The sequence below is a fragment of the Salvelinus sp. IW2-2015 genome, linkage group LG4p, assembly GCF_002910315.2.
Source record: "Salvelinus sp. IW2-2015 linkage group LG4p, ASM291031v2, whole genome shotgun sequence".
Taxonomy (NCBI): domain Eukaryota; kingdom Metazoa; phylum Chordata; class Actinopteri; order Salmoniformes; family Salmonidae; genus Salvelinus; species Salvelinus sp. IW2-2015.
In genome coordinates, this window is record NC_036841.1 from 722,444 (window position 1) to 794,532 (window position 72,089).

General features: G+C 43.4%; 1 protein-coding gene across 1 annotated transcript; it reads right to left on the minus strand.

The window, feature by feature from the left end:
• Nucleotides 1-5,054: 5,054 nt before the first annotated feature.
• LOC111958394 (roundabout homolog 2) lies at nucleotides 5,055-54,747 on the minus strand. Its single transcript, XM_070437034.1, has 27 exons — nucleotides 54,189-54,747; nucleotides 34,198-34,524; nucleotides 26,943-27,100; nucleotides 26,442-26,562; nucleotides 26,204-26,342; nucleotides 23,130-23,257; nucleotides 21,097-21,221; nucleotides 19,768-19,939; nucleotides 19,339-19,544; nucleotides 17,810-17,891; nucleotides 17,370-17,544; nucleotides 13,565-13,731; nucleotides 12,953-13,074; nucleotides 12,603-12,819; nucleotides 12,196-12,314; nucleotides 11,333-11,516; nucleotides 10,846-11,064; nucleotides 10,475-10,517; nucleotides 10,074-10,216; nucleotides 9,723-9,849; nucleotides 9,461-9,612; nucleotides 9,103-9,241; nucleotides 7,822-8,216; nucleotides 7,349-7,462; nucleotides 6,757-6,936; nucleotides 6,304-6,443; nucleotides 5,055-6,112 (listed from the first exon to the last, which is right to left on the minus strand). Exons 1-27 carry the CDS (start codon nucleotides 54,265-54,267, stop codon nucleotides 5,972-5,974), a joined length of 4,314 nt encoding a protein of 1,437 aa, XP_070293135.1. The 5' UTR covers nucleotides 54,268-54,747; the 3' UTR covers nucleotides 5,055-5,971.
• Between the last annotated feature and the right edge of the window lie 17,342 nt (nucleotides 54,748-72,089).

The window sequence follows — 72,089 nt, forward strand, 5'->3', positions numbered from 1 at the left end:
GGTCTTATGTAAAAAAATATATATATATTTCTTTCCATGATTTTACCAGGTAAATTGACTGAGAACACATTCTCATTTACAGCAACAACCTGGGGAATAGTTACAGGGGAGAGGGATGAATGAGCCAATTGTAAACTGGGGATTATTAGGTGACCATGCTGGTTTGAGGGCCAGATTACCAGGGTTAACACCCCTACTCTTACAATAAGTGCCATGGGATCTTTAATGACCTCAGAGATTCAGGACACCCGTTTAACATCCCATCCGAAAAACAGCACCCTACACAGGGCAGTGTCAATCACTCAATCACTGCCCTGGGGAATTGGGATATTTTTTAGACCAGAGGAAAGAGTGGCTCCTACTGGCCCTCCAACACCACTTCCAGCAGCATCTGGTCTCCCATCCAGGGTCTGACCAGGACCAACCCTGGTTAGCTTCAGAAGCAAGCCAGCAGTGGTATGCAGGGTGGTAAGCTGCTGTTGTTGTCTAAGAACACTTTGGGGGCCAAATAAAACCACCCGCGCGGGTCACCAGTTGGGGAACCCTGGCTTACACTACACTGTAGCGCAGTATTTGAATGATTTATTTTACAGTGCATTCGGAAAGTATTCAGACCCCTTGACTTTTTCTACATTTTGTTACGTTACAGCCTTATTTAAAAATGTATTTCATTGTTTTTTCCCCTCATCATCTACACACAATAGCCCATAATGACAAAGCAAAAACAAGTTTTTATACATTTTTGCAAATGTATAAAAAATAAATGCTGAAATATCACATTTACATAAGTATTCAGACCCTTTACTCAGTACTTTGTTGAAGCACCTTTGGCAGCGATTACTACCTGAAGTCTTCTTGGGTATGATGCTACAAGCTTGGCGACTGTACATCCATCAAGATTAATTGTCAGATTCAACAGAAGATCTCTTTGTTTCTTGGGACCTAGAACTAGCATCTCTGTTTTGTCTGAGTTTAAAAGTAGAAAACTGTCCGCCATCCACTTCCTTATGTCTGAAACACAGGCTTCCAGGGAGGGAAATTTTGGGGCTTCACCAAGCTTCATCGAAATGTACAGCTGTGTGTCATCCGCATAGCAGTGAAAGTTAACATTATGTTTCCGAATGACATCACCAAGAGGTAAAATATATAGTGAAAACAATAATGGTCCTAAAACGGAGCCTTGAGGAACAGCGAAATTTACAGTTGATATGTCAGAGGACAAACCATCTACAGAGACAAACTGATATCTTTCCGACAGATAAGATCTAAACCAGGCCAGAACTTGTCCGTGTAGACCAATTTGGGTTTCCAATCTCTCCAAAAGAACGTGGTGATCGATGGTATCAAAAGCAGCACTAAGGTCTAGGAGCACGAGGACAGATGCAGAGCCTCGGTCTGACGCCATTACAAGGTAATTTACCACTGGGTAGGTCCTTGGGTAGGTGGAGGGAGTTTGGAAGTGCATCTAGGAATCTTTGGGTTGTCTGAGAATTTATAGCACGGCTTTTGATGATCCTTGGTTGGGGTCTGAGCAGAATATTTGTTGCTAATGCAAACGTAATAAAATGGTGGTCTAATAGTCCAGGATTATGAGGAAAAACATTAAAATCCACAACATTTATTCCACGGGACAAAACTAGGTCCAGAGTATGAATGTGGTCCGGAGACATGTTGAACAAAACCCACTGAGCCGTTGGTGCCGATCTTTATCAAGGCTGTCAATAATCTCGGACCCCACTGTATATATATATATATATACAGTGGGGAGAACAAGTATTTGATACACTGCCGATTTTGCAGATTTTCCTACTTAAAAAGCATGTAGAGGTCTGTAATTTTTATCATAGGTACACTTCAACTGTGAGAGACGGAATCTAAAACAAAAATCCCGAAAATCACATTGTATGATTTTTAAGTAATTAATTTGCATTTTATTGCATGACATAAGTATTTGATCACCTACCAACCAGTAAGAATTCCGGCTCTCACAGACCTGTTAGTTTTTCTTTAAGAAGCCCTCCTGTTCTCCACTCATTACCTGTATTAACTGCACCTGTTTTGAACTCGTTACCTGTATAAAAGACACCTGTCCACACGATCAATCAAACAGACTCCAACCTCTCCACAATGGCCAAGACCAGAGAGCTGTGTAAGGACACAGGGATAAAATTGTAGACCTGCACAAGGCTGGGATGGGCTACGGGACAATAGGCAAGCAGCTTGGTGAGAAGGCAACAACTGTTGGCGCAATTATTAGAAAATGGAAGAAGTTCAAGATGACGGTCAATCACCTCGGTCTGGGGCTCCATGCAAGATATCACCTCGTGGGGCATCAATGATCATGAGGAAGGTGAGGATCAGCCCAGAACTACACGGCAGGACCTGGTCAATGACCTGAAGAGAGCTGGGACCACAGTCTCAAAGAAAACCATAGTAACACACTACGCCGTCATGGAATAAAATCCTGCAGCGCACGCAAGGTCCCCCTGCTCAAGTCAGCGCATGTCCAGGCCCGTCTGAAGTTTGCCAATGACCATCTGGATGATCCAGAGGAGGAATGGAGAGAGGTCATGTGGTCTGATGAGACAAAAATATAACTTTTTGGTCTAAACTCCACTCGCTGTGTTTGGAGGAAGAAGAAGGATGAGTACAACCCCAAGAACCCATCCCAAACGTGAAAGCATGAGGTGGAAACATCATTCTTTGGGGCTGCTTTTCTGCAAAGGGGACAGGACGACTGCACCGTATTGAGGGGAGGATGGATGGGGCATGTATCGCAAGATCTTGGCCAACAACCTCCTTCCCTCAGTAAGAGCATTGAAGATGGGTCGTGGCTGGGTCTTCCAGCATGACAACGACCCGAAAACACACAGCCAGGGCAACTAAGGAGTGGCTCCGTAAGAAGCATCTCAAGGTCCTGGAGTGGTCTAGCAGTCTCCAGACCTGAATCCAATAGAAAATCTTTGAGGAGCTGAAATTCCGTATTGCCCAGCGACAGCCCCGAAACCTGAAGGATCTGGAGAAGGTCTGTATGGAGGAGTGGGCCAAAATCCCTGCTGCAGTGTGTGCAAACCTGGTCAAGAACTACAGGAAACGTATGCATCTCGTAATTGCAAACAAAGGTTTCTGTACCAAATATTAAGTTCTGCTTTTCTGATGTATCAAATACTTATGTCATGCAATAAAATGCCAATTAATTACTTAAAAATCATACAATGTGATTTTCTGGATTTTTGTTTTAGATTCCGTCTCTCACAGTTGAAGTGTACCTATGATAAAAATTACAGACCTCTACATGCTTTGTAAGTAGGAAAACCTGCAAAATCGTCAGTGTATCAAATACTTGTTCTCCCCACTGTATATATATATATTTGTGTGTGTGTTTCGTTAGGCTGAAGATGTCTGTCAACAGCCAGTGATTTGTTGAGAGTTCTTTTAATATAAATGCCATTTAGAATAAATACACTTTTATCCAAAGCAACTTACATCTGTGAGTGCATAAATATATACATATTTTTTGTACACATTTTGAATTAATTTACTAGCTCTTTTTCTCAAATTTTGAGTCATGCTTGAGCAAGTTAAGAGACAAAAAATGCTCCATTATGACAGCGTCTGTGTGGCATGATGTGGTCTTCCGAGTGGCGCAGCGGTCTAAGACGCTGCATCTCTAGTGCTAGAGGTGTCACTATAGACTCTGGTTCAATTCCAGGCTTTATCACACCTGGCCGTGATTGGGAGTCCCATAGGGCGGTGCACAATTGGCCCAGCTTTGTCTGGGTTAGGGTAGGCTGTCATTGTAAATAATAATTTGTTCTTAGCTGACTTGCCTAGTTAAATAAAATTTAAAATGATCTGCACATCCTATGTACACTATGTAACAGCCACTAGATGGTGCCTTCTATCAAGTCATACATCCACATATGGAGCCAGTTCCGCAGCCCTCTATTACTCATCTGGCCAACTGGTCATCCTCCACATGGTAACGGACTCTGAAGTATTTAGTCAACGGTACATGGGATCATCTCTGCAAATTCTCTCCATGATGACAACCGTGCTTGATTTATAATCTAAATCACATTACATTCATAATCCCATCATCTGCCATTGATATCAAACATTTAGGTATTTGATGTTCTTACTGTGTGTTCATGGTTGACCTTTTCTATATGAATCTCTACTCAACAGATCAGTTCATCATATACAACTGATCAGGGTTGGAGTCAATTCCAGTCAATAAAAAATAAAACAAACTCCAAAATAAAATTGAATCGAAAAGCATTGAAGAGAATTGGAATTTTAGTGTACCTCCTGAATTAACAAATTTATATGAAATTGACCCCAACCSTGCCCCGGATATAAAAACATCTCAGTGGATATTTGTTTATTTCTGTTCCTATATTTATGATGGAAAAACATTCTATACAGACAAACCCCTACATGTACTTACCTAACAACAGGATCTTAAGCGGAGGTTTTCAGAATGGCTTGAGACCGACCGTATTGAAAGATAACTGCATGGATTTATGATTGATACCAGTGTACCAGTCACTAGAGACACAGAATAAAGGAGGTTCATATTGTACACAGAGGAGCTTTTAGAGACCCGGGAATAGTGTGTCTCAGGTGGAACAGCTCACATGCCCCTCTCTCTCCCAACCTCATCCACCACGCTCCCAGCCATGTCAGTTGATTTAACACCTCACATATCCTGCCCAATATTCCACACAAAATAAACACATCTCCCTCCTCTGGCTACCTTTTAGCTGTAGAATATCCCTGCCTGATCCAGTTCTCTACTGTAGTTTTGTGTTGGGTTGTCCCCCTCAACACCTTACTGTTAACTACTTTCTACTGTCTGGTAGAAAACCCAATCTGAAATCTGTCTGGGTTTAGCAGTTAACAATTACATCAAATTCAGTGCAGTGGCACAATACAAAGAACCCAGGGAAAAGGGTACTTTTTTCTTGTAAATGTGAATCAATATAGCAGGTTTTTAGGATAGGATTACCTACACTAGATCGATTCCAGGAAACAGTCTAGAGAAACATGTCTTTAGAGTAACAAATGTTTTATTGGTATTTTTTAACAAATCATTCCACTGATGACAGAACATAACAATTGGTGTTTAACAAGGGTATAGGTTCACACATTTTCAGCATCACAACCTAAAATGACAAGGCTATTTCATCTGCTGTTGAAAAGATCGATATGCCTGTTTAGAAGAAGCAGGAGGTTGACTCCACAATGACAGCACGCGCGAGAGAGAAAGAGAAACTGTAAACACACTCACAGAACCTCACAGATGCCCAACTATCAGGTCTTGTTAACAGAGTTTCTGCCTCATATCCTTTCATTACACAAACATCACCATGGTAAACAATAAACATAAGGTACATTCAAACATCTGATGTATAATATCTATAGTCATTTTAAGACTTTCTTTCCCTTTTCTTAAAATACAATATATTATCTTTATCCCAGGTCATGTTTAAAAAAAGTTGCAAAGATGTTTATATACAGAGGCAGGACATCAAATCACATACAAATTATGAATAAATAAAAAACACAAATATGAACTAATATTGAAAAAGCAGGTGGCAAGCCTAAATGCTTTCACTTTTGTATTCAGCTCTTCTTTGACACCATGGCAACAGGCTGGATTTCAGCAAAAGTGGAAGCAGCAAAACAACCTTTTAAAAAACACATGGCGGAGAACTTCACATCACATAATGTGCTTCCAGCTACATGAGGTTCTGAAAGTAAACKAACACACAACACAATCATCCCATGGGACTGGTGCCAAAAACAAATCCTGACACTGTAATTTAGCCAAGGTTTAGCCACACAAATATGWGTATTCCATTTATGTTGAGCTCTCATAAATCTACTGACCCCCCATATTTGCCTACATCTATGCCATTGTCAAAACATTAGTTTGACATGTCCATAATCTACCCTGTGCAACATACTATAGATGGAAACACTGCAGTCTTGATTTGGAATTAATATTGTTTGTATTAAACATGTTGGATAAACCATACCAGATTCGTAGAGAAATTAAAGCAGCGGAGAGCCAGGTGTGTCTTGGGCCAGTGGGTCTCTTGTCTCTCTGTGCCACACCAATCAACACTTATTAAGACCCAAACTTGTCTTGGATAATTACCAAATCATTGCCTTACATTAACCCACTAGAGTACTAGACTTTAGGAGGACAACAACACTGATAACAACTATAGGACTAAGATCATGTCTCTACTGAGCCAGACCAGGTAGTCCTGCTGTCCTTCATACTGGACTCACCTCGTCCCTCCTCCGGACAGCTCCAGGCCCTCTCTGTCCAGTTGAAGCCCGCAAGGAGGCCCCTCCACCAAGGGAACCGTAGCCTGACATCTGGCCCCGGGGCAAAAAGCTGGATGGGCAGTACAGGATTACACCCTCATCTGCAGATGACAATATGCAATCACTCAAAAGTGCAGCTGGAATTATATGGGTCAGATTCTAAGTGCTGAACCAGACTAGACCTTCCACCATCTCTGTCCACCTGAGTAGAGGGGATTGCTGCTAGATATGTGTGCTTAAACCAATGGATTATTTTAAGTCCACAGAGGATTTGTATGCGTATGAATGTAGACGGAGCATTACTAGACCTCAATCACAATATGTGTCTGTGGTTGTGGCTTTTATAATACTGTAATGTATGTGTATTTGCATATTTTGTATTAATTAGCATTCATTAGATGGTTTGATGCATACCTTGTGAGCCCCACATGGCAGGCCCCCTCTTATGGGGTGAGGGGTAGTCTCCTCTCCCCTGCAGAGTCGGCGAGTTGTCCGCCGACGATGTCCGGCTGCAGCCCAGCACATCAGCCAGGAGATGCAGGGGGTCGTCTGCTGCAGGGGGTGGGGCCGGCGGAGGGGGCAGGTCTGCACAGACTGATTGACAGCTCATGATAAAAAAAAACACTGCCTTCATTTGACCTAACAGGTTGCCTCTTTTAAGCACTGCGGTCTATCTATTCACACTTGGATGTACACTATAGGACTTTAACCATACTTACTGGATAAGACCATCTGTTAAATGAGCAAAATGTAAATAGCCTGTACTGTAAGGATGTGGCTTGAATCCCAAGGCGGGAATGTTACTCATGTGCATTTAAAAACCTCCTCTAGCAAAATACCAAGAAGTTAGAGCCAGTWAGAGACATTTCTAAGTTCTTGCAAATAATAAGCTGGGGTAACTTGTTATTCCAAAAGCTGTGTGTGTTGCCTTGTATAAAAGCCTCTCCAAAGAGAATATATGATATGAAGATAACATAAATGGAGTCCACTGTCCAATATGTCTTACCTGCTTGGTCATGCAGCTCTCGTCGGTGCTGGCCCTCCCTGAGGACTTTCTTCTTGCTCCTGGTTCTGTGCCCCTGAGTAGCATGAGCATACTCAGCCAGGAAAGGAGATTGTCCTGACAGAAAAGAACAGTGATGTCATCATCAAGTAGACATTCAGAGGGAATAAAAGACACAGCGCCATCTTCATATGCAAATACTTCGTGTTAACATAACATGACAACATTGATAAGTATGCAGTTATGGATTAGCCTGGTAGCAGATCGGTGTGTGCTTTAGCCAACTCCTCTTGTRCAGTTCATTATCATGCCAAACACAGACTGTATGCATGGCATGGCAATACATGACAAAGGACGTGGCTAAGGCACATACAGTTCTGTGACGAGGCTGGTCATTTTCAAGAGGCTAGCTACACATATAAATAATTATCCTATGCATTAGAACTATGAGAGGGGGACAGGTGTGTACAACTAACCTCCTCCGCCACTCCTCTCTGAAATATAGCTCTCCCCCATGAAGGTGTCTCCCCATTGGTTGGTGTGGTATGGCCCGCTGACATCATATGGCCCGCTGACATCCTCCTTATTGGCAAACAGGTTGGGGTTGGAATGGGAGACCTGGGAACTGGGCCCGTAGCAGGCCAGCAGGTCAAAATGCTGCAGCGGGGGGCTGTCGTTGGGGTTGAGGGGGTGTGTCTCCTCCTGAGGGGAGGGGGGAAGTATGGCTGTGGACCGCAGGCTGGAGGTGGAGCCCTGGGTCAGCTCCTCTCTTCTGGAGGAGGGCAGGCTGYGTAACTCATCCCTGGAGCCTTCCATCAGGTAGGTCCTGGCTGGCAGCGGGGGACACCAGTCCTCCTCATCCTCATCTGAGCTACTGGGAGCAGGAGGAAGAGGAGAAAAGACCCCTGGTTTAACAACTAAGAGGACCTGACACATTGAGTGAAAAACATTGTCAGTAAGACCCCAGTATAAATCAAGGGGTCTATCTTACACAATACTTGTACTTCATCATCAAGAAAAGTCTTCGAGGCACATTAACAGAGACAGTAACAGTAGTTGACAGAGTTACATTTTAAAAGAGGAACCAGCAGCATTGGGTTACAAAACACAAGAGTGACTTCAAATGATTTATGTTGCCGTGACAACGTCAGAGGACATCAGAGCAGATTTAATAGAGGACATGTTATTGAAACAGGAAAGTGCTAATCCACACTGTCAGACGGTGGCTAATGTCATTACAAAAGACGATGTACAGTCAGAGCAGCTAGGTCCCCCCAGTTATGGTCACAATCTCATCTGTCACAGTCAGTTAGAGGACACTCTACACTCCCCCTGATGTAGCCACAATAAGAGTCTCTCCTGAGCCTCCAGACAAGAATGTTTTTAACTCCAACTTTAACCATAGTAAACATCATGAGAGTTTACAATCTGGTTTGAATCGGAGGACAGGTTCTGGCCCTAATGTCACGAACTCTTGCTATATAGTTCAGGTAAACTATCAGGTCAAAGAGTGCAAGACATACATTCAATATAAACACAGCCCTCATATGAGGGTGTCAGAGAATAGATGAAAAGGACACATCAGGAAAAATCACAATGAGTTATGGAGAAAAGGTTCAAAATGTAACAACTACAGCACTCCTGGTTTTCCTTCCCTCTACTGCCATTTCCCTCCATACACCGTTAGTTCCCTCATCTGTACTTAACAAGCTATCCCATGGGAGGGTGTCTACAGGGGATATGGCGCTAGGTGTTACCTGTTCCTCCCCTCATCCCTGTCTCTCGTTGTGTAACCCCGTTCTTTATTAGCAGGCAGTGGTAGAGACAGCACGTCCTCCCAGTTGAGTGGTGCAGGCTTGGATGGAGGACACGTGGACCTCTGCTTCACCAGCTTGGCTACAGTAGAGAGACAGCAGACAACCCACACACTTATTTAAATCAAGCTGAGGAGAACATTAGAAATTAGCTATGTTAAACATATGTATGTACCATACGTTTGTGTACAGCATACGAACACCCACATTAACTATGCAACAAAGTTAGCTATATCCTCACTAACGAGCATTCCATGAGCCCTTAACTACAGTACATGAGAAGTGTAATAGCTGCCTGTACCATTGCTTGTCCTGGCGTACTGCAGCTTGGCGTACTCTCTAGACTGGACGGTCAACTGGTCCAGGTCCTGCTCCAGACCGAAGAGGCCAGAGTTGGAGAGGACGGGGGTAATGGCGTAGGGGTCAGGGCCCTGGGAGTAGGGGGTGTTGGAGCCCTGGGTGTAGGGGGTGTTGGAGCCCTGGTGTAGGGGGTGTTGGAGCCCTGGGTGTAGGGGGTGTTGGAGCCCTGGGTGTAGGGGGTGTTGGAGCCCTGGGTGTTGGAGTATTTGTTGTAGTAGGCTAAACCCTGCAGGTCCTCGGCAGCAGCTGTATTGATGGTGCTGTAGATGGGACAGTCTGTGGACACTGAGCTGTACTTCTCAGACTGGCTCAGGTAATTGGAGATGCCAACTGCGGGACAGAAATAGAAAGTAAATTAAAAATGTAAAGTGGAACCCATTTCCTTGAATGAACCACTTCATCTTCCCTCTGCAATTTCCTGGTCAATAACAAAAGCTCAAATAGGTTCCATCATTTGAGCAGCAATGGCGGCTTATTACTATTAATTTTGCCTCTGTTCAAACTACTGCATTTTATCCCACCCTAAGTTGCAAGAAGTGACTGTGGGCTCTCACCATTGTAGTATCTGTCTGTAGAGTCCAGTTTGCCAGAGCAACAGTTGACTGAGTCTTTTCCATTGTGGGCAAGACCAGGGGCTGGCCAGGAGTCTGCTAGCCATGGGTAGTTCCCCATGTTGGAGCCCAGCATCCCTGGTCTACTGTAGGCAGATGGAGAGAACTAAAAGGTCAGATATTACTGTAAGTCTATGCTGTTTGTAATAAAAAGAGTCCACTCATTCCTTTACTTAGATTTGTGTGTGTTGGGTATATGTTAGATATTACTACACTGTCGGAGCTAGAAACACAAGCATTTCGCTACACTCGCAATAACATCTGCTAAACACTCGTATGTTACCAATTAAATTTGATTTGATTCTTGTTTACATTGAATATCTGAGTAAAACCAAGATCTCTACCTTCCGTTGCTGAGACCAGATCCTTCACTGTGAGCAAATCCAACTGCAGGAAAAACAACAAAAGCAATGGCTGCAATTAAAAACACATCTTACTCAAAGCAGTGGAGGCTGCTGAGGGGAATGGCATCAAACACATGGCAGCCATGCTGCGGAGTTTGACCTAGATACACTAAAAGGCATAGATCACAGCAACACTAGGATTCTGAACCCACAGATTACAACAAGTCACATTTTAAGACACTCAGATACCCAGACTTGGCAAACGTGATGGTGACAGGATTGGAACAGATTAGTGGTGTAATGCTAATGGTATTGTTTGTATGCTATGTGAATACAATGTTGGGGTTGAGGTTAAGGATGTTACAGTATACCTGCAGGTGTGTAGGCAAATGAGGTGGTGTAGTGTCCCAGCTCTTTCCTTCTGCGGTGGCGACAGTATAGCCAACCACTGAAGCCCATGAGCACCAGCCACGAGGCCACACCCAACCCAGCGATGAACGCTGGTTGGCTGACCACTCCCGTGATCTGCTCTGATAGACTGAGGCTGCTGTCTTTCTGCAGAGGGTCTGAAGGCATGTCCAGTGACAGGGCTGAATGATAGAGAGTTCAGGTTATCAGTCCGGGAAATTAATTTCCAATATGGCTTCCTGAATAAACAGACAACTAACTTACCCCATTGGTTTTCTAGCAAGAAGTGTTGATATACCGTATGCCAGTAACAAACAATTCAAAAACCTCAAGCCTCGTCTTTAGTAATCTACCATACTGACTGAGGACCAGGGTATTCATTGGCTATTAATGTTGGCTATTAATGTTGCATCTAAGGAAGGGTCTCTTCTAGTGGTACAGCTGACTCACTGAGGACCAGGTCTATAGGTGGGCTGTGTTCACCCACTCCCAAGTTGGTGACTGCAGCCACCATCACACTGTACTGGAGGTCTGGCAGCAGCCCAGTCAGTAGGATGGAGAACCCCGCTCCATCAACTGTCCTGTTGATATGGCTCTCTGTCTTCAACTCAGTGTCACTCCCCAGGCACCAGACCTGGCAGACAGAGAAACAAGCTTGATAATGAGTGGTGGAGAGAGAAACTCTGGAGGAACAGAAATGGGACAGAAACTCCGGAGGGACAGAAATGGGACAGAAACTCCAGAGAGGCAGAAACGACATACAACATTTAATAACACTAGAAGCATCAAGTCGATCATGTTGCCAAGAGGACAACTGAACCAGAAGTGGAGATATTTTGTTGCTAGCCGGCACGACATGGGGATACGATAGGCTTTAAAACGCCTTTCCAGAAAAGTCTGAGAAAATACGTTTATTTTTGTTGACTGCAAAGCAAACCAAGGGGAGATCCAATCGACAAGATGAGGACAAGTGATTTAAATCTGAGGACTATTAGTTAAATTGTGTTTTTGCATCCTACAGAAGTGTTGCTGTTAACTGATACTAAGCAGGCAGCAATGTGCAATGTTTAATTAAAACCACTAGCACAGCATTTCTGTTTAGCACAGCATGTTTTGGCAACAAGGATAAAACCGACTGCTTAAAATCAGCACATTGATGATTCAAACAAATAATACATTTTCTCTTTCCCACGACCAGCTGTAGTGACTCATTAACTGCCCACTTTTCACTAAAATAATATCAGACAGTAGTCTAGAGTAGCACTTTCCTCCAGCCAGGTACAGCTTCAACAGTCTCCACTCTGTAATCTTACCTTGTACTCCAGGACTGTACCACTCTGAACATCAGCGGGGGGAGGTTCCCAGGAGACACTGATGCTAGAGCTGTTGCTGAGCTGGACCACCGACACAGCCTGCGGGGGAGCACTTAACACTGGAAGGATGTGAACATGGACAGCTGTCAGTTAATGAGACCCAGGAAATCAAAAGAGACTTTGGTCAATAAAATAGATTTTCCTATACGCATGTGCTGTGGTGTCCTACAGTAACACATCACAGCATTGAGTCATTTTAGAAGCAAACAAATCTTTATAAATCTAAGGGAAAGTCTGAGGAAAATGGATTCTTACTGCCCTTGCAGCAACAATAAAATGTAGTGAACTGCTGTATGCCTACAGACTTCTCAGAGAAGGACCGTCCTGCATCCCGCTGCGTGCCTTACCCTCCTCAGGGGTGCGTAGCTGCACCAGGGGGCTGTCCAGTCCCTGCAGCTCGTTGAAGTAGGGGCGGACCTTCACCTCGTACTCTGTGTCCGTGTGCAGGTCTGATAGGACAGTGGTGAGCTCAGGCCCCACTTTCACATCCTGGACTAACCAGGCACTGCCAGTGGAGCGGTACAGCAGCCTGTATCCCTGCACGTACTGAGACTGACGTGCCACCTGACCAATGACAGAACACAGGGGGAGGGACATAGAGGTGGTTAATTATATATTTCCCGAGATATTATAAAGTATGGAGCACAGTACAAGTTGCATATTGTTTCTCCAGGTTATGACACTCAGTTTTACTCACAGTCCAGGAGACCTGGGCACTGCTGGGTGATAGGACCACAGGCTTCTGCAGGTAGAGAGACACCTCCCCTAGTTCTCTCTGCACCTGTCTGCGGTCTACCCCCTGCTCTGTAGGACTCCCATCTACAACACCACAAGAGAACTGCACTCAGAACAGCCTGACGTCATACCACACTGCACTGAGAACAGCCTGACATCATACCACACTGCACTGAGAACAGCCTGACATCATACCACACTGCACTGAGAACAGCCTGACACCATAAGAACACACAGCAAGCTTGAGACCCCAGCCTGAACGTCATAAAAACCACATACTGCACTGAGAACAGCCTGACATCATACCACACTGCACTGAGAACAGCCTGACATCATACCACACTGCACTGAGAACAGCCTGACATCATATCACACTGCACTGAGAACAGCCTGACATCATACCACACTGCACTGAGAAAAGCTTGATGTCATACCACACTTTACTGAAAACATCCTAATGTCATAACACACTGCACTCAGAACAGCCTAACATCACAGAACACTTTCCAACGAAAAAGTCCAAGTGATTGAGTGATTATACACATATTATATGCTGTTCTGTGTCCATACTGACCCTGTGTCCTGATGGGTTCAGAGATTGGGCTGGGGTCACTCAGACCGTAGGAGTTGACTGCTCGGACGATGAACAGGTAGACAGTGTTTGGGTACAGGCCGATGACGGTGTGCTTCTCCTGTTTCACGTGGTCAGCTACCGTCTGCCACACACTGCCAACGGATTGGCTGGGAAATAACATTAATCAATTACAGGTTGAATTCTGGGATTATTGTCTGGCCTTGTCCTTATCCCGATATGATAAATAACGCAACAATGAGTGTGGTTTGACAATTTGGGTCCACTAGCATAGATGAATGTTGGGTAAATTAATGATATTATCGTCTCAGTCCAGTGAGGACCTATAGTACATATTACCTAGTCTATGGTATGATTTGTCCAGTCAATTACCCAGTGAGTGATAACCGACCAGTCAAAATGCGTTAGCATGCTTCATTTCTCGCAATGTGTGCTCGCAAACTCCCTTAAAAGACCTTCACTTGAAAAACAAGAAAAAGCGTCAATAGTACTGTTTGACCATTTTTAGAAGCCGTAGCCAGTAAACACTTCCTCAAAATAGTCTGAATTAATCTAAAATAACTCCAGAAATCTGTCATTAATTTTGACGTTTTTGCGGAGGATTTCTTAGTTGCGTAATTTACTACTAAGATGTTTGGTGTAGTCTTTCTCAATTAAAGAATTTGCATGAAAACGAGTCGTCTCTGGTTGAATGACAAAAAATAAGAATCCCTACTGTTGACCAATCACTGATGAAGGGATGAAAACTTCGGCTCCGAAGAAGAAAAATGTGTGCCCGAACAGGCGAAAAAACCTTTCTGAAGTACAAAACGAACAAAAACACATCAGAAAATGTTGTCATAATATATGCACGAATTCTTCCGAACTGTTTCGATTCTTCTTCCGAACCAGCCCCGTCGCTGACCAGGATGTCTTGCTCCCAGACAGACTAAATAACTTTTTTGCTCGCTTTGAGGACAATACAGTGCCACTGACACGGCCCGCTACCAAAACCTGCGGGCTCTCCTTCACTGCAGCCGAGGTGAGTAAAACATTTAAACGTGTTAACCCTCGCAAGTCTGCAGGCCCAGACGGCATTCCCAGCCGCTGGTGTGTTTAGTACATTTCAATCAATCCTTATCCAAGTCTGCTGTTCCCACATGCTTCAAGAGGGCCACCATTGTTCCTGTTCCCAAGAAAGCTAAGGTAACTGAGCTAAACGACTACCGCCCCGTAGCACTCACTTCCGTCATCATGAAGTGCTTTGAGAGACTAGTCAAGGACCATATCACCTCCACCTACCTGACACCCTAGACCCCACTCCAATTTGCTTACGGACCCAATAGGTCCACAGACGACATAATCGCAACCACACTGCACACTGCCCTAACCCATCTGGACAAGAGGAATACCTATGTGAGAATGCTGTTCATCGACTACAGCTCAGCATTTAACACCATAGTACCCTCCAAATCGTCATCAAGCTCGAGACCCTGGGCTCGACCCCGCCCTGTGCAACTGGGTCCTGGACTTCCTGACGGGCCGCCCCCAGGTGGTGAGGGTAGGTAACAACATCTCCACCCCACTGATCCACACTGGGCCCCACAAGGGTGCGTTCTGAGCCCTCTCCTGTACTCCCTGTTCACCACGACTGCGTGGCCAGCGCGCCTCCAACTCAATCATCAAGTTTGCGGACGACATACAGTGGTAGGCTTGATTACCACAACGACAAGACGGCCTACAGGGAGGAGGTGAGGGCCCTCGAGTGTGGTGTCAGGAAAATAACCTCACACTCAACGTCAACAAAACAAAGGAGATGATTGTGGACTTCAGGAAACAGGCAGAGGGAGCCACCCCTATCCACATCGACGGGACAGTAGTAGAGAAGGTGGAAAGTTTTAAGTTCCTCAGTGTACACAATCAGACAAACTGAATTGGTCCACCCACACAGACAGTGTTGTGAAGAAGGCGCAGCAGCGCCTCTTCAACCTCAGGAGGCTGAGAGAATTCGGCTTGTCACCAAAAGCACTCACAAACTCTACAGATGCACAATCGAGAGCATCCTGTCGGGCTGTATCACCGCCTGGTACGGCAACTGCTCCGCCCACAACCGTAAGGCTCTCCAGAGGGTAGTGAAGTCTGCAAAACGCATCACCGGGGGCAAACTACCTGCCCTCCAGGACACCTACACCACCGATGTCACAGGAAGGCCATAAAGATCATCAAGGACAAAACCACCCGAGCCACTGCTGTTCACCCCGCTATCATCCAGAAGGCGAGGTCAGTACAGGTGCACTAAAGCAGGGACCGAGAGACTGAAAAACAGCTTCTCATTATCTCAAGCATCATGACTGTTAAACAGCCACCACTAACATTTAGTGGCCGCTGCCAACATACTGACTCAACTCCAGCCACTTTAATAATGGGAATTGATGGAAATTATGTAAAAATGTATACTAGCCACTTTAAACAATGCCACTTAATATAATGTTTACATACCCTACATTAGTCATCTCATATGTATACGTATATACTGTACTCTATATCATCTACTGCATCTTGCCATCTTTATGTAATACATGTATCACTAGCCACTTTAAACTATGCCACTTTATGTTTATATACCCTACATTACTCATCTCATATGTATATACTGTACTCTATACCATCTACTATCTTGCCTATGCCGTTCTGTACCATCACTCATTCATATTCTTTATGTACATATTCTTTATCCCTTTACACTTGTGTGTATAAGGTAGTAGTTGTGGAATTGTTAGGTTAGATTACTTGTTGGTTATTACTGCATTGTCGGAACTAGAAGCACAAGCATTTCGCTACACTCGCATTAACATCTGCTAACCATGTGTATGTGACAAATAAAATTTGATTTGATTTGTTTTGTCTGGAAAGCATGTGGACGCCTTAAGGAAGCAGCGCTAGAATCTGACCTGCTCCTTAACTACAATAGGTGTCAGATAAGCGGCGGCAGGTAGCCTAGTGGTTAGAGCGTTGGACTAGTAACCGAAAGTTTGCAAGATCGAACCCCCGAGCTGACAAGGTAAAAAAAAAAACGGTCGTTTACAGTTAACCCACTGTTCCTGTCATTGAAATAAGAATTGTTCATTAGTTAATAAAGGTAAAAATAAGACCTGAGTAACAATCTGCCCTCTGCTATCCTCCAACCATCCTCTCTTCTCTCATTAAGCCCTGTCTCTAGCCCTAGGAGGGTTAGTGGATTGGGATACTTAGAGACGTCCACATCCAGCAGATAGCTCTATTTAAAGACTCTGTTAGATGAAGTTTGAGGAAAGTAGCTAACAGCTACCCATGGGAATGTCTTGTCTCAAACTGTGCTGTCAGTCTCAGTGCCAGGCAGCTTGTTGGCCTGTATGTGTGTCTGGCTCTGCCTGCCCAGAGCCTCTGCCCTCTCTGCGATAAGAGTCTCTCCTTCCCAGGTCGGTGCCGTCCAGGACCACAGGGAAAATGATGCTTTTTTCTTCATGCAACTGATTCTATGCTTTATGCTTTTATTTAATCTGCCATGGCGCGTTTCCCTTCACGTCATTATTTCCTGCCATTGTAGCACATGTATGTTAAACCAAATGGAGAATCTCTGTATGTGAATACAAATCAAGGACACAACTGATATAGCAACAGACCTAGAAAGACGCCAGTACCCAGCATTGAAATAGAAATCCCCTATTTATATAGTACCCTGCAGAGCCATGTATTAAGAGAGGTTGGTGTTTGGTGTGGTTTCTAAATATATGTCTCTGTTACCCAGTCCTTGCATGTCATACCGTACCTGAAGGCCTCGATGATGTAGGAGGTGACAGCGGCCCCACCCTCGTGGGGGTTGGACTGCCAGGTGAGGGTGACTGTATTCCTGGTCACATCCGTCACCACAGGCTTCTGGGGCGGCCCTGGCAGCTGGATGGACTCTGACACCCGGGGAACTGATGACCCAGGGGCTCCGTCCTCTGGAACACAAACAGGGATACGGCATGAGATAACATGAGACACAGTGGTGGTGTGTGATAATGGTAACTTGGTGTACCGGGATATAGTCTGAGTTTGACTGTTTATTTTTCAAGTCTATTGATATCTACACACAGTAGTGATAAATACTGTAGCTAAAGCAGGAAAGTAGGTTTCCATAAAGTATAATGTACATGTACTGTATCATTTGAAACCAATGGGGTTTGTATGGTTTTGTGAGGCGCCAAGGGGAGTGTGTGTGTTTACCTCTCATGGTGAGTGTCCCGCTCCAGCTCGACTCGCCCGTGGCGCTGGACACCACACAAGTGTACATTCCCGAATCCTTATTCTAGCAACAGAAAGGTGCATTTTAGCTCCCTTTCATGAGGAGAGGGGACCCAAAACATTGGAACCACAGTGCTTTAGATACTTTCTGTGTTTGTTAATCTGAGTGGAGCAAATCTCAGCGGAGCTCCTCTTTTTACTTATTAATTGCTTCTTTGTTCACTGCTTTGCCGCCGTCCTGAGACTCACTTTTAGAAGTGTAAAGTTAAAATATTTTATGAAATGCCACTTTGCCACAAAGCAGACATCACTCAGCCACAGTAGTAGTAGGAGTCATACGCGCTGAACACTCCTGAGAGAACAGCAGTCGAAATGTGATTCATCTCCCCATGTGCATGGTCTACCTCACAGGTGTCTAACTCATTCCACGGAGGGCCGAGTGTCTACGGGTTTTCACTCCTCCCTTGTACTTGATTAATGAATGAAGCTCACTTATTAGTAAGTCACTCCACTTACCTGGTTGTCTAGGTCTGAATTGAAAGGAAAAAACAAAAACCAGCAGACACTAGGCCCTCCATGGAATGAGTTTGACACCCCTGGTCTACCTGCTCTCCTTTTCCACAGAACTGTATGTATATATGTCCTCCACTGGCCAAATGGTGTTACTAACACTGGGCTGGCGGAGTGCCAGTCTACTGTAACCAACATAAATTCATGTTAGATCATTCACCACAGCATCGACCTCTGGTTTGTGGATTGGTAGTATGTGGACAGATGAACTCTTTGTGAGTTTAACCACTGCTGAAATATTGAAGACTAGGAGGGGGCATCGCTAGGCTAAATATTTTTAGCCCCTCTTTCTCCCTCTACATCTCGTCCTCTCCATTCCCCTCCCTCCCTCTCTCTCTCCATGCCAAGCTAATGCATCTCTTCTGTTCCATTGAGCGCAGTGACATGGCAGATTTCCCCTGCCTCAATGATGCATTGGACCTTGGGTTAATGTTCCAAGTTTGCTGAGCACCACTGCTGAGAGAGAGAGAGAGTTGTGCCAGAGATGTAATTAAAGGCTTTGAAATCGTTAATCATGCGTGACCACAGTCAATTAGCACAAACCATGCTGCTCTCCCCGCTCCGCACGCTCACCTCCAGGTGAGGCCACAGCACAAAAGGGCCATGGACTGCTCTTTCATCAAAGCAGAACACATTTACATTTACAAACAAGCCCCTTCATTAACATTACAATTACACACTGCATAGGCAGGTAATCGCGCCGGAGAGGTCGGTTTGAAATTCAGTTTCACCTTGATTTTTTTTCAACGCAGAGTGGTACTTATAATGGAGGAGAACATAAAAACATTTGTTGGTTGCCCTCTGGTTTTGGAAAAAGTACAAATGTAACAATGATGGATGGCAGGCATTTCTGTACAGCCACGCGATACTAATTTATTAATGAGGATCAAAAGACAATCAGATCACAGCCATATTTTTATTCCATGACATCATACACGTACCTCAACATTAGTGATCTGCAGTGTCCCGTTCTCCATCAGGGTCATGCGGGGGTCGTCCCCCACAATCCTCTCCCCGTCCTTTTCCCACATGATCCTTAGTGAGGGTCCACCAATCGCATGACACTGCAACTGGGCAACGGACCCCAGACCCAACGTCTGATTGGCTGGGCCTTGACGGATGATTGGTGGAACACGGTCTGAAGGACCTATGGGTGAGAGGGAAGAACAGACAGGATATTATGTCAGTGGGTCCTGTCACACACACTAATGTCCACTTTATTTGACAGTGGTTATGTAGAGCTGTCGAAGGCCATCTGCCCATCCATATATGTGTGTTGTAATATCAATATATTTTTGCTGGGCTCTCTTCTCCCAGTACCATATGTCCTTCCTCGTCTCAAAGTAACCCCCTCCATCCCTCAAACTCACCCCCTTCCACCTCCAGCAGGGCTTTGGTCAGGACACTTCCTGCTACACTGATGGCCTGGCAGATATAATACCCAGAATCCTCTAGGTGCACGTCGGTGATGGACAGCTCACCACTCATGGAAACAGAGTAGCGGCCGGACTGGGAGAGGGGCTGGCCAGGAAACAACAGCATCTATACACACACACACAGAGAAAGAAAAACTTGCATCTTAGCTAGTGATGAATCAGAGAGATGGTGTATCCATGCATTATATAGCCATCACTTTTCCAACACAATACAGAATAGCAGGAGAACTACAGACTTTTGGTTTGGTCTGTTGGCTTGATGTGAGCTGACAGATGCTTTACACACGGCCAGAGTGATGAGAGGGGGAGATGGGCATGAATAGGGGGAAGGGACAGCCTTCCATCCATCCATCCATTTCATTCCTCTAAGAGGCTTAGACTGAGTGAGAGGACCAGGGCTATAAGGTCACAAGATAATCCCAAAAGTACAGCAAACCGCTTCACAAACAGGGGACCAGGCACATCAACTATCAAATAGACTGGAACACATAMAAATTTATTCAGAGAGCCTCAGGCCAACTTCCCCCTGCCTGGTGGATCTGAGGGTTAACTCCTCTATGTTCTCTACTAGAACCATCTAGACTAAGTAATCTTGATTGTTCCCCCGCTGTTATCAGAATGTTATCATTAGGTATTTATAGTAAGTTATAATGATAGAAGGTTTTAAACATAGTGTTTCTGTGCCTATTTCCGAAGGAGGCAGCTCCTCTCCCACCTGATGTAGCTCATCTGAGTCACTCCCCTCATCTACCCTTCCTCCCCCTCTCTTCATCTGTCTGCAGGTAACAGTGACTTCCTCGCCAACGCATTTCCTGTGATTTCTTCCAACACCTATTGGTTGTCGCCTCTCACAGCCAAATACAAACGAGCTCCCTCCCTCATTTCACCTCGGCCAACGTCTCTTTAAGAGCACGGGCAATCAAGAAAAATGTGTGAAAAGCATTGTTAAATCGAACAATTCCCCAGCTTGTTTCAAGCTGAGAGAAATCAAATGAGTCACCACCAAACAAACATGGTGAGAAAACTATTTGTCTGCTGCTGATCAAAATAAGGCTAAAACAAATCAAAATCCTACTTAAATGTGACATAACATCATTACTTTGTTGATCAGTTTAAAGTGCCATTTATCTATGACAACGTATGTTGTAGTTTCTACAGTACATAGTTGGAATTTTATTAGTCATTTTTTTAAATGTTTTATTTACGAAGTAGTCTTTCTTGACCACTCACTTCCTGTTTGTCAGGAAGTGCCATCATTTTTACCTGGCTTCCTTCTTTCTTCCAGAAGATGGCAGGTGAGGGGTTTCCTCTGGTGCCACAGTGAAAGGTGACACTGCACCCCTGAGCGGAGATCTGGTCCTGGGGTTTAATGGTGATCTGTGGGGGCACTGGAGAGTAGAGCAGAGACACTCGGTTAGAAGATTCAGATTTTAGGCTTTAAATTATAGCGTTTAAATTCACAGTTTCTCCTGCCTTCCCTGCATAATCAATACCTACTATGTAATTCCAGAACAGTATTTATTCAACATTTAGCATATATAACTACCCTTTTTAATCCATCATTTGACTGCTGTCTTTAACTCTCTTTAACCCTAAACCAGTTGATATGGTTTCCCTTTCTGATTAATCTGCCTTCTCATTTTCACATTATGAGTGAAGACATTGATGCATATCTTTTATACTGAGACGAGTCATCATCTAATTCCAATCTTAAACTATTGTGATGGTATTAGTGGGTTTACTTTGGAGTGATATCAGTGGAAATGAACTGGCAGTCAGGTTGTGTGTTGTGGCCACAGCTTGCTTCTGATCCCACCACATCCTGTCTTCCTATAGACTTTGACTGCACAATGACAGCATTGACTCCAATTCCAATTCTGAGCTCTCCTGCTGTTTACTCTCCTCAGCAGGCTTCTTCCCTGTCTTCATACACACAACGCACACACACACATGGGATCAGGCTAAATCCTCAAGGGAACTGAGTCATCTGTGTCGTGTCTTGATTTTCACTCTGAGGGAGAACACAGCAGATCTTCCCACATCAGAGATGGAGCACGCACACACACAGCCAGAGAGAGAGACTGACTTCACTACACTAACACCACTAACCAGCCAGCAGGGGGGATGTAACTATGACAGGGAACCGTGTAGAGAAACCATGTTACTAAACATTAATGTGGTTTATGTTCACTTCAAATCGAGTCATGATCAGAGTGAACATGTATAGGCAGTTCTGTTACCTTTTAATATTTCAATTTTCTTTTACAGTATAAATGAATAGTGGTATTTTTCCATTGGAATAATTTCGCATTCAGCAATCATGGGTTTCTATGGTAACAAACAAAGTGAATGTCTGAACTTTGTGACCTCATATCTCAACACACTTCTTTAATAAGAGTAAAAACAGCAGATGTGTTTGTTTGATACCCGTCCTTAATCTGGTACACATTAAGTCACTGTGTCAGAGTACAGGCTTACTTACTGCACTGCCTGAGTGCTGCAACAGGCCAGTAGACTAGAATCCTGACCATGCAGTAAGTCATGTTTACAGGCTCTTTTAAACCATTAGGTGCTGATGATACTGAATGCATTAAATATTATAACCCCCCTTGCTTTTAAAATGTATTTGAAAAAAATCTACAAAACAAAGTCAGAATGGTGTGGGGGAAATACAATTAAACGGAATGAGATGGCTGACTACAGTAAAATGAAAACATGACATCTACTACATAGTCAATGAAACATGGAACAGAAGGAAGGGAATGCATTGTTTGAAGAGGTAGGGTTTAGATTTCATCAGGACTGACAAAAGCAATGGAGGATGAAGTCAACCCTGCTGCCCACTCAGCCAACACACACACACACACACACACACACACACACACACACACACACACACACACACACACACACACACACACACACACACACACACACACACACACACACACACACACACACACACACACACTTCTTATTAATAGTGGTCCTGCTTTTTGGCAGTGTGTTAAAGTGCACCATCTCCCAAACAGCTGTCAGAGGGAGTAATCCATACGGTTTAGCATAAGCTTCTTTCAGTGGAGTTGAAGAGAAGAGAGCCCGCCACAAATACATTGATATGCCAACACGTATTCCAACACACACGGATGGATGGGCAGAGCTTTGACAACTCTAAATGACCACTGTCAAATGAAGTGGACATAACAGTGTGTGACCGTACTGTACTGTATGAGAAGGGTGAGAACACATATCAGTGTGTGTGATTGAGTGAGTGAGAGAGAATCTTTGTTTCTTACCATGGACCTCTAGCGTGGCTGAAGCCTCTGTCTTGCCCACGCTGTTCTCAGACATACAGGTGTAAGTTCCCCCGTCCTCCCCTCTCACCCTAGTCAGACGTAGGCTGTTGTCACTGTGGATCTCAAACCTGGAACAGAGACACACAGAGTCAAAAGTATTTTCATGAATCTAACCATCGAGACAGAAAGACCAGGCCTATGTCAGAATACCCATACTTCCGTTCTAAATAGTAGGCATTTTAGGTACGCGAAAATAGAACGTTTTATAGCATGTGAAATTTCGAGACAAGTAAGCTTTAGAATGCCAGGATGTTATACTCATTTCAGGTTTTCATCTAGTAGAATTCAATGCACACTTTTAAAGAAGAGAATCGTCATTCCAGACTCACGTGTGATAATCAGTTAATAATGAAATAAGGGAACGCGCTGTACTCAAATGAACGAATGGAGGGAATCAACGCAATTGTGCATTAGACGGCACATTCTCAGTAAGATGAGCCCAGTATGATGATATTTGTTGCTTACTGCATTTGTTTTTGCTACACAGTATGTTCTAAATGGTATGTAGTACGATTAGTACACCGTATGTAGTTTTAGTAGTAGGCAAGACAGATTTTGGACACCGTCCAGGTGTGAGAAGCACTGCCTTGAACTATGTAAAAGTGACCTTGAATGTACCTGACCCTCTGACCCATCAAAATGTAACTGTATGAGGTAATCTGAAACTGTAGATAAAAAAACTATTAAATACATAAAGGACGAGTCAACCCTATAACTTAATAGATCTGCAGAGAGAGATGCACAAGTCAACTGTGTTAGGGTCAAATAGCCAATCAGAATGGGCAGAGTGAGTCACCTCCGTCACCATGACATTGTTCCTCTCCAAAATCCACCAAGGAATGTGCTTTGTCTACACAGACAGCCTTCCCGCCGAAACTCGATTTGATTTTGATTTGATTTCTCTAACACGTCCTAAAAGTGAATACTGGAACATATTTCTAACATAAGAATGTGGGGAATGGTCAGTGGTGATCTAAAGAATAATCATGTCATATGGGTTGTTATTTTGTAAAGCCATTAAAAAGGTTTTAAAGGAAATACTGTAACTTGAAAAGTATACACACTACAGGTATGAAGTCTCCATCCTTAACGTTGTATATGAAATATGGAAAATTATTTTTTGTTAAGATAGGAATGTGATTTTAGGAGCCATAGGATAATCTATCTCCTATAAACTGTGCATGGTAGGTAGCTACGCCCAGAGTGAGGTCAGAGAGCATAAAATAATTGGTGGAGAAATTAACATTAGACCAGAAATGCGTGGAGCGGTAGCTACACATTTGAAATGGTTGGAACATTGAACCTCAACATGAGGTGGAGAAAATAAACTCACCTCCCAGACCAGAGAGGCGTGTAGAGCTGCAGCTCACGTCCAGAGTGGTTTGAACCTTGAATATTAACACGACGAAGAGGTGAGAAGCTCACCTTCCAGACAATCACTGGTACGGCTAATTAGCTGTTCTACGTCAAATATCTAGAAAAGTGAATTTAAGTGGGACCATCCTACTACTCTTCTCAAATCACCATATTCTACTACTCTCATCGCCAATGGGAACCGTCGACACGGCTGGCTAGCCACCTTCCAAGGAGCATCTTCCAGAGTGAACAACAGTAGAAGACGGGAAAGGGAAGATCCCTTTCGGATAATCAGAGCCATACAAGCGTGCCGCTGAAAGGCCAGTGAATACATTCATGATTTCTTACTTCAAACGGGTGGCGGTTTGTGTGCAAAGTATATGATTAATGCGAGAAAAGTTTCTAAAATGTATCAACGATAAGTGTCTCTTTCTTTTTCTCTCTCTCTCTCTCTCTCTCTCTCCATGTCGTTGTGTAAAAAGCCACCATATTGTGTCAGTCCGCTAGGGACCTTTTCCTCATGTATTAAGTGGGTATGTGTTATTATTTAGTTAGCTAGTAAATAAATAATTAAACCAATTTGTGTAGTGCTGAATCGTAAGTAAAGCTGGGTTTTTTGCAGATGCATGAGGTTACGACTGTTCAAAATGATGATATGATAAGAGGTTATGATTTAATACGTTGACTGTTTTATGGATGTGATAGGTAAAGACCTTTAGAGTTAATTCGAGAGATGGTAACTCTGTTAACAACCGCTCTCATGGTGCCCCAAACTCCTAATGAGTTCATTGTTACATGATAAATTTAAATCAGGTAACAATTAAACATAGTTAGTTGATTCATTAAATAACAGTCATCAGATTAATGAAAGTAAAGTCACGACAACATCGAAAAAGAGGGTGGGCTATCAATTGATCATTGATATTGATGATTGATGTAAATCTGCTAGTGACCTAGAGCGATTTCTTTTACTGATTATGATTTATATTCAATGCTCATATCAAATAATAAGAATAACTTAATTATATAATATTAATAATCTTCTAACTCATGATATATGGCTGGCTGTCAGTTGCTTCTGTTGATATTTTAGTATATGGTGGTTAGCTAGAGTCTAGACTGCCTGAGTTGCTGCTGCCCTGACATACATGTGCCAACTCCCGACTAAAGAACGGATGGAGTTGGGTCCGAGGGTCGTTGATGCAGCCTCTCCTCTCTACATCTTTCTGCCTCTCTCTGCTATGTGTATCAGCCAACCAGAGCGAATATTATTGATGGAGGCTAAATCAAGTGTTAATCAAATGTTGAAATTTAAACTAGGGGGCTGGCAAACTTGATGACGCCACAACAAATTGCGAACAGCAATGACACAATATTTATACAACAAATTCATTTTGGGGAAGATTATACCACCACCAAAAAGGGCACTTCGGAGACTGGAAGAGGAAAAGGGCACGAGCTCTGCACAGGTAGAGCCCTATCTGTGCACATGTCTGTGCATTCCTGGTGAATGGGCTTTCCTCATTCTGTCAGTCTGTACCTCCAGCACTCCATCAATCAATGTGTCACTGAGTGTTTTGTCTATCTCCTCAGATGTCAATCAATCAATCCGTTTATTTTCTATTAGTGAGTGGACCTGTCCGTAAATGTGTCCTCACCTCCCGCGGGGGAGCTCCCCCTCCTCTCGATGCCAGCGTATTGTGGGGGCGGGGTCTCCATGTACCTCACACAGGAAGTCAACGGTCTCTTCCTCCATCACCACCTGGTTCACCGGCCTCCGTATCAGCACAGGACGCTCTGCATAGAGAGACCCAGAGTTACACACACGAAGAAAGCGTAATGCGCGCACGCACGCACACATGCACGCACACACACCAACGTGTGTGAGAGACTCACCATACACCACCAACTCAGCAGGGTCACTGTCCCTCTCTCCCACCATGTTGGTGCCCACACACACATACATGCCAGCATCACTCTTCCTGGAGTGGGAGATCATCAGCTTGCCCCCAAGCATCTGAAAAACAAGACAGTGATGACAGGTCATCATATCACTCCATGTATTAGCCTTTGGGCTTTTCAGAGGAGAGGCAGTACTTCCACCATCTGACATCAGCACTTCAAAATGGATGTATAATTTATGATTCCACCTTCATCAGCATGTATCATTAAGGATTCCACCATCATCAGCATGCATCATTAATTATATTAATGGCCTTTGAGACAGTTTGGGTTGACTTGGGACTTAACTGCACTGAGCTCAGTGAGGTTTGGTTGGAACTTGAGTGGGTTGGAACTCTAGTATAGGCAAACTCTAGAGGGTTTTACTTAACTTAACTAGGGGTCATAGTTCAGGGTTCATACAGTGCCGTGAAAAACTGTATAGGTGAGACTCACAGAGATGCGGTCATCCTTGTTGCTGACGCGGGCGTTGTTCCTCTTCCAGGAGACGGTGGGCTCAGGGTGACCGCGGGGGGGAACACACTCCAGGACCGCTGGCTCACTGGCTGCCACCACCACATCACTGGGGGCCTGGCGGAAGTCATCCCTCAGGACTGGGAAGAGGAGAGCATAGACATGGTTTAGTCTATCTATTCATATTACTGTACTTTTATTTGACCCGGTAGGTAAACACATTAGGAAAAATAGACAGAGTCAAACTATAGAGCAGATTGTTTTTTATCTATTAATTTAGTACCTTTATATGTACACTACCGTGCAAAAGTTTGGGGTCACTTAGAAATGTCCTTGTTTTTGAAAGAAATTCAATTTTTGTTGGTCCATTAAAATAACATCAAATTGATCAGAAATACAGTGTAAACATTGTTAATGTTGTAAATAACTATTGTAGCTGGAAACGGCTGATATTTAATAGAATATCTACATAGGCGTACCGAGGCCCATTATCAGCAACCAATCACTCCTGTGTTCCAATGGCACATTGTGTTAGCTAATCCAAGTTTATCATTTTCAAAAAGGCTAATTATTAGAAAACCCTTTTGCAATTATGTTAGCAAAGCCGAAAACTGTTGTTCTGATTAAAGAAGCAATAAAACTGGCCTTCTTTAGACTGGTTGAGTATCTGGAGCATCAGCATTTGTGGGTTCGATTTCAGGCTCAAAATGTCCAGAAACAAAGACCTTTCTTCTGAAACGCGTCCATCTATTCTTGTTCTGAGAAATGAAGGCTATTCCATGTGAGAAATTGCCAAGAAACTGAAGATCTCGTACAACGCTGTTGGAACACAGGAGTGATTGGTTGCTGATAATGGGCCTCCGTACGCCTATGTAGATATTCCATTAAAAATCAGCCGTTTCCAGCTACAATAGTCATTTACAACATTAACAATGTCTACACTATATTTCTGATCAATTTGATGTTATTTTAATGGACAAAAAAATTTGCTTTTCTTTCAAAAACAAAGACATTTCTAAGTGACCCCAAACTTTTGCACGGTAGTGTATGTAATTGAGAATATGTTGTCTTTCAAATGCAAACAATATGAGATATATACATCAGAATTGGAGTACACATCCATCTCCAATGCGGTATTCTGTCAATGTCATCACAAGAGTAATCTCAAATATTGTCCTTGTAATCAATTTGAGCATATTTTACATATGTAGAGTTTCTGTTTGAAGGTTAGATGAGAGGAAAACAAGCTGATTGGGTGAAAGCAGTACATTGTGTTTTGTGCTTGTACATGACTGTTCAAATCCCTGGCAACTTCCTTGCTGTGCAGTGTTTTGATGTTTCCTGTGCCGCATCCTAGTCTGCAGTCTCTACTGTCAGAGTGGATGAATAATGCACAACTCTCAGTCCAACACAGAGCAAACAAATACAAACACATTAATAATTTAACCTGTCAGAGGGAAAAATGGCATCACACATTAATGCAATGCTTCTGCCTCACACTGGAAACTATGCTAACTCACATTTCCGCACTACAAATCTGACAGTGACACAACGACGACATAACTAAAAAAGGGGACATGATCTTCATGTCACTGAGTTTAGCAGCCTTTTCTCTGCAAAGGAAGACAGGATGAGAGGCTTGACTTGGCAGCAACCTTTGTCATTAAATCCCAGCAATGATTGACAGAGGAAAGAAACTATATGCGCTCTGATGCCTGGCTGAGGCCTCAGGAAACCTGTGCAGCACTACTATTCCAGCGTTGAAAATGCACACACACACACACTCTGAGGGTCTGCAGGTGACCCTCCCTATGAACCCTTTCCTCTGGCTTTTCCCTTGACCAACACACACTACTCCAGAATAACATATCTTCTTATATTTTAGGTTGGCATTTTATCAGACCAAGAACATCTACCTGCCTGTTAAACTATCCATCTGTTAGCACGGTAATGCATCAACACCCAATCAAATCAATTAGGACTGCAAATATGCTGTGAATTAGTCCAATCTCAAACATCAGTTAATCTATACTAAACACATTAGTGAACTCATCACCTGTCTGTCAACTGAACGTCTCTCCAGCTAAGCCACACTACCCCCATCACTTATCCCCTGACGTGTGTTTGACAGATCCCTCATCAACACAGCAGCTACCTGTGTCTTTTAAAATGGCATTTATATTCACAACTACAGTGACTGACTGACTACCATCTCATTTAGTTTATCACAGCCATCTAGAGCGTAGAGACTGGCTCTCCTCTATCTTGAGTTGTAAGGGCTGCAATTATCTTGGGAAACGTGTTGCTATGAATATTCCAATCTCTGAGAAGCAGACAAATGGTGGCTGAGCCGTCGCTGAGCCGGCTGCGTTTCAGATCCGCTGTCATGATTGAAGTGGTCATCTGTCGATCTGCTCAACCTCCCCCCTCTCGCCAGCCCCCCAATATGAGACAATCTGTCACACACTCTCTGGCTGCCTGAAGTCGCTGCCTGTTCAAATGCAGCAGTATCTCTACTTTTGATCATTTGGAGGCATTTTTTCTGTATTATAATGAAGCACATTTAATTCCTCAGCTGAGACTAGACTTTGTCATTGACGTGACATTTAAACTTTTAGAAAAGTCGATTTCTGTTTCCCATTTGTTTCAAAAGTAAAGACTTGTTCAGAACATGAAAAACCTTGTCAGTATTCCTCATCACATCCAACTGGAGTTTTTTCTGTCCCAGATTGTAATACATCCACCTCATCTGAATCTAAGATACACAAGGCCTATCAGCTCATCCAACTAGTAGCAGTTGCGCCCCTACAGTCTGGGGTGAGTTAAGTACATAGGCAGGGGGGCAGTTTAAGGGAACATTTACAGGCACGCGCTGCCTGAACATCTGTCCCTTCAGGGGTATAACGGAACCCCCTGAGCTCCCGTCCCACCCGCCCCCAAAACCCAACAAAAGGAGACGCCAACACAATTAAAGAACCCCCTTTAGACAATTGATGGATGAGCTATTACCTGACAAAGCACACACCCTTCCCCTCCCAACAGTCTGTTCAGTAGTCCCCACTCAGCTAGCTGCTTCTTTGAAAAGCTTCAGAGAGCTGAGGGCTAATTGAAAGTGGTGAATTATTTTTTGAGATCCGTCTGTAAAGGGCCGGTGTGGAGACGAGACCAGGAGCACAGAGACCATCACTACCCAGCCATATCGAGGGAACTGAAGAGAAGACATGGCTAAGGAGCCAATGAGCTAATCCACACACACAAACACCTCTCCACTCTCACCCACACATTCAACCACAGAAGTCCCAGAATGTGAACCATTTGAGGGCTTGAAACAAGTGTCAGAGAGCGGAAAGTAGCCTCAGATAATTTCCCCCCAACTCTGTGCAGTGCGAGCAGCCAAGAGCAACTCTTTGAAGCTGTTGGAAGTAAATATGATCCCTCTTGCACCCAGGCTTTAAAGGCTGACATGCTAAAAGTCGTTTCACAGAATTCACACACTGTTATATTTTTATGAAATGATGATGGCACCACAGGAACCTCTGATATTCTCAGACAGACAGATGGCCAGGGGACTTCCTGAGGTAACGTCCAAAACACAGTCTTTGTACCAGACGTGACTCACACTGTGATTCCCAATGGTGGTGAGTAAGTACCAGGACATCCTGAATCTGAACTATCCCAACCTCACCTTACGGTGACAGGAGTGGAGAAGAGGGCACCTAAGGTCCTGGCCTGGGGATAAATAAAGCCCATATTCATCTACCTCCTGCTATTTCTTTAGCTCAGCTTAAACAATGTTGTTAAATGACTAACCATCATGCTCTATGGTTACTACCGTAATAATTGTTACATTTACATTTTAAACATTTAACAGACACTTATCCAGAGCGAATTACATTGAGTGCATACATTTTCATACTTTACTGTTACTGCTACATTCCTATTCTGGGACAGTGCCATTTATTTTCATAATTGTAATGCTTCAGGGATATACAGATTAAGAGATTAAGAATATCCTCAGAATATTCAGCACTGTATTTTTAAGCGACATTAATCTCAATATTTAGCATTTAGCAAGAGTGCAGCTTTAGTGCAAGTCGTAGTGGCCATCTGTTAATGTTTTTAAGTGGGGAGATGGGAGAGTAGTCATGGCAATAATAGGCTGCTTTGCATCGTGTGGCCCTTGTCAGTCAGTTCACTATGAACACCACTAGACTAAACATCAGTCAGTGATCAGATTCACTGAACATTCTCAAGGCAGGATGGAGGAGTAGGGTTGACAGGATTGGGGAAGAGTGTAGGGAGAAGGTGAGGGTGGAGGGGGCACTCTAAAGGTGACGTGAGGGACAGGGTTGAGAGGTTGGGCAGAGTTGTTGGAGGGACAGGTTGACTTCAATTGGGATGAGTCTTGCCCTTGATACAGAACTGAGCGATATTCGCTAGATGAGCCAGCTGCAAAGTCAAAATTGTCTATATTGTAAAAATGCATGAAAACAAAAATTTGATTTTTGGTCTTAAATTGTTAGAGTTAGGAATTAGGTGTGGTGTGGTTAAGGTTAAAATATGATTTTATGACTTTGTGGCTGTGCCAGCTAGTGACCACTCTGCAGAACAAGATTTATGATGAAAAAACACTAACCAGAGGACACAGTGGCAAGCTGTGTACAGCAGCGCAAGGCAGCTCCCGCTCAGCCCAGTCAGAGCTCTTCTCTGTCCTGGCACCCTCCACCCCTTTCCTACTAGCACTGACTTTGCTAATAACATATTTATTGAGGGAAAATGTATCTGCTACGATTGTGATATGTAGTCGTCTTACCTAGCCATCTGAGATAAACACACTAATTGTAAGTCGGTCTGGATAAGAGCGTCTGCTAATTTACTAAAATGTCAATGTAGATGAAGATGTGTATGGGATGGGAGCCTGGCAGGCAAGTGGAAGTGTTCTAGCTGAGAGCAGGTCCTAGAGCAAAGTGACCTGATGGTCAGTCAGTCATTGTTCTTTTGTCTCAGTACAGTAGGAGTACACCCATTAGAGGTGGTCTAATCCTATCTCTCTGCTACTGCCGTGTCATGGCTAATAGAGCCAGTGGGCGCCTGTCGAGAGGAGGGATTGATTTAATCCAGCCATTGTCTGTGTTTACTGAGGTTAAAGAGGGACTCAGGCAGTGCCAGGTCTCCTGAGCCTGTTGTGTTTCAATGGTTGGACGAGTGGTCAACTCATGCCTACAAATTCATCCTTAGGCACTTGTTAAAGCTAACTTGATTATTCAAAATCTCTAATCCTTTATGTAAATGATTATGACAAGAAAAAATGGGTAAGGTATTGTAGTAACAATAAAGAGAGTTCAAAGGAACAGTTTGGCCACTGCGATATCTGTCCATACAGAAAACATGTCTCCTGTATCTCTTCTTCAGGGTTTAAAGAAGAGACCAGTGGCACAGTCGTAGTGTAGAAGAGGCCAAGAAACAAGCTGCAGCCCAAAATGTCATTCCTTCATAATCCCCCCATCAGGAGAAAGAGGGACATCTGGCCCTAAAGCCTTTTAAGCAAGTTTTATTTTTCATTTGTCCTACTTTATTTTAATCCAGCTCAAAGAACGCGGCTGTTTGCTCCCTCAGACAGACATTCACATTCATGGCTTTGAAATAGATACCGCTTTCCTCTTCTTCTTACATAAAGGCTAACCGACAGAGCAGAACACTGCTATTTCTGGGAGGAATATGTGAATCGATTCATACACAATATCTCATTATCTAGGCGCTTCAACAGCCCTGCTATTCAGCTGGTCGCTTACAGCTTATTCATGCCAACAACAAGAACACAGCCAGCAATAATTGACTGTTTAGTATGTCCATACCCAACATGGAAGTTATTCTGAGGAAGTCAAATGAAGCAACAGTGTCTAGTTATACTGAAGCCTGAGATGTGGACCCCGAAGGCGAAAAACATTTAAGCATGAAATACATGTCACTTCCGATGCATTTGTGCAGTGAAGGGACTGATTGTGTGGAAGGAATAAACTGTGTAGAAATCTAAATTCGACAACCCTGTTGAGGTAATACTCTACTGTAGCCAATCCCCATGACAGGCAGGGCAGGGTGAGGTGTCATGGTTCAGAGGTCAGATCTAGGCATGCCTACATGCCACAGCAATTCAATGTATCTTTCCTCTGAGCTACTCCCAAGCCAGGAGTTGCATTGATCTCAGTGTTATTTCACTATCGTTACCATGGTAGCAATTCAGTCCTAATCAATCATAATCAACATATTCACCAGCTACCCAGAGGCACCAGACCTAGGACAATAGTCATTACTGCAGTTAGTCACCGTTAGAGTGCTTGCATCTAGGTGATGCATAGCCTTACTGGTAGGACTGTCATCTCCGGCTACATCTCCACTGGCTGAGGAGAATTCATCATCAAAAACAGCAATATAACTGTGGCGCTTAAATGTTTTTCTCTGGAAGCTGTTCTGCTCTAATATTTTTAGTTTTTCTCTAATATTTCATGTTCTGCCGCTTATGAGTGTGGATATATCACTCAGTGTGGAAGCTGAACTAAAGCTGGCCCTATTTTTGAACATGAGCTGTGGAAGTCAGTGAGCTATGAGCAGTTAGAGGCTGAGGCTGAGGAGGCTTGGCTGGCTCTGTGGTCTGGTGGAAAATAAGATGCAGGCAAATTGTTGTTTTGTGTTTTTAAAAGAGGAGACATTCCCTAATCTGTTACGCTCCTTTTCCTAATCAGCACACTCCGCTAATCCATTTCCTAACGGCAGAAAGGACCTGCGTTCAGCCCAGGGTCACGCCACACTGCCACAATTACAAGGAGAAAGAGAGAAAGTGGCAAGTGATGCAGTTGTCACTAGTTACCACAGACAAAGTCATAATTTGTTATATTAAAAAAAAAGAAAAAAAAAGAAGGTTATTTTTGGTCTTAATTTATGGTTAAGCAAAATGTTACAGTGTGGTTAAGGTTAGGGTTAAAATCAGATAAAAACATATATAAATTGTAGAAATAGGCAGGGTTTATGACTGTGACAACTAGTGACGACCACATGAGCCTAAGGGCCACAATAATAGACAAGTCTCTCTAAATGGTCATATTTTCAGAAGTTCAAGATAGCAGCTGAAAGCCGGTTCTCTTCACCTGTTGTGCTTTGAGAGAGACAGAGAGAGAGACATAGAGAGACAGAGAGAGGTCATGGGGTGACATTGACAGCAAGTAAAATGACAAAGACTTACTGGCTACTTCCAGTGAAGCATTTCGACTGACAGCCTCTCCAAGGTAGTTACGTGCCACACAGGTGTAGACGCCCTCGTCTGGTTTAGAGCGTCGTCCGTGGACGATACGCAGGAAGAAGAGGGAGCCGCTGGGAAGGAGCATTCGGTGAGATCGAGGGTCATCCCGGTCCGTTTCCACCCGCTCCCCGTCCTTGTACCACTCCACAGTGGGGTTAGGCCGCCCCTCTGCCTTGCAGTTGAGGGTTGCGGGTTCCCCCTTGGACACGATCAAGTCAGAGGGGTCTTCCAAGATCCGAGGTGGGCTGTCCTCAAAACGTGCACGGGACCCTGTGAGGTGAAAGAAGTTTACTATCCATGCAGCTGTCTATCAGTCATTCATACTGTAGCCCAAACCTGCAATCTCTGAAAGAAAACATCACAACACAATGTAATCCCATTGAGAAAAAAGGCAGTAGAAAAGCTCTGTGGCAGGCTAACCCAAATCCATCTCCACTGACATGGACGTATAGATGCATGAAGTCTGAGGGAGAGACAGATGGGTTGGACAATAATAGAGAAATGTCTGTCACTCACCACTGAGATCTGATGCACCATGATAGTAAAGCTGACAACAAGGATCAGAACTTTGGTACTGAAGATCTCATGTTGTTGTTGTTGTTTCTTCCCACTCCGTAGAGATAAATCACATCTTTGTTTTACCTTCTGGGCCTCTGTTATTCTAGTGTTTAACAAAACACCTTATCAGACATTCCCTTGAGCATAGGTAAGTAAGTATCCTGCTTGTATACTCTTCACACTGTAATGACTTCTAGCCTTTTAACCAACTTTGTTCGTCCATTGAAATGTCATTTGTCAGTAATGGTTGGTAGCCTGCTGAAGAAGACAGGTTTTATTCTGATGGGGTATTTTCAAAGGAGGAAGAAGCCACAGGAGATGGTAATGGCCAATCTCAATGTCAGTCAGGATTTCAGCAGAGAAGACATGAAGGCCAGTGACATGCTAACTAAAACAAGACAGAGAGAAAGCCAATAGAGATTGAAGTGGGTAGAATATCAGAGAGAAAGAGAAGGAGAAAGAGAGAGGAGAGAGAGAAAGCTCTCCTATATCCCTCCCTCTTGGGATCCATTACTGTTACCCTCTGCTGTATGGGAGAAGAGTACTACTCCAAGCCAAGGGCTTTACTAAGCTTTTAGAGTAGATGGCTCGAACAATGTGTACTACAGTTTTGGGTCTGGAATATATATAATTCAAATTAAGAAAAAAAGCCAATGTGCAGTGAATGAGCAGATTTATCTTATTTTTTTACAATAAAAAGTAATTCTCTATGGATCTCCTTTGTTTAATTCTATTCTTATGTTTTCCTGTCCATCTGTTGTCTTTTACTTACTTGTTTGCCTGTTGTTTTTAAACTACTTCAACCGAATAGACCAGGAAATGCAACAGTTAAGATTTTCTGAATTTGAATGTTCACCATGCCATTGAATATCGTGTTAGAGGGACTGTTTACTGCAGTCAGTCTATAAATCTCCAGTGAAGTGAAAATCTTACATTACCAGAAGCGTATGCTGGGGAGGAGCATACAGCAACCAATTGACATACAGTGAGCTCCAAAAGTATTGGGACAGTACATTTTTTGTTGTTATTTTGGCTCTGTACTCCAGCACTTTGGATTTTAAATGATACACTGACTCGGAGGTTAAAGTGCAGACTGTCAGCTTTAATTTGAGGGTATTTTTATCCATATCAGGTGAACCATTTACAAATTACATATTTTTTTAAATAGTCCCCCCATTTTAGGGGACCAAAAGTATTGGAAAGAAATTCACTTATACAGTGGGGCAAAAAAGTATTTAGTCAGCCACCAATTGTGCAAGTTCTCCCACTTAAAAAGATGAGAGAGGCCTGTAATTTTCATCATAGGTACACTTCAACTATGACAGACAAAATGAGAAAAAAAATTCCAGAAAATCACATTGTAGGATTTTTTATGAATTTATTTGCAAATTATGGTGGAAAATAAGTATTTGGTCACCTACAAACAAGCAAGATTTCTGGCTCTCACAGACCTGTAACTTCTTATTTAAGAGGCTCCTCTGTCCTCCACTCGTTACCTGTATTAATGGCACCTGTTTGAACTTGTTATCAGTATAAAAGACACCTGTCCACAACCTCAAATGGTCACACTCCAAACTCCACTATGGCCAAGACCAAAGAGCTGTCAAAGGACACCAGAAACAAAATTGTAGACGTGCAAAAAAAAGACTCTACCATCCAAGTAACCATTTCACTGTACCGTTTACACCTTCTGTATCCTGTGCATGTGACAAATACACTTTTATTTTATTAGATATAGTGTGCGTTTACCAGAGACGGTAATGTGAAGAACAACCGGACCTGCACCAAAGTCAAATTAGGATATAAAGTTTGGCCAACCAGTGTCCAAGTAAAAAATAATCTCTGTTAGAATGCCCTGCTTTATTTCGTCACACTCACAACCGTAAGTTATTTTATGTAATTAGCTCAACATTAACTTGTAAATAATGATCTTGTTGTGAGTTTATTTTCCTGTAATAATGAATACAAATTAGCTAAAGTTAAGACGTTGTCAGCTATATGATATAGTCATTATTTGAACTGGCTAGCCAGCTAAGTTAACATCAGCTAGCTAGCTAACAAGCTAGAAACTAACCAAAACATTGGTTAGAAAGCTGCTTTTAGTTGCCTGGTTTGCTAAATTGACATATACTACATTTATTTTTAAATGGATGGGTTTATTTGTGTTAAAATACACCAGTTATGCTATTTTGGACCACCAGGCTGCTGATGTCATGCAGCCTGTAATGTTTATGTTCATCCGTTTTCATAACGACAAGTTTGATGTCCTACGACAATAGAATGTTCATGATGTCACTGCGACAACTGTATATAGACATGTCGATAGACGTAGTATAAACCAGATTTTAGTCTTGAAATCTTTGGTTGCTTAGTACACTAAGTAGTGCCTCTGTATAGCACATGGCCTCACGTGAATCCTTAAAGAGATGGTTGGGGCTAATGCTTAAGAGGGTATGAACTGGGTGTAGACAAAGAAGAGCTCTCCAGAAGGTGTATCAAAATATTCACGGGGGGTTTACAAGTTTATCAACTTTCAAAGCAGAAATATTTTCCCCTTGTTCCACAACTGTATTGTATGATATACCATTTTCTAGCTCTGAGTCTCTACTTTTATCCAACGTAAAAAAAAACACCATTTCAAATGTTGCTACATAAAACCGAATCGAACCGGTGGTTCACATATTTGTGGGTCTGTAACTTTCTCACTCATCATTATTCAGGATTCATTCAGGACTATCCGTAACCATGGTAGCATCCACATTAACGTAGAAGTGTTCAGAAACATTCTATTCTTATTGACAATAAAAGTGACTCCAAAATGACACAATATGTTATATATCATTCATTTCTATTAGGAACAAAATCATCTGAAACATCAAGCAACAGCAAAAGAATCCAACACGTTTGTAGAGTCACAAGCTTAACGTATAATTATTATTATTTTTTTAAACGGATGTCATTACACTCAAATTAAAGCAGACAGTCTACACTTAAACCTCAGTCATTTTATCATTTCACTTTTGGGGCTCACTGTACATGCTGGCTTCTACACTATAGTCGTTACATCTGAAACGTGTGTATAAATCCAAGCTTTTAGCTGTAAGCAGATTTGTTTTTTTATGACCTCATTTGATGCACATCAGAAACACTGACCAACATGCCTTGAACCTGAGGAAAACACCCAAACAACAATCCCACCACGGTCGCTGTACCAGCTAAAACCCACAGGTTACGAGGGCAGCTAATACTAATGCAGGATGCGGATGAATGCTTGAATAGCGCCACATAAAATCTGTTCTGTTTTTTGCCAGATTCTGTCATTTTTTCCCCAAAATTCAATTTTGTTATTCCAGGTTTCCATTTTTCCATTTTGTTTCTCCTATCAAATTCACATTACATTTTTTTAATTTTTATAGAAGAACAACAACATTGGATGTTCTAAGTCCACAACAATGTTTAAACCACACAAGGAGACCATTTTTTTAAGTCTGAGAAATGTTACCCTTAAATGCAAGTGTGCACCAGAAAGACATCTTTGTTTGGTTAAGCAGTGTTGCTGTAGCGCTCGTGTGATTGCGGAGTTTGCAAAACAAATGGCCACTGGATTGATGCAAATAATCATGATATAATTCTGCCAGGCTACTTTGCAGTTAACTTTTAATTGAGAAGGTTTTGGGGGAAGCCTTTCCTTTTCTACCAGAAGAAGGTTATATCATTAGCCTCATAAGCTAACGGCTACACAAAGTGTAGACATGCGCGCGCTCCGCACGCATGCGCGCAGAAACTGGGCAGTCCTGTGCCGTTTCTGAAAGTTGCGTGGAAATACGAATCACTGATGCATTTTGTTCATGTCTTATGATTCACTTGGGCAAATTAATGCATTTCCTAATAAGTTCAATAAAACATTTTAATATTGTTGGAATTCCGTTTTAATGTCTGGATTTCATGATTCCATCTGCAACTAAGATTTTATAGGGCCCTAATATCCGATGAGCTGTAGCACTTTTAATGCTCATTGAATTTCTCAATTCAATATTATCCCGAACAATTCCACAAATTCAAATACTATTCCCTCAGGCTGAACATTTCACTGTTCAGACAGCCAAGCACAAATGATTTAAAACAAATCCTATTGTACATTTTTGATACTAAGTTCTTTAATTTCTGGGAAATAACTGGGAAATTTATAAATACTGAAATCCAATACAATTCCAAATATTAAAGGTTTTCACAATTCCAATTTAAACAGTCTAATTCAAATGCAATCATTTGAATTCAACGTTAATTCAGGAATTCCAATTTTTTATTAAATTAGAATTGACCCCAAACTTGGTACTTATATCATAGCAGAAGCAACAGGCCAGGCCATAAAGCTTTTGTGTTTTATAATTTTGTTGTGGAAAAAGCACACAACTCAGGCATAGTTGAAGGGCTATGTGACACTCTATAAGTGTATAAGTGTACTGTATAATCAGTGAGAACTCTGTGGCACCAAGGGCACCTGTGAAGCTGCTTTGATTAATAAATCAGGCTGTTTGATTTACACTGAACAAAATTATAAACGCAACATGTAAAGTGTTGGTACCATGTTTCATAAGCTGAAATAAAACATCCCAGATATTTTCCATTCTCACAAAAAGCTCACTTCTCTCAAATTTTGTACAAATTTGTTTACATCCCTGGTAGTGAGACTTTTTCCTTTGCTAAAATAATCTATACACCTGACAGGGGTGGCATATCAAGAAGCGGATTAGACGGCACGGTCATTACATAGGTGCACCTTGTGCTGCGGACAATAAACAAACACTAAAATGTGCAGTTCTGTCACACAACACAATGCCACAGATGTCTCAAGTTGAGGGAGCGTGCAATTGGCATGCTGATTGCAGGAATGTCCACCAGAGCTGTTGCTAGAGAATTGAATGTTCATGTATCTACCATAAGCCGCCTCTGTCATTTTAGATAATTTGGCAGTACATCCAACCGGCCTCACAACCGCAGACCACATGTAAGCACGCCAGCCCAGGACCTTCACATCCGGCCTCTTCACCTGCAGGATCGTCTGAGACCAGCCACCCGGAATTTCTGCACACACTGTCAGAAACCGTCTCAGAGAGGCTCATCTGCATGCTTGACCTGACAGCAGTTCGGCGTCGTAATGGAGGAATCCCTGTTTCAACTGTACAGGGCAGATGGCAGACAGCGTTGTGTGGACGAGCGGTTTGCTGATGTCAACGTTGTGAACAGTGCCAGTATGGTGGTGGTGGGGTTATGGTATGGGCAGACATAAGCTACGGACAATGAACACAATTGCATTTTATCGATGGCAGTTTGAATGCACAGAAATACAATGACTAGATCCTGAGGCTCATTGTCTTGCAATTCATCTGCTGCCATCACCTCATGTTTCAGCATAATGCACGGCCCCATGTCACAAGGACCTGTACACAATTACTGGAAGCTGAAAATGAACTGGCCTGCATACTCAGACATATCACTCATTGAGTATGTTTGGGATGCTCTGGATCGACGTGTACGACAGCGTGTTCCAGTTCCCGCCAATATCCAGCAGCTTCGCACAGCCATTGAAGAGGAGTGGGACAACATTCCTCAGGCCACAATCAACAGCCTGATCAACTCTATGAGAAGGAGATGTGTCGCGCTGCACGAGGCAAATGGTGGTCACACCAAATACTGACTGGTTTTCTGATCCACACCCCTACCTTTTTTTAAGGTATCTGTGACCAACAGTCACATGAAATCCATAGATTAGGGGTGAATTTGTTTATTTAAATTGACTGATTTCCTTATATGAACTGTAACTCAGTAAAATCCTTGAAATTGTTGCATGTTGCGTTTATATTTGTGTTCAGAAGAAGATTGTGGGGCGGCAGTTGAGTGCACCTTTTAAAGACAAAATCACAGACAATCAACCAAGCTTGCTGTTTGTTACTAAGATAAAAACATGTCACTGAGAATAACAGAGGCTTCTAAAGCAGTAGAACATTTGATTCTCCTTTGTTTAATTTTCAGCTTATGTTTTTCTTGTCCATCTTATTTTTTGTTTACTTGTTTGCCTGTTGTTTTTAAACTGCTTCAACCGAATAGCCAGCCCCACAATGCAACAGTTAAGACTTTCTGAATCCGAATCTGAATGTTGTGTTATTTTTACTGCGGTCCGTCTATAATCTCCTGTGGAATGAATACCTTCATTACCAGAAGCGTATGGTGGGGAGGAGCATACCGCAACCTATTGACATACATGCTTGCTGCTACACTGTAGTAGTTACATCTGAGGCGTGTGTTCAAATCCAAGCTTTTAGCTGTAAGCAGATTTGTTTGATTTATGACAGGCAATTCCAAGGTAACGGAATTATGCTGAAACTCAGATGTCACTTTTAAAATGTATAACAAACAAAAATGTATTGAAAAGTTGAACAAACCATATGGTTTGTGCTGTTTGTGCAGTCCTTCTGTTACCAAACTTTGCATCTGCACTGTTCTTCAAGTAAATGTGTTTTTGTCACATTTTTGGTGGAAGTCCTTGTGCATAGAGTTATGTTTTTTTTTTTTTTAAACCAATGTTTTTTGTTTGGCATACATTTTAAAGTGAAAAATCGGAATTTCGTTCATGTGGAATTACTCTGAACTCAGAAACACTGACCAACATGCCATGAACCTGAGGAAAACACCCAAACAATCCCATCACGGTAGCTGTACCAGCTAAAACCCACAGGTTACGCACGAGGGCAGCTAATACTAATGCAGGATGCAGATGAGTGTTTGTAATATCAGATGAGCTGTAGCACCTTCAACCTCTCTCATTGCTTTCATAATGACAAAAAGCAAGGCAACAGAAAAAAAGTAACATTTGAAAATATTATTGCACATTTCATATTCAGTTTAAACTATTCCCCTCTCGACTCATCTCTCTGCAGCCTTCATTATGACACATTCCATCGCTCTTTCCCTTTTTCAACTCTAATACAATTCCAGCTGAGTTGTTGTTATGACCAGTCTCATCTCCCCTATGGTTCACAGATGCTGGGACCTGATCTGCATATTTGGCTGAGTTCCCCCACAAGAAGTTAAATCAGACAATAGAGGAGAGTCTCTGCTGCTTTTCCCATAATGCCATTCTCTGGGATTACTGAGAGCTAATGGGTACTTACATCATAGCAGGAGCAACAGGCCAGGCCATAAAGCTTATGTGTTTTATAATTTTGTTGGGGAATAGCAGACAGCTCACCCATAGTTGAAAGGCAAACACCTTTATCTGGCTGTGTGACAACCAAAAGCAGCAAACTCCTGTGACAACATCAAACTTCTGTGACAAGTGTATCATCCGTGCAAACTCTGTGGCACCAAGGGCATCACAACACCTGTTCTCTCAGAAGATACTTTGATGTACACTGAACAAAAATATAAAATGCAACATGTAAAGTGCTGGTCCCATGTTTCATGAGCTGAAATAAAAGATCCCAGAAATGTTCCATACATCACCTTTGGAAAGATAATCCATCCACCTGACAGGTGTGGCATATCAAGAAGCTGATTAAACAGCATGATCAGGTGCACCTTGTGCTGGGGACAATAAAAGGCCATTAAAATGTGCAGTTTTGTCACACAACACAATGCCACAGATGTCTCAAGTTGAGGGAGCGTGCAATTGGCATGCTGACTGCAGGAATGTCCACCAGAGCTGTTGACAGAGAATTTAATTTATCTACCATAAGCCGCCTCCAACGTAATTTAAGAGAATTTGGCAGTACGTCCAACCGGCCTCACAACCGCAGACCATGTGTAAGCACGCCAGTACAGGACCTCCACATCCGGCTACTTCACCTGCGGGATAGTTTGAGACCAGCCACCAGGACAGCTGATGAAACTGTGGGCTTTGCACAACCAAAGAATTTCTGCACAAACTGTCAGAAACCGTCTCAGGGAGGCTCATCTGCGTGCTCGTCGTCCTCACCAGGGTCTTGACCTGACTACAGTTCGGCGTCGTAACCGACTTCAGTGGGCAAATGCTCACCTTCCATGGCCACCGGCACGCTGTAGAAGTGTGCTCTTCACGGATGAATACCGGTTTCAACAGTACTGAAGCAGATGCCAGACCGCATGTATGGCGTCGTGTGGGCAAGCGGTTTGCTGATCTCAACGTTGTGAACAGAGTGCCCCATGGTGGCAGTGGGGTTATGGTATGGGCAGGCATAAGCTACGGACAATGAACACAATTGTATTTTATCGATGGCAGTTTGAATGCACAGACATACCGTGATGAGATCTCGAGGCCCATTGTCGTGTAATTCATCTGCTGCCATCACCTCATGTTTCAGCATGATAATGCAAAGCCCCATGCTGCAAGAATCTGTACACAATTCCTGGAAGCTGAAAATGTCCCAGTTCTTCCATGGTCTGCTTACTCACCAGACATGTCACCCATTGAGCAAGTTTGGGAAGCTCAAAATCGACAGCGTGTTCCAGTTCCCGCCAATATCCAGCAGCTTCGCACAGCCATTGAAGAGGAGTGGGACAACATTCCTCAGGCCACAATTAACAGCCGGATCAAATCTATGCAAAGGAGATGTGTCGCGCTGCATGAGGCAAATGGTGGTCACACCAAATACTGACTGATTTTCTGAACCACGCCCCTACCTTTTTTTTAAGGTATCTGTGACCAACAGATGCATATCTGTATTCCCAGTCATGTGAAATCAATAATTTAGTGCCTAATGAATTTTTTTCAATTGACTCATTTCCTTATATGAACTGCAACTCAGTAAACAATTTAATTGTTGCATGTTGCGTTTATATTTCTGTTCAGTGTACAATCAGGATGTTTGCTTTATGAAGTAAAAGGAAAGCCGCACACTCAAATGCAATAAATGTGTTTCCAATGTTGACAGCTGGGCCCTGATTTCATTGGTCAATTTACAAATATCAACAGTACATAAAAAAAGCATGAATGGATAACATATGATCATAGATACAATTAGGCTACATCATAGACCTACAAAACACAATATAATTTACAATGGATAGCAAAATTCACAGGAATGGCTTCAGATCYAACTCTACGTTGAGACCGAAGGGATCGATGGTCTTTAAATGAAAGATCCAGGTCGGCTTCTCATTTTAACAATAAATTGTAAAAGTCCCCCCCTCTCCTAGGAAGTGTGACGTGTTCTATGCCGATATAACGAAGGGACAAAATAGGGTGGTTTGCTTCCAAAAAATGGGCAGCAACTGAGTACGTAGAGTTTTTGCACCTAATGGTGCTACGATGCTCAGAGATTCTTACTTTTAGTTCTCATGAGTTTTACCAGAAGAACATATAAGATATATAACTGCCTTAGTGGAGCATGTAATAACACCTTTGATTGGGATTTGTTTCCCTGTTTGGGGGCGTTTGAAGGATCTACATTTTTAAGTGCCATTTCATTGAACACTTGAGATGTTGTGCGGACGTATTTTGGTGTGGTAAATCAGAGTTTATCAATTCATCTCTGAGATTTCTGCCCCGCGAGAATAAAACCAAGGGAGGTTTCGAAAACACATTACCGATACGGTCATCAGATCTTATCATGTGCCAATTTCTGTGAACGACTCCCTTAATTTGTTCAGAGCACTTAGTGTGTAGTGAGAACGCAAGAATGGTTATTTTTGCGAAACTGTCCTTGAAAGAGATCTCGTCTCGATTTGTTTTGGATTTCCTCAATGGCAGTATTGATCTGACCATTTCTGTACCCCCTTTCATAGAAATGTCTTTGCATCGCAACCATGTTTCTGTCGAAGTGTGATTGTTTTTTGCAAATTCTTTTTGATTCGACAGAACTGGCTGTAGAGCAAACTGTTTTTCAAGGGACGAGGGCGACAGCTATCAGCCTTCAACAAACTGATACAGCCAGTGGGTTTCTTGAAAAAATCTGTGTATAGAACATTAACCTCACAAATAATCAGAAGATCAAGGAAACTGATTTGACGTGTTAGATTGTATAGTAAATCTCAGGTGCTCAGACCCAGCGTTAAGAAAAGCATGGAACACCTAGATCTGTTCTGCATCACCCCTCCATAGAACTAAAATATCATCAATGTACAGTGTCCAAATCATTTTTGAGAGGATTGAGAATTGACTGTTTCTCCATGTAACGCACATACATATTTGCATAGTTAGGAGCCATCGGGGATCCCATAGCAGTATCCTTCATCTGGATAAAGAAATCCTTTTGAAACATGACATAGTTGTATGAGTACTATTTCAGTCAATGTTATAATGTATTTAAAACAATTTATTGAACCCTTATTTTACCAGGTAAGTTGACTGAGAACACATTATCATTCACAGCAACAACCTGGGGAATTGTTACAGGGGAGAGGAGGGGGAATGAATGAGCCAATTGGAAGCTGGGGATGATTAGGTGGCCATGATGGTATGAGGGCCAGATTGGGAATTTTGCCAGGACACCAGGGTTAACACCCCTACTCTTACGGTAACTGCCATGGGATCTTTTAGTGAAGACAGGGAGTCATGCACTGGAGGGTAGTTAATTTGGGTCACGTTGTAAGGCTGCTTTGATGTGTAATCAGGCTGTTTGGTTTATGACAAGAAGATTGTGGGTGGCAGTTGAGTGCACCTTTCAAAGAGAGAAACATGAGCAACCAACCATGTTTGTGACAGAGAAAAACACGTATTTGCCGATATTGGAGGCTTTTATAAAGCGGTACAAACATTCAGCTAATACTCATGGCCCATTTGGCCTGGATAGCATTCAACCACATGAAATAAATAGCATGGTGGGTCCTCAGAGAGTTCAATGTGCATATGGAATTCTTAAAAATGCTTTGGTGTGACTTGATTTGACCCAAATTATAATTCTAGGTCAATCCTTATTTCCAAATGAACTAACAAAATGAAACACACTAAGGGTGAACAGCTAAGGGAAGGGCATATTCATGAATCCAAATGTCCACATAAATGAATAAACACAGAACAGAGCTAAATCTTAAATCTGTGCTGTCACAAAACGCTCCCATCTGTGTTGATCCAATAAGTAGTTATGTAAGGTTTGTGTCATTATTGTAATACTACACACTGGAGAAATAATGTACATACACCCACTTCACAATCAGACTATTCCTTCACTCAACACACGCCACACAGAAGAAGCTTCCAGCGCTATCAAATGCCAGAGCAGGAGCCTGGGTTGTCCATAAGACTGAATTGTGGGCAACCTTGAAGTGTCTTCCAGAGGGAGGGGCCTATTGAATGAGAGGCTGTTGGTCTCAAACAAGGTGATCACTCTCTACCAGCCTCTCAAGGATATCTCCACGCAGCAGTGAAGGTTGTGTACAGAATAACAGAGAATCTGTCTGGAGCACTGTAAGCCTACTAAAGTTTCCTGTATCTCTGGTAGGAAAGAAACTTAAAGCAAATAGCTTGCTCCTGTTATGGTCATACCTCATTAGATAGATGTTGTGCAGATTTCCAGAATGAAGCTGACATTCTCTCCCCTCGTTAGATTAATAAAGCACTAACCTTGATGTAGTAACACAACTACAATTCCATTTACATCTACAACTCGCATACTGTGCGACGGAGTCCAAAGAGCTAATCATTTTATAGATAATGTTTAACTCATTATGCAAGGATGATGAGTCTAAATAACATCCATCATCCTACACTGTAGATTTATTAAGATAGTAAAAGCTATTCATGGAGGACATGAAACATCCACAGCAGAGCAAGCAACCAAGCCCTGTCAGAGAGTGACAGCAAAATAAGCCAAGCACTATCTGATAGACAAGCTATTGAATTGGCCCTAATTGCAACTTCAGACACCCACCCACATATTGGCTCATGGCTTCTCATACACTTCTGTCTTATTAAGCAGGCAGAGTTAGCAGGAGAAGAGCTTAGGGGAAGATCAAGCCCCATCTTTACAGCCCTGTTGATCAAGGCTATATTTGGCCCATGGCTGCTAGCTATGACATTACGTAATTGGGCTTCTTTCATTAATTAATATTTACAAATATTAAGCATGCGTCAGTGTCTTTCTTCCCCAAGGGCATAAGTGTACCCCCGTCATGCTAACATGGTGTGAAAACAACAAAACCAGAGGGAGAACTACGTCCTGCTTCACTTCAAATCCTGTTGTTGTTCAGGGTAAGAGTACCCCTCTAGGTCGGCGCTGGGAACACAACACTCCTCAAAACAGAGATACTACACCCCAGACCCTGTTTCCTATATTTTTCACAGTATACAAAAATCAGGAGAGACAGAGTGTACCTGTTGGGTAATAATGTAGCTGGCACACAAGGATACATTCGGCCACCACCACACAAATTTGTAGGGGCTGTTTACCTTGGGGGCTGGTTGCTATCCATTGAGATTTATTCATTAAGATTTCACTTCTTATATCATTTACATAATGGAATGGACCCAAAAGCCCTTGAGAAGCATTCGAGAGTCATAAGGAAAAAAGTTTGGTTACTCTTGGCACGCTGTCAAATGGTCTTTGAAGGGCAGACTCAAGTAATGTTCTCAGTCTTAAACTTGTAGTCTTCCATTGACTCGCATGTTACAGTGCATTCAGGAAAGTATTCAGACGCCTTGACTTTGTCCACATTTTGCTACGTTACAGCCTTATTCTAAATATGTATTTTTTTGTATCAATCTACACACAACACCCCATAATGACAAAGCAAAATCAGGATTTTAGAAATATTACAAATGTATTAAAAATAAAAAACTTAAATATTACATTTACATAATTATTTACACCCTTTACTCAGTACTTTGCTGAAGCACCTTTGGCAGTGATTACAGCCTCATGTCTTCTTGTGTATGACGCTACAAGCTTGGCACACCTGTATTTGGGGAGTTTATCCCATTACTCTCTGCAGATCCTTTAAAGCTCTGTCAGGTTGGATGGGGAATGTCACTGCACAGCTATTTTCAGGTCTCTCCAGAGATGTTCGATCAGGTTCAAGTCCGGGCTCTGGCTGGGCCACTCAAGTACATTTAGAGACTTGTCCCGAAGCCACTCCTGCATTGTCTTGGCTGTGTGCTTTGTCCCAGTCTGAGTTCCTGAGCGCTCTGGAGCAAGTTTTCATCAAGGATCTCTCTGTACTTTGCTCCCTTCACTCTTCGCTCGATCCTGACTAGTGTCCCAGTCCCTGCCGCTGAAAAACATCCCCACAGCATGATGCTGCCACCACCATGCTTCACCGTAGGGATGGTGCCAGGATGCACCTGAGCTCAATTTCGAGTCTAATAGAAAAGGGTCTGATTACTTATGTAACTAAGGAATTTCTGTTTTAAATCTTTTATAAATTTGCAAAAAAATCTATAAACCTATTTTTGCTTTGTCATTAGGGGGGATTGTGTGTATTTAATCAATTTTAGAAAAAGGTTGTAACGTAACAAAATGTGGAAAAAGTCAAGTGGTCTGTGTATGTGCTAGTCTCATATAGTTCCCATCTGAGATAGGGCCTTTGCCTGGCAGTTGCCCTTACTGCCCATGACTCATCTCAGTGATGTCATCAGCATGTCCCAGAAGCAGGACATTATTCAGTGATATGACTCAAGCCAGGCTGTGTACTACAGTAGTAGGCTGTGAGCAGACACTGTTCTTGTGGTTTCATCATCCAGACCAGAGACCATTTTCATTAAGTGCAGCTCTGAGAGGCTTTGGGTGAACCTGCAGCCATGATGTTTCACTAGCTAAGTAACCATGGGGAGGAGGAATTGGACAGATATCTCTGTTGGCTATTTCATTAACTGTCGTCTTTAGAAGGGTGTTTAGCATTGGATTAGTATAACGCCAAGCACAACAAGTGCTCTGAATTTATTCAACTTAACTTCAGTGAAATAGCAGTGATTTGTCGTTACATAGAGTAAAACAATTTAATTCCGACCTGAATCAGATTGATTAGTCTGTGTGTGTGAAACACTCTGGTGAGGCAAGTTAAGTGCTGAGACTGCAATCAATATGTTAAGCAGAGACCGTTAGCTCTGGCAACTCTGTCTTGCTCAACCCGAGGCACACAATTCTCCCCCTTTCTGCCTTCAATCGAATGCAATTTGTGGAGGGTCCCTCTTTTTCATGCAATCAAACAGAGGCTTAGGAGGACACATGCAACACACAAGTTCAAAAACAACTTAGGAAAGTATTGGCATATTGATGGACTCCAGAGAGAGGATGGAGACCATGCATTAACAGCCCTGTTCTCACAATAAAGTAAGGTAGTGCTATTTTCAGAGACTGACTCTAAAAGTGGAGGCCAAAGTCAACCAAGACCACTGCTGCTAACATGATGATGCAGAATTGTCTTACATGCACCCCTGTAGTACACAAGTGTCTATCATTTGTGTCTTTAAAGTAAAAGCTTGGTTTTTTTTTTTTTAAACATGTACCCGAGTAGTTCATGTTTTTGACATCAATCATCCTGTCTCAGGGTCATTATTTCCAAATATTGTAGTACTTATCCTTTCATCATAGGATTGCCAGTCTATCAAAGGATCATAGGAATTCTTGAGGTCCTACAGTAGCCTATGACATAGATGCTCACAGTGACTGAGGCAGCTGCATTGAAGTCATATGAGTCTGTTGTGAGTCCCTGTCAGTGTCAACACAATACTTCTGGTGGAAACATGCATAACAAAACTCAAGATGTGTGAAGCATATCACTCAATACACTTCATACCATACGGCACCAGTGTGATCTGACAGCGACTTAAAAAGAGTTTGATGGGAGGGGTGTCTGGGGGATATAATGTCAATTACACACAGGCACGCACAAACGCATGAAAGCATGCACACACACGCACGCCTATGGCATCACATTTGATTAAAGAAAGAATTGTAAGTCATTTTTCATGAGTCGTAAAACTTTGGGATTTTTAAATGAAAAAAAAGAAATATAGTGTAATGTTCAAAAAGTATTGAGGAAACAAATAAATATTGTAAACAAAAACGAATCAAAAGTATTGCAAGCCTAAAACAAACTACAGTACCGGTCAAAAGTTTTAGAACACCTACTCATTTAATAATGTAATATTTTGTACATTGTAGAATAATAGTGAAGACATCAAAACGATGAAATAACACATATGGAATCATGTAGTAACCAAAAAAGTGTTAAACAAATCAAAATATATTTGAGATTTGAGATTCTTCAAATAGCTACCCTTTACCTTGATGACAGCTTTGCACACTCTTGGCATTCTATCAACCAGCTTCACCTGGAATGCTTTTCCAACAGTCTTGAAGGAGTTCCCACATATGCTGAGCACTTGTTGGATGCTTTTCCTTCAGTCTGTGGTCCGACTCATCCCAAACCATCTTGATTTGGTTGAGGTCGGGGGATTATGGATGCCAGGTCATCTGATGCAGCACTCTATCACTCTCCTTCTTGGTCAAATAGCCCTTACACAGCCTGGAGGTGTGTTGAGTCATTGTCATGTTGAAAAACAAATGATAGTCCCACTAAGCTCAAACCAGATGGGATGGCGTATCGCTGCAGAACGCTGTGGTAGCCATGCTAGTTAAGTGTGCCTTGAATTCTAAATAAATCAGACAATGTCACCAGCAAAGCACCCCCACACCATAACACCACCTCCTCCATGCTTTACAGTGTGAAATACACATGTGGAGATCATCCGTTCACCCACACCATGTCTCTCAAAGACAAGGCGATTGGAACCAAAAATCTCCAATTTGGACTCTAGAACAAAGGTCAAATTTCCACTGGTGTTTGGCCCCTTATTGGTGGTTTCCTTGCAGCAATTCGACCATGAAGGCCTGATTCACACAGTCTCCTCTGAACAGTTGATGTTGAGGTGTGTCTGTTACTTGAACTCTGTGAAGCATTTATTTGGGCTGCAATTTCTGAGGCTGGTAACTCTAATGAACTTATTCTCTGCAGCAGAGGTAACTTTGGGTCTTCCATTCCTGTGGCGGTCCTCATGAGAGCCAGTTTCATCATTGAGAGAATGCCAAGAGTGTGCAAAGCTGTCATCAAGGCAAAGGGATAATTAACTTGTAATATTGATCACCATGTATTTCACCGTAACATGCCAATTATTTAGCTAACGTTTCTGCTCACGGGAAGCAAGTCAAGACGGTGTGAATGACCAGTGCACCGGTGTTGCATCGAGGTGCTTCCCGACGTGAGTTGCTTCCCACTGGGCAGCTGTATGGTCTTCTTCTATGAGGTTTAACGGCAGTTGGCATCCAATTTGTTACATTACCGCCACCTACTAGACTGGAGTACAACTCCCTTATACTTTGCTTGAAAAATAAAAATGTACTAAATAAATACCTTACCATTTAACACTACACTCACTAATTTCAAAATTATATCAAATAAAATGAACACCACCCTACTCCACTAATTAAATGTAGTTATTCCTACCTCATGCCATCACCACTTAACACACCCTGTAACTCTTCTGATGTCAAGTCTCGCACACCCAAATACCTCTCTGCAGCTGCCATCTCAACCTCAATTTTCTGGAACTTCCGTTCCATCCCTGCAGTACAGTTGATAACCATTGCTATAAATGCTAAAAATCCAATCTTACTGAAACATATATCACTTTTTGGCCTATTCCCCTGTACTGGTATATCTCTACTACTCTCACCACTACCTCCCCTTAACCCATCTTCACTGCCTCTGTATATGACAACTTCTGCACTACTCAAACACTGGAAACCTAAACCTGCCTCTATCGCACGGGACATTTCTGATCCCCAGCTCCATGCGCACCCCTACAATTAACACATTCCATTACTTTCCCCAATATTACACATTCCTTTGTCTCATGCCCTTCTGCACACTTCTCACACCTTGGACCCTCCCTCCTACATGCTGCTCAGCTGTATGGTCACATGTCACCTGCAGTAGCTATGGCCAATTTGTTCCATCCCACTTGATTTTATTTTGAGTAGGAAGGCAGCCTACATGAGAAATAACTTGTAATATTAGTAGTGACCATCTGGATGCTACAGTGATACATAGAGTCTACCGTTCAATGGGGGGAGTATTGGAGCAACTGGGAACACAAAAAAAACGAGGTAAAATCATGACATCTGTGAAAAAGTCAGAGTTTCCGACATCGAATTCCGAGTTGAAAACATTTTATTTATTTTTATTCCCAGGTGTCTTGAACACGGCATATGCTCTGCAAGCCGACAGTACGACACCTGGGCAGTGTCTTTCACTCCCGCTTGCGGAGCACTACTGTTCCGCAGTACAGCGAGTGATGTAGCTTGGTAGAGGATGACAGCGTTGATGATGCGTTCTGTGGGAGTGGTTGCTGAACTCTCACTCCAAAATGTATTGACCAACAGTAACCAATTTAGTTCGCTCCCTTCTAAACCCAACAGAGAAATTAAAAAATGTAAGTGCTGGGGAAAGAAATATTGTAACCTTAGAAATGTGATTTGAAGAGACTTGAGAAATGCAAGCATAGGTGAGGAAAAGTTGCGAACCAAGCAGAGAAGATTGCTTGTAAGTAACCAGGTTTCCATCCAATCTTTTTATACGAGTAAAGTACATGTCAGACCAAAATAATTACTACAAGCCTGAGTGGGCTCCCGGGTGGCACAGTGGTCTAAGGCACTGCATCTCAGTGCTGGAGGTGTCACTACAGACCCTGGTTCAATTCCAGACGGTATCACAACCGGCTGTGATTGAGAGACCCATAGGGCGGTGCAAAATTGGCCCAGTGTCGTTAGGGTTTGGCCGGGGTAGGACGTCATTGTAAATAATAATTTGTTCTTAACTGACTTGCCTAGTTAAAAAAATGTAAATACCGCATTTACTTTGATGCAGCCTCTGCAGAAGTCAGAGCATTCATACTTCTTGTACTTTGCGGAGCTGAGTTTGTGTTTATACAGGACCTCCCACCCCCACCCACCGTCACCCAATCATGTCAATGTGTAGCTATATGGAGCCCTCCACATTGTTACAAAATTTGGAGGCAGATGGCGATGCGGAACGGAGCTCAATTAGGCCACCGCAAGCATTCGGAGGATCCACAATTGCATCACACCCTCCGTACTATATTACAAGAGCAAGGATAAATTAGCTTTAAAGCGCATGTGCCAATACCTCACTAAATAAACGCAACATTTTTTTTTGTGCAGAGCTGAAAATGCGATGGAAACCCATTTAACTTATTTTTTATTCTGTACATGGGAATTTAAAGGAAACATTTATTTTTATGTGCACTACGTCATCACACACAGCCTTTTATCTGCAACAAGTGAATTTGATGTTAACATCTCTGCTGGGAAAATGTACCATTGTTTTTATGCAGATTTTAAAATATTCACATGAACATCTGTCTCCAATTGAATGGAAACCTAGCTAGTGACATGAACATATTCATTTCCTTTTTTATCAGTGATATAATTTATTTTTGGCTTGCAATAACTTTATATTAGTTTTTGTTTACAAATATAACATTTTGTCTATAATTACTGTTTTCCTCTCAATATGTTTAGGACTTTACAATATATTGAATGTTCCATTTAAAAATGAAAAAGTATTTTGACTCATGAAAAATAACTCACAATAATGTTTTAAAATCAAATGTGATTCCATACACTTCACACTATAGAGCTATGTTTTGGATAAAAGCAGTGTTTTACAGTATAATACAGTGATTTGCATAACCTTGTGATGCATACCCTTGTGATATATAGCCTTTTAAAATAATAAATATAATGTAAAACAAAAATGAAGAGAAATCAACAGTTTGCATTACTGAATATTAATACCAATCAAAACATTGTTCCTTAGCCTAGCCTACAGGTAACTGCCAAAATAAAGGAAACATCAACATAGTGTCTTAATAGGGTGCTGGGACATCACAAGCCGCCAGAACAGCTTCAATGCGCCTTGGCATAGATTCTACAAGTGTCTGGAACTCTATTGGAGGGATGCAACAACATTCAGCCACAATAAATTCCATAATTTGGTGTTTTGTTAATGATGTTGGAAAACACTGCCTCAAGGGCCACTCCAGAATCTTCCATAAGTGTTCAATTGGGTTGAGATCTGGTCACACACACACTTAACCCCCCTATGCACCTTTGAGAACCTGTTTCAGATCTCTTCTAGCCATGGTGGACGAAATAATGGGCAACTGGGCATTTTTATACATGACCCTAAGCATGCTGGGATGTTAAAAGCTTAATTAACTCAAGAACCAAACCTGTGTGGAAGCACCTACTTTCAATGTATCTTGTATACCTAGTTTACGCAAGTGTTTCCTTTATTTTGGCAGTTACCTGTACTTGATGCATCGGCTACACGTAAAAGTTGAAAAGATGGAAGAGTTCATATTGTAGTTTCTCTCTTACCCAAGGCGGTACAGATGATTGATACCGCCAATAGCAAGATATGCGTGGTATGTGTCTCCAAATTCTTGTAGTTGGTCATTTTTGCGTAGTGACAGGTCTGTCTATGTCCAAACTGGTTTTCAACCCTCAGTCACATTCAGTATCCACATTTATCAAAGGTAAACAATTACAGTGCTTACTACGAGCTCAGCTGAATTTTTTCCTAACGGTTAAAATTACCCCACAGAACTTCTTTGACAACAGCTCTCCGGACCCGTGACAATTTTGCCCGAAGAAATACATCGCCGCATCACTTCGCCCCGTACATTATGCACGCAAAATCACAATGAAATCATATTGTAGCGAAACGTCCTCAGCAAAACAAGAAATCGATACGTAAATATATTAATCTATAAAATATAAAGAAGACAGCTTCGTCGGAGAAGTTGCGCTCCCCGCTCGCATCTCTGTATGTGTGCCTGGAATAAGAGACCACCACTTTACGAATGGCACCCGACGCACATGCTGAATCAACTGCGTACACAGCTCTCAGCTACAAAACCACAAATACGAGGATGTATTCTTAAAGAGACAGGAGCGACATCTGTGCAGGCTCTGACCTTGCCACTTCATATCCCTCTGCTGCGCTACGCATGGCTAGATGACCGTGAGATGATTCACAACCTAAAGGTATGTGTTTCAGCCATGTCAATCTTTACAGTAATTGCAGGTGTCAGTTTCCCCAACTCATATGGGCCTAACATCGTATGGCAAAGCAATTATAGGTCATTCAATAAACATAATCCTAGCCTGTCAATTGGCTGAAATGATTAATCTCATGTGTTGCCTTTAAGTAGGCTAACACAAATTGATGAAAACTACATCACAGAGGGCATATGTTGTTATTGACCAACAGAACTGTAATCAAGGGGATAATGATGAGGATTATTATGGTTGTGACTTTAATCTTTTACTGTTATCTCTACTTCTCCTCCTGTTGAAGAGAATTATAATCATAATGATGATGATAAAGGATAATGATATTCTGCTGCTGCTACAGTACATGTACTGCTGCTGATGATGAAGATAGCCTTCCACTGTGATCCACAGTCCAGAGCAGCTCAGCCCTTTAACACTGTCTGCCACCGAGCCTCCACAGACCCCAGATTCCATAGTGATTTATTAAACAGGTGCGGGTTCACACCCACTCCTCCTCTCTCTCATTGATCTGCAATCTGCCTCTTGCAGAGCCTCTGATGCCTATACTCTCTGGGGAGGACACACTGCTCCCCAGGGCAGGCTCCATCTCTCTGCCCCCACCCTACTCCACCCCAGCCCGGCCCAGCCTCTGTGTGCCCCTGGCCCCTGACTTCTCAATGCATTGTCTATATGTCTCTTACGGAGAGCCCAACATGATGGAGAGTGCTCATGGACAACCAGGCGCCTACTCTCCCTTTGTCCCCCTGAATTGGGCTGGAAATTGGGCAACAGAAGTGGTCCAGACGCCTGTCCCGGCAACAGCAGCATTAACCCCCAGCTCCAATGGAAGCGTGGACCTTATCAAAGTCTACAAAGTTAAATAGAGCAAATGGAAACATCTCATCAGGAGTCTTAGTGGCATAATTGGGTGTCAGTCAATATTTAAACAACAACAAATGGCACCAGTGGACACTGTCTCTTCAGGTGTTGGAGGTTATCCATGCACTCATACCCAATTCTTAGGGATTTCACTCATGATGCAGTCAAAATAAATACATTACTTTTTGTGCCTTTGTATATAATGTATATCATGTATATAAATGTTTATATATATATATGTATTTTTACCTGAGAGCAGTTGTGTTGTTTACTTGGAATTCAGCAATGTGCATTTAGGTAGAGGCCATTGATGTATTTTCGATTTATGATAAAATAATGTTGTTCATTGTAATAACCAACAAGCTATGTTTAAAGTCAATTGATCCCTCTGCATGGGGTAGAGTATGTGGATGGTGGTGAAAGTGTGGCGGGGTACAGATGGTGGTGGGACAGGCTAATGAGTTTGACTCCGGTAAAGAATGTGAGGTTCAGCTGTCCACCCTGAGCCCTGATCTCATGTCTCTCAGATCATCGTCTGGCTCCATACCATAACCTGGAAACCCAATCCAGAGATAAGACTCTACAGACAACTACATTTTCCCTTTTACACAAACTCTTCAATATATCCCCCCAAAAAGATGGCGCCGACAGAGATGGTCGCCTCGCTTCAAGTCCTTACGGAACTATGCAGTAATTCGCTTTTTTATGTATTATTTCTTACATTGTAAGCCCAGAAAATCTTAAGTGTTATTACATACAGCCAGGAAGAACTATTGAATATAAGAGCGACGTCAACTTAAGAACATTACGACCAGAAATACGACTTTCCCGAAGCGGATCCTTTGTTCGGACCTCCCCCCTGGACGTGGGATCTTATCCCAGAAGCCGACCCAAAACAACGTTGTTGCCGCAGGAGAGGCAGACGGAGCGGCCTCCTGGTCCGACTTAGAAGGCGAGCACACCATCCACCGCTTCTTAGCATATTAGTAGAATATCCAGTCTTTAAACAACAAGGTGGACGAAATTAGGGCACAAGTTGCCTTCCAGAGAAACATCAGAGATTGTAACATTCTCTGTTTCACGGAAACATGGCTCACTCGGGATATGTTGTCAGAGTCGGTACATCCACCGGGTTTCTTCATGCGTCGCACCAACAGAAACGAACATCTCTCTGGTAAGAAGAAAGGCGGGGGTGTATGCCTCATGATTAACGACTCATGGTGTAATCATAACAGCATACAGGAACTCAAGTCCTTTTGTTCACCTGACCTAGAATTCCTTACAATCAAATGCCGACCTCATTATCTCCCAAGAGAATTCTCGTTGATTATAGTCACAGCCGTGTTTATCCCCCCCAAGCAGATCCCTCGACGGCCCTGAAAGAACTTCACTGGACTCTATGTAAACTGGAAACCATATACAGTATCCTAAGGCTGCATTTACTGTAGCTGGAGATTTTAACAAAGCTAATTTGAGAACAAGGCTACCTAAATTCTACAAGCACATTGATTGTAGTACCCGCACTAGCAAATAACTGGACCACTGCTACTCTAACTTCCGCGATGCATACAAGGCCCTCCCCCGCCCTCCCTTTGGCAAATCTGACCATGACTCTATCTTGTTGCTCCTCTCCTATAGGCAGAAATTAAACCAGGAAGCGCCCGTGCTTAGGTCTATCCAATGCTGGTCTGACCAATCGGATCCAACGCTTTAAGATTGCTTCGATCACGTGGACTGGCATATGTTCCGAGTAGCCTCAGACAATAACCTTGACGTATGCGCTGACTCGGTGAGTGAGTTTATTAGGAAGTGCATTGGAGATGTTGTACTCACTGTGACTATTAAAACCTTCCCTAACCAGAAACCGTAGATTGATGGTTTAGCAAAACTGAAACTGAAAGGGCGAACCACCGCATTTAATCATGGCAAGGCGACTGGAAACATGACCGAATCCAAAAAGTGTAGTTATTCCCTCCACAAGGCAATCAAACAAGCAGGCGTCAGTATAGAGACAAAGTAGAGTCGCAATTGAACGACTCAAACACGAGACGAATGTGGCAGGGTCTTCAGACAATCACAGATTACGAAAAGAAAACCAGCCCTGTTGCGGACATCGACGTCTTGCTCCCAGACAAATTAAACAACTTCTTTGCGCGCTTTGAGGACAATACAGTGCCACCGACACGGGCCGCTACCAAAGACTGTAGGCTCTCCTTCTCCGTGGCCGACATGAGTAAAACGTTTAGACGTGTTAACCCTCGCAAAGCTGCCGGCCCAGACGGCATCCCTAGCCGCGTCCTCAGAGTATGCGCAGACCAGCTGGCTGGTGTGTTTACGGACATATTCAATCAATCCCTATCCCAGTCTGCTGTCCCCACATGCTTCAAGATGGCCACCATTGTTCCTGTTCTCAAGAAAGCTAAGGTAACTGAACTAAATGACTATCGCCCCGCAGCACTCACTTCTGTCATCATGAAGAACTTTGAGAGACTAGTCAAAGATCATATCACATCCACCCTACCTGATACCCTAGACCCACTCCAATTTGCTTAATGCCCCAATAGGTCCACAGATGATGCAATCGCCATCCCACTGCACACTGCCCTATCCCATCTGGACAAGAGGAATACCTATGTAAGAATGCTGTTCATTGACTACAGCTCAGCATTGAACACCATAGTACCCTCCATAGTACCCTCCCACTCATCATTAAGCTTGAGACCCTGGGTCTTGACCCCGCCCTGTGCAACTGGGACCTGGACTTTCTGATGGGCCGCCCCCCAGGAGGTGAAGGTAGGAAACAACATCTCCACCCCGCTGATCCTCAACACTGGGGCACCACAAGGGTGCGTTCTCAGCCGTCTCCTGTACTCCCTGTCCACCCATGACTGCGTGGCCATGCACGCCTCCAACTCAATCATCAAGCTTGCAGATGACACTACAGTGGTAGACTTTATTACCAACAACAACGAGACACCCTACAGGGAGGAGGTGAGGGCCCTCGGAGTGTGGTGCCAGAAAAATATCCTCTCACTCAATGTCAACAAAACAAGGGAGATGATTGTGGACTTCAGGAAACAGCAGAGGGAGCACCCTATCCACATCGACAGAACAGTAGTGGAGAAGGTGGAAAGTTTTATGCTCCTCGGCGTACACATCACGGACAAACTGAAATGGTCCACCCACACAGACAGCGTGGTGAAGAAGGTATAACAGCGCCTCTTCAACCTCAGGAGGCTGAAGAAATTTGGCTTGTCATCTAAAACACTCAACACTCAAACACTTGTCATCTAAAACACACAAACTTTTACAGATGCACAATTGAGAGCATCCTGTCGGGCTGTATCACTGCCTGGTATGGCAACTGCGCCGCCCTCAACCGCAAGGCTCTCCAGACGGTAGTGTGGCATCACCGGGGGCAAACTATCTGCCCTCCAGGACATCTACAGCGCCCGATGTCACAGGAAGGCCAAAAAGATCATCAAGGACAACAACCACCCGAGCCACTGCCTGTTCACCCCGCTATCATCCAGAAGGCGAGGCCAGTACAGGTGCATCAAATCTGGGGCCGAGAGACTGAAAAACAGCTTCTATCTCAAGGCCATCAGACTGTTAAACAGCCATCAATAACATAGAGAGGCTGCTGCCAACATACAGACTCAAATCACTGGCCACTTTAATAAATGGATTTAATAAAGGTATCACTAGTCACTTTAAATAATGCCACTTGAATAATGTTTACATATCCTACATTACTCAACTCATATAACTCAACTTGTTGTTCAGGGGTGGCAGGTAGCCTAGTGGTTAGAGTGTTGGGCCAGTAACCGAAAGGTGGCTAGATCAAATCCCTGAGCTGACAAGGTAAAAATCTGTCGCTCTGCCCCTGAACAAGTCAGTTAACCCACTGTTCCTAGAGTGTCAATGTAATTAAGAATTTGTTCTTAACTGACTTGCCTAGTTACATTTAAAAAAAATATGTATATACTATATTTTATACCATCTATTGCATCTTGCCTATGCTTCATGGCCATCGCACATCCATATATTTATATTCTTATTCCATCCCCTTACATTGTGTGTATAAGGTAGTCGTTGTGAATTTGTTCGATTACTTGTTAGATATTACTGCACTGTCGGAACTAGAAGCTAAAGCATTTCGCTACACTCGCATTAACATCTGTTAACCATGTGTATGTGACCAATAAAAATGTATTTGATTTGAACCAGAAATGTACAACTCTAATGACAAATTAAACACAACTCTCAACCGCACTACAACTCTAAATGTGAGCCTCTGATCATGGTTGGTTGTTCCCTGTACAGTGTAGAAAGCTCCGTTAGGGATCCTAGTTTCTCTCTACCTGCCTCTCCTGGGCTCACCTCGTCACATACAGTACCTCCCTGTTTTTCTCCTCTCCCACAGAGAGGGTCCTTAGCTGTCAACCTCTGTGGTAACTGATCAGCCAGACTCATTAGTCACTGGTGTAGACCCTTTGTCTTCCCCTGCCTGCCTGCCTGGCTGTGTGAGGGACCTTCAGTCAGCCTGGAGGACTCAGGCTACATCCCAAATGGCACCCTATGCCCTTTGTAGTGTCCTACTTTTGACCAGGGCCCATAGGTCACTGGTCAAAAGTAGTGCGCTACTGTATATAGGTAACAGGGTGACATTTGGGACACAGCCTCAGCCTGGGGTTTATTTATAGACCTGGTGTCACTGCCATGCAGGGCCCTACGGCAGGCCATTTACATCCAATACAGTACAGTGCTAAGGTAAGCAACTAATTATACAGCTGCATTTGGCGGCCAGCCCATCTTTTCTCATTTCAGGCCTTTCAATATAGACAACGTGAACGTACACCCTCTTATCATGCCCTCAAACATCAGTGGCAAATTGTAGGAGAGTTGTACTTGTATTGAGCCACCCCGGAGGGAATGAGGTGGTTTGTATTACTAATTATTCTTTCTCATCAGTCTACCTGACCAGGAGTGCTGACTGCTATTGGATCTCCTCCACTAAGTGTTCATGAGCCAAGGAAAACACTTACTTGCTCTTTCTCTGGCACAACTGACTGCAAGTCTTTCTCTGCTATATAGAGTGCCTTAAGAAAGTATTCACAACCCTTGACTTTCTCCACAAGTGGGATTAAAATTTATTTAATTTCTGTTTTCTGTCAATGAACTACACAAAATACCATAATGTCAATTTTTTAAATATATAATTGGAAAATAAAACACTATCTTTATTAGATAAGTATTCAACCCCCTGAATCAATACATGTTATAATCACTTTTGGCAGCGATTACAGCTGTGAGTCTTTGCACACCTAGATTGTATAATATTTACCCATTATTCTTTAAAAAATTATTCAAGCTGTCAAGTTGGTTGTTGATCATTGCTAGTCAGCCATTTTCAAGTCTTGCCATAGATTTTCAAGCCGATTTAAATCAAAACTGTAACTATGCCACTCAGGAACATTCAATGTCATCTTGGTAAGCAACTCCAGTGTATATTTGGCCTTGTGTTTTCGGTAATTGTCCTGCTGAAAGGTGAAAGAAGTTTTACTCTAGGATTTTTTCCTGTGCTTAACTCTATTCCATTTATTTTTATCCTAAAAACTCCATAGTTCCTGCTTATGACAAGCATACCCATAACATGATGCAGCCACCACCATGCTTGAAAATATGAAGAGTGGTACTCAGTCATGTGTTGTGTTAGATTTTCCCCATACAAATGTGTATTCAGGACAAAAAGTTTATTTATTTGCCACATTTTTTGCAGTATTACTTTGCCTTATTGCAAAGAGCATGCATGTTTGGAATATGTTTATTCTATATAGGCTTTCTTATTTTAAGTCTGTCATTTATGTTAGCATTGTGGAGTAAATACAATGTTGTTGATCCATCCTCAGTTATCTCCTGTCGAATCCATTAAACTCCTCAACTGTTTTAATATCACAATTGGCCTCATGGTCAGTCGTGGAAAAAGTACCCAATTGCCATACTTGCGTAAAAGTAAAGATACTTTAATGGAAAATGACTCAAGTAAAAGTGAAAGTCACCCAGTAAAATACTACTTGAGTTAAAGTCTAAAAAGTAAAATAAATGTAATTACTAAAATATAGTTAACTATCAAAAGTAAATGTATAAACACTTTCTAATTTCTTCTATTAAGCAAACCAGATGGTACCATTTTCTTGTTTCTTTATTTATTTATGGACAACCAGGGGCATGCTCCAACACTCACACTGTTTAGTGAGTCCACCAGATCAGAGGCAGTAGGGATGATCTCTTGATAAGCGTTGAAAATGCACTTTTGGGTGTCAGGGAAAATGTATGGAGTAAAAAGTACACTATTTTCTTTAGGAATGTAGTGAAGTAAAAGGAAAAGTTGTCAAAAATATAAATCGTAAAGTAAAGTACAGATGCCCCCAAAAAACTACTTAAGTAGTACTTTCAAGTATTTTTACTTAAGTACTTTACACCACTGCTCATGGTGAAATCCCTGAGCGGTTTCCTTCCTCTCCGGCAAATGAGTTAGGAAGGGCGTCTGTATCTTTGTAGTGATTGAGTGTATTGATACAAGTGTAATTTTTAACACCAAGGGATATTCCATATCTGTTTTTGTTTTTTTACACGTCTACCAATTTGTGCCCTTCTTCTCTGGTCTTTGTGGTTAAATCTGTGCTTGAAATTCACTGCTTGACTGAGGGACCTTACAGATAATTGTATGTGTGGGGTACAGAGATTGGATAGTCATTTAAAAAGCATGTTTAAACACATATTGCACACAGAGTGAGTCCATGCAACTTATTATGTGACTTGTTAAGTACATTTCTACTCCTGAACTTATTTGTGTTTGCTATTACAAAGGGGTTGAATACTTAGTGACTCAAGACATTTCAGCTTTTTATTTTTTATTAATTTGTAAACATTTCTAGAAACATAAATCCACTTTGACATTATGGGGTCTTGTTTGTAGATCAGTGACACAAAATCTAAATTTAATCCATTTTAAATTTAGGCTGTAACAACAAAATGTGGAAAAAGTCAAGGGGTGTGAATATTTTCTGAAGGCGCTGTAGTTGTTCCAGCTTTGGGAGTCTAAGTCTAAGTCTTGCTTGTATTAAAGATGCACTCTCAAACTTTTGTATAATTTCAGCCACTAGTTTTGAAAGTGGTGTTCAGGAGCCAAAACGGGTCCCAATATTTGTGTACTAGGTCATCAAATTGTGTACTACATCATCTAATTGTGTACTACATCATCCATGTCACAAATTTTACAATATGTATGATGTGTGATTTTTGCAATTAGTGTGATATGTTACGAATCCAATGTGTGCAATATGATACGAATTTGTTGTGCTTAAGATCCCGGAGAGTATTTTTAAGCAAGTGCAGCATACACCCAGGTGTGATTGAATTGCAGCCTCAAACATGTAATGGTTAAAGGGCTGTACTTGATTTTGCAGCCACAGTGCTGGAAGCAAGGCAGCTGAGGCTGTATAAGAAAACAATTATGTTTTTGTCACATACACCAGTTAGGTGCAGTGAAATGTGTAGTACAGTGCCTCTGGAGCTAATTATGGTTAAGTGCCTTGCTCAAGGCACATCGACAGATTTTTCACCTTGTCGACTCGGGTGTTCAAACCAGTGACCTTTCGGTTACTGGCCCAATGCTCTAACCGCTAGGCTGCCGGCTGCCCCTAGAGAGAGAGATTGGATACATGGGGTTATAGTCGGTTATAGTCATTGTCACCATGTCCTTTCACACTGCTCAGATAGATAGACATATGTGCAGCACGTCATACCATACAATGCCATATGGGGCTAGTCAGGCCCAAACATATTACAACAGTTGAGAAAGATGTAGAACGGGATAGGGAGCAGGAGGGAGGGAGAAGGAGGCAGGACACAGATAGTAGTGGAGGGGGAATAAATCACTAGGATCACTCTCAAAGGATTTCTCTTACGAAGTATATATGGCTCATAGTGCCATCTACTGGCCATTCTGCCCACATGCAGTCCTCTCATTGTAAATTCAACACATGTGAATAAGTTCCATATTATATTGAACGGTCCTAAAACAGTGTATATGGTAGCTTAATAAATGTACTTTATATTACAGTTCCCTTATTACTGTGTAATTATAATTACATTAACAAGTTTTGTAATTACCCATTGTTGCGCCGTACTTACATTGTATTTAGGGTTAGATTTGGGCTAAGGTTATGGTTAGGATTAGGGTTGTGGTTGATGCTAGGGTTATGGTTGAACCAGGATGTGGACATGAAGCTAGGGTTAGGGTTAGGGTTGTGGTTGAAGCTAAGAGGTTAGGGTTGTGGTTGATGCTAGGGTTATGGTTGAACCAGGATGTGGACATGAAGTTAGGGTTAGGGATGTTGTAACAACTAGTAATTGTCTAACCTGAACAGAGAGAGATATGTTATTTTTTCACTGCTTTTTTTATGAGCCATCAGCGAGATCAACTCACCTCTATTATTCCAGTCTACCACTAGAGATCACAATAACACAATGTTTGGGAACCTTTCCACTAAGGGTTATCATCACCAGATCAAAGTTATAAAGGCTTGGTATAATGTTTCCATTGTATGAATAAAAAAATAATATTATTATGTCATACACAAGTGGCAAAACAAAAACTGTAAACAGTCATGGACCTCAGTGCTGCATGCAACAAATGTCTCGACTTTAGAGGCCTGAGATGCACAGGAGGTTGGGGGTACCTTAATTGGAGAGGACGGGCTCATGGTAATAGCTGGAGTGGAATAGGTGGCATTCTTTCCAATATATCAAACGGTTTCCATGTGTTTCATGCCATTCCATCTGTTCTGTTCCAGCCATTATTATGTGCCGTCCTCCCCTCAGCAGCCTCCACTGCTGAGATGATAGGATTATTTGAAAATAATATACACTACCGGTCAAAAGTTTTAGAACACCTACTCATTCAAGGGTTTTTCTTTATTTTTACTATTATCTACATTGTAGAATAATAGTGAACACATCAAAACTATGAACTAACACATATGGAATCATCTAGTAAGCAAAAAAGTGTTATAGTAATCTAAATCTATTTTATATTTGAGATTTTTAAATAGCCACCCTTTGCCTTGATGACAGCTTTGCACACTCTTGGCATTCTCTCAACTATCTTCGTGAGGTAGTCACCTGGAATGCACTTCAATTAACAGCTGTGCCTTCTTAAAAGGGAATTTGTGGAATTTCTTTCCTTAATGCGTTTGAGCCAATCAGTTGTGTTGTGACAAGGTAGGGGGGTATACAGAAGATATCCCTATTTGGTAAAAGACCAAGTCCATATTATGACAAGAACAGCTCAAATAAGCAAAGAGAAACAACAGTCCATCATTACTTTATGTCACGCCCTGACCTTAGAGATCCTTTTTATGTCTCTATTTGGTTTGGTCAGGGTGTGATTTGGGGTGGGTATTCTATGTTCTTTAGTTCTATTATTTGTATTTCTATGTTTTGGCCGGGTAGTCAACCTCCCACAAAGACAGGTGGGAACAGGCTACCTAAGTATGGTTCTCAATCAGAGACAACGATAGACAGCTGCCTCTGAATGAGAACCACACACAGCCAAACACAAAGAAATAGACAACATAGAACACCAGACATAGAATGCCCACCCCAACTCACGCCCTGACCAAACCAAAATAGAGAAATAAAAAAGGAACTAAGGTCAGGGCGTGACAGGTAAGGGACCCTGGAGGCAGGCTGGGGAGTATCGCCGTCCACGGGAGGAACTGGAGGAAGCGAAAGCAGAGCGGCAGCGTTACGACGGAACACGGCTAGCAAGGAAGCCCGAGAGGCAGCCCCAAAATGTTTTTTGGGGGGGCACACGAGGAGATTGGCTGAGTCAGGTTGGAGACCTGAGCCAACTCCTCGTGCTTACCGTGGCGAGCGTCGTACTGGTCAGGCACCGTGTTATGCGGTGGAGTGCACGGTGTCTCCAGTGCGCATTCACAGCCCGGTGCGCTACATCCCAGCTCCCCGCATCTGCCGGGCTAGGGTGAGCATCCAGCCAGGACGGGTTGTGCCAGCCCTGCTCTCCAGACCTCCAGTGCACCTCCTCGGCCCAGTATATCCTGCGCCGGCTCTGCGCACTGTGTCTCCGATAGGTCTGCACAGCCCAGTGCGTCTTGTGCCAGCGCCCCGCATTTGCAGGGTGAAGATAACCACCTAGCCAGGACGGGTTGTGCAGGCTCTAAGCTCGAGACCTCCAGTGCGCCTCCACGGCCCAGTGTATCCAGTGCCTGCGCCCAGAACTAAGCCTCCTGTATGTCTCCCCAGCCTGGTGAGTCCTGTGCCTGCTGCCAGAACCAGGCCTCCTGTATGTCTCCCCAGCCTTGGGTTGAGCCCTGTGGCAGATCCACGTACCAGACTGCCCATACGTCTCCTCACTCCAGTGATGATCCATGGTAAGAAGCCTCCAGTGATGATCCAAGGCAAGAAGCCTCCAGTGATGATCCAAGGCAAGAAGCCTCCATGATGATCCATGGCAAGAAGCCTCCAGTGATGATCCATGGCACGAAGCCTCCAGTGATGATCCATGGCACGAAGCCTCCAGTGATGATCCATGGCACGAAGCCTCCAGTGATGATCCATGGCAAGAAGCCTCCAGTGATGATCCATGGCACGAGGGTCCCCAGTCCGCGGTCGGCGACGAGGGTCCCCGCACCAGAGTGCCACCAAAGTGGGGTGAGCCAGTGGTGGAGCGGGGTCTGCGTCCCGCACCTGAGCCGCCACCGCGGATAGATGCCCACCAGACCCTCCCCTATAGGTTCAGGTTTTGCGGCCGGAGTCCGCACCTTTGGGGGGGGGGGGGTACTGTCACGCCCTGACCTTAGAGATCCTTTTTATGTCTCTATTTGGTTTGGTCAGGGTGTGATTTGGGGTGGGTATTCTATGTTCTTTGGTTGTAATATTTGTATTTCTATGTTTTGGCCGGGTAGGGTTCTCAATTAGGGACAGCTGTCTATCGTTGTCTCTGATTGAGAACCATACTTAGGTAGCCCTTTTTCCCACCTGTCTTTGTGGGAGGTTGACTTTGTTTGTGGCACATAGCCTTAAGCTTCACGGTTTGTTTTGTATTGTTTATTGTTTTGTCTGCGCCATTTCTAATAAAAAGAAAATGTACGCTCACCACACTGCACCTTGGTCCACTTCATTCAACGGCCGTGACACTTTAAGACATGAAGGTCAGTCAACGCGGAAAATTTCAAGAACTTTGAATGTTTCTTCAAGTGCAGTCGCAAAAACCATCAAGAGGTATGATGAAACTGGCTCTCATGAGGACCGCCACAGGAATGGAAGACCCAGAGTTACCTCTGCTGCAGAGGATACGTTCATTAGAGTTACCACCCTCAGAAACTGCAGCCCAAATAAATGCTTCACAGAGTTTAAGTAACAGACACATCTCAAGATCAACCGTTCAGAGGAGACTGTGTGAATTAGGCCTTCATGGTCGAATTGCTGCAAGGAAACCACTACTAAAGGACACCAATATTAAGAAGAGACTTACTTGGACCAAGAAACATGATCAATGGACATTAGACCGGTGGAAATTTGTCCTTTGGTCTGGAGTCCATATTGGAGATGTTTGGGTCCAACCGCTGTGTCTTTGTGAGACGTGGTATGGGTGAACGGATGATCTCCACATGTGTATTTCCCACCGTAAAGCATGGAGGAGGAGGTGTTATGGTGTGGGGGTGCTTTGCTGGTGACACTGTCTGATTTATTTAGAATTCAAGGCACACTTAACCAGCATGGCTACCACAGCATTCTGCAACGATACGCCATCCCATCTGGATTGGGCTTAGTGGGACTATCACTTGTTTTTCAACAGGACAATGACCCAACACATTTCCAGGCGGTGTAAGGGCTATTTGACCAAGAAGGAGAGTTATGGAGTGCTGCATCAGATGACCTGGCCTCCACAATCCCCCGACCTCAACCAAATTGAGATGGTTTGGGATGAGTCGGACCGCAGACTGAAGGAAAAGCAGCCAACAAGTGCTCAGCATATGTGGGAACTCCTTCAAGACTGTTGGAAAAGCATTCCATGTGAAGCTGTTTGAGAGAATACCAAGAGTGTGCAAAGCTGTCATCAAGGCAAAGGGTGGCTACTTTGAAGAATCTCAAATATAAAATATATTTAGATTTGTTTAACAGTTTTTTGGTTACTACATGATTCCATTTGTGTTATTTCATTGTTTTGATGTCTTCACTATTATTCTACAATGTATAAAATAGTAAGAATAAAGAAAAACCCTTGAATGAGTAGGTGTTCTAAAACTTTGGACCGGTAGTGTATACTGAACAAAAATATAAAACGCAACAATTTCAAAGATTTTACTGAGTTACAGTTCATATAAGGAAATTGTCAATTGTCAATTGAAATAAATGCATTCAGCCCTAATCTATCGATTTCACATAACTGGGCAGGGGCGCAGCCAGGCCCACTTGGCAGCCAGGCCCACCCACTGGGGAGCAAGGCCCAGCCAATCAGAAGGAGTTTTCCCCCACAAAAGGGCTTTATTACAGACAGAAATACTCCTCAACATCTCCTCTGGCTGCCCTCTCTGCTTCTGAGATGTCTCTTTGGCTCTGGGGAATAGGGCTATAATAGATAGCTAACAGACGGATGTATGCTGCCGGTTCCCCATAGACTGAGAGTGTGGGGGCCAATTTTATGTAGCTTATTATACACTGAACAAAAATATAAGCGCAAGTGTTGGTCCCATGTTTCACGAGCTGAAATAAAAGATCCCAGAAATTCTCCATATGCACAAAAAACGTATTTCTCTCAAATGTTTTGCACAAATTAGTTTACATCCCTGTTAGTGACCATTTCTCCTTTGCCAAGATATTCAATCCACCTGACAGGTGCAGGTGTGGCATATCAAGAAGCTGATTAAACAGCATGATCATTAAGCAGGTGCACCTTGTGTTGGGGACAATAAAAGGCCAGTCTAAAATGTGCGGTTTTGTCACAACACAATGCCACAGTTTTGAGGGAGCATGCAATTGGCATGGTGACTGCAGAAATGTCCACCTGAGCTGTTGCCAGAGAATTGAATGTTAATTTCTCTACCATATGCCACCTCCAATGTAGTTTTAGAGAATTTGGCTGTACATCCAACCGGCCACACAACCGCAGACCACGTGTATGGCGTTGTGTGGGCGAGCGGTTTGTTGATGTCAATGTTGTGAACAGTGCCCCATGGTGGCGGTGGGGTTATGGTATGGGTAGGCATAAGCTACGGGCTACGGGCAACGAGCATAATTGCATTTTATTGATGGCAATTTGAATGCACAGAGATACAGTGACGAGATCCTGAGGCCCATTGTCCAGCCAGTCATCCGCCACCATCACCTTATGTTTCAGCATGACAATGCACAGCCCCATGTCGAAAGGATCTGTACACAATTCTGTACACAATTCCAGTTCTTCCATGGCCTGCATACTCACCAGACATGTCACCCATTGAGCAAGTTTGGGATGCTCTGGATCGACGTGTACGACACGGTGTTCCAGTTCCCGCCAATATCCAGCAACTTCGCACAGCCATTGAAGAGGAGTGGGACAACATTCCACAGGCCACAATCAACAGCCTGATCAACTCTATGCGAAGGAGATGTGTCGCGCTTCATGAGGCAAATAGTGTTCACACCAGATACTGACTGATTTTCTGATCCACATCCCTACATTTTTTTAAGGTACAGTATCTGTGACCAACAGATGCATATCTGTATTCCCAGTCATGTGAAATCCATAGATTAAGGCCTAATGAATTTATTTCAATTGACTGATTTCCTTATATGAACTATAACTCAGTAAAATATTTGCAATTCTTGCATGTAAGCGTTTATATATTTTTTCAGTGTAGCACAGCAACTGGACAGACACACCACACACACACACACACACACACACACACACACACACACACACACACACACACACCACACACACACACACACACACACACCACACACCACACACACACACACACACACACACACACACACACACACACACACACACACACACACAACACACACGAACACACACACGAACGAGCATGCACGCATACACACACGCCTAAACTGAAACAGAATAGTTGTGCTTTATACAGTCCACACTAATTAGGGTCCCACAGGAAACACTGACCAAAACTTAGGTTCCAACCCTGTCACAATAGGCTTGTTCGACATTGCAGCTGACAGTGCCAACTGACTAATCTACAAAATCACTTTCCATCATAAATAACTACTCATAAGTAGAAACACAACCTTATGGAATAATCATTGGATAGCTTTTCAGAATTCATCGATAAATTGGCCACATGGAAAATAAAGGCATAGAAACCGTAAATGACTTGGTAATAGGATGTCACGTCCTGACCATAGTTCTTATGTGTTTGTGCTTGTTTAGTGTTGGTCAGGACGTGAGCTGGGTGGGAATTCTATGTTGTGTTCTAGTTTGTCTGTTTCTGTGTCCAGCCTAATATGGTTCTCAATCAGAGGCAGCTGTCTATCGTTGTCCCTGATTGAGAATCATATATAGGTGGCTTGTTTTGTGTTGGGGATTGTGGGTGGTTGTTTCTGTCTCTGTGTTTGTGTTCTGCACCAGATAGGACTGTTTTCGGTTTGCCACATTTTGTTATTTTGTTATTTGTTAAGTGATCACTGTTTATTAGTGTTATTAAACATGTTGAGCACTGGCTACGCTGCGTGTTGGTCCGATCCCTGCTACACTCTCTCTTCTAGTGAAGAGAGGGAAGGCTGCCGTTACAGAACCACCCCACCAAACTCGGACCAAGCAGCATAGCAACGGGCAGCAGCGGCAGCAGCAGCAGCAGCGGAACAGGAGAAATGGACATGGGAGGACGAGCTGGACGGAAAAGGACCCTGGGCAGAGCCAGAGGAGTATCGCCGCCCCAAAGCAGAGCTGGAGGCAGCAAAAGCAGAGAGGCGGCGTTTCAAGAGCTAGCTCGGCAGCAGGAGCCGGATCTGGGTTACACCACTTGGGAGGAAATAGACAGGTGGTCGGTTGACCCAGGGAGAGTGCCGGAGCCCGCCTGGGATTCGATGGAGCATGTGCAGAGGGATACCGGCGAATGAGGTTAGCACGACGACGCGGTAAGAAGCCTGTGAAGAAACCCCAAAAATGTATTGGGGGGGGGGGGGCTAAAGGATAGTGTGGCGACGTCAGGTAGGAGACCTGCGCCCACTTCCCATGCTTACCGTGGAGAGTGGGAGTACGGGCAGACACCGTGTTATGCGGAAGAGCGCACGGTGTCTCTTGTACGTGTGCATAGCCCGGTGCAGGTTATTCCACCTCCCCGCACTGGCCGGGCTAGATTGAGCATTGAGCCAAGTGCCATGAAGCCGGCTCTACATATCTGGCTCCACGTACCAGTCCTCCGGTGGCAGCCCCCCGCACCAGGCTGTCTCTCCGTCTTCTCTCTCCAGTTGCTCCACCTGTCCAGCGCTGTCAGAGCCTTCCTCCTCTCCAGCGCAGCCAGTGTCTGAGCTGCCTGCCTGCCCAGCGCCGTCTGAGCCATCCGTCTGCCCAGTGCCGTCTGAGCGGCCTGCCTGCCCAGCGCCGTCTGAGCGGCCTGCCTGCCCAGCGCCGTCTGAGCTGCCTGCCTGCCCAGCGCCGTCTGAGCTGCCTGCCTGCCCAGCGCCGTCTGAGCTGCCTGCCTGCCCAGCGCCGTCTGAGCTGCCTGCCTGCCCAGCGCCGTCTGAGCCGTCCGTCTGCCCAGCGCCGTCTGAGCCATCCGTCTGCCCAGCGCCGTCTGAGCCATCCGTCTGCCCAGCGCCATCTGAGCATCGTCTGCCCAGCGCCATCTGAGCCATCCGTCTGCCAGCGCCATCTGAGCCATCCGTCTGCCCAGCGCCATCTGAGCCATCCGTCTGCCCAGCGCCATCTGAGCCACCGTCTGCCCAGCGCCATCTGAGCCATCCGTCTGCCCGCGCCATCTGAGCCATCCGTCTGCCCAGAGCCCCGAGCCGTTAGAGCCGCCCGTCTGCCCCGAGCCGTTAGAGCCGCCCGTCTGCCCCGAGCCGTCAGAGCCGTCAGTCAGTCAGGAGCCGCTAGAGCCGTCAGTCAGTCAGGAGCCGTAGAGCCGTCGTCAGTCAGGAGCCGCCAGAGCCGCCAGCCAGTCAGAGCCGCCAGAGCCGCCAGCCAGTCAGGAGCCGCCAGAGCCGCCAGCCAGTCAGGAGCCGCCAGAGCCGCCAGCCAGTCAGGAGCCGCCAGAGCCGCCAGCCAGTCAGGAGCTGCCCTTCAGTCATGAG